Here is a 72,089-nt window from a genome sequence, read left to right as displayed (position 1 = left end):
CAAGCTTCGTACCCCAAGGCCCGACACGCCTCTCGAGTGATCTGCCCAAGCAGGGTTTTTTCGAGCACCAAGCTCCGTACCCCAAGGCCCGAAACACCTCTCGCGTGACCTGCCCAAGCAGGGGTTTTTTCGAGCACCAAGCCCGACACCCGCACACCTGTTTAGAATCTGGAACCCTTTTGTTTTTCAATTCAATATTTTATCTTTATCTTAATGGAAGCAAATTAATTAATATTATAAGTATCAAATCGCTGTGTTCAATTTGGAGAGGCTTACCTTCGGCAGACCACACAAACACTACACAGAATAAGCAAGTACATTTATGCTTACCTCTATAGTGGCCCGCCCTTGTGTGATCTGGCCGACCTTTGGGTTATTTACTTGCCATTTGGACAATTTCTATAACAATGTCTTGCCTAGTTTGTGAATTAATGTTCTGAATACTTAGAAGCAATTACCAAACTTCTTGTCTTATTGCTTTCAGCCCAAGAAAGCACCAATACAATAGCAACTAACTCTGCTGTATAGACTGCTAAATTATCATTAATTCTTTTTTGGGATGCAATTTTTAACTTTGGAATAACAAAAGCCACCCCCACTCTTGACTCCCTTTTTGACCCATCTGTATAAATTATTATTCTATCCCCATATCTTTCCCTTCAATACCTCTGAACCACATTACTATCTATATCCTCCTTCTGAGCTTCTTCCAAAAGGTTTAGATCAATGGAAAGATCTTCAAGAGTCCATATAGGAGTTCTCGGAGGTACCACTGTAGGACTTATATCCAATGAGGCTATTTCCATCTCATATGCTTTCTGTTTAACAGTCCATCCAAAACCACTCTTCAGACCATTCTGTCTCTCTTGACTCTCTACCAGTGTAGATTGACTTAAATGGTCTTCCCTATGACCTTTAAGATTTGCCCAGAACACCAGACTAAGTTGGTCCCTTCTAAGGTCTAACGGCATCTCTCACATCTCTACTTGGATGGCTGCCACTGGAGTAGTTTTCATAGCTCCACAACATAAACTTAGACCTTGACTTTGTATTCTGTTTAGTTTATTTAAAATAGTCTTAGCAGCAGATCCATATACAATACACCCATAATCAAAAACTGATCTAATCAGTCCAATATATATCGTTTGCATAGCACTCTTAGTTGCACCCCATTCCACCCCACGCAAACACCTCATTACATTCAGTACCTTTTTACACTTTTCTACCATCTTCTGAATATGTACTGCCCATGTCAATCTTTTATCAAACCACATTCCAAGATAGTTAAAGCTCTCTACTCTTTCCAATTCCTTACCAGCTATTTGAATCTTTAGCTCCTGATTTATTTTCTTCCCAGTAAAGAAAATAACCTTAGTTTTTTCAACTGATATCCTAAATCCCCACTCAATTGCCCATCTATGCACTATATCCACTGCTTGTTGCATCTTACTCATACTGTGATAGACATTTCTCCCCCTTTTCCACATTGCTCCATCATCTGCAAATAAAGCTACTCCAATATTTCTTTCTACATTTTTAAATATGTTATTTATCATTACTGAAAATAGCAATGGACTAATAATACTCCCTTGAGGAGTACCATTGTCTACCTCATATACCTCACTAAAAACTCCATTTAACTCTAATTCTTCTTTTAGATAAAAATGATTAAATCCACTTGAACACTCTTCCCTTTACTCCCAACTTATATAACTTGATCAGAAGCCCCTCCTTCCACATCATATCATAAGCTTTCTCTATATCAAAAAATATGGGCTAGTACAGTTTCTTTGTTTACTTGAGCCTTTCTTATGACATCTTCAAGCAGCACAATTGGGTCCATAGTCCCCCTACCTTTCCTAAAACCACTCTGGTAATTCTTTAACACATCTTTAGATTCTAATAAAAACACCAATCTATCATTTAGCATCCTTTCCATGATTTTACCCAACTGAGATGTAAGTGCAATAGGCCTATAACTACTAGGCAATTTAGCATCTTTACCAGGTTTCTCGATAATAATTGATTCCTTCCAACTACATGGTATTACCCCTTCTACCCATATTTTGTTAAACAGAACCATTATTACTGTCTTACCTTTATCAGTAAGATTTTCAAACATACCATGTCCTTCCCTGGTGTAGATTTACTCACTTTCTTCAACGCACAATTCAGTTCTTTCATTGTAAATAGATCATTTACCACACCATCATCCTCAATGTCATTACCAATCTCTGCTCTATATCTTAGAATAGTAGCTTCCCTTCCTTCCCTTTCTTCCTGGTCTAAATTTGTTTCACTATGTACCTTTACTAATGTCTTTGCTATTACTTCTGCCTTGTCTCTACTGGTAGTAATGATTCTTTCACTTTCCATCATCACTGGATAATCATATTCTCTCCCATTACCCCTCATTTTCTTTATCATTCCACATACTTGTTGTATTGGCGTGGTTCTGCCAATGGAATCTCAGAACTTTTGCCAATATTCTTTTTTTGCCTTTCTTATTGTTTTCCTCACTATTGCTTGCAATCTCTTATACTCGATCATATTCTGAAAGCTGTGTGTCTTCTTCAGAATTCTATTTCTATGCTTTATACTCTCGATGCAATCCTTAGGCCACCATGGTACACTTTTTCTGACATTTTTAGTTTTAGTTTTAGGGACAGCTACTTCTGCTGCGACTAATAAGCTGTTGCTAATTCCCCTACATAATTTCGTTACACTCTGAATTATTTATACCCACCAAACTGCATTCACTAACCTCTCTAAATGAGTCCCAATCCGCTCTTTCTAATATCCATCTTCCTTCCCTCATTACATGCTCGCTTACCAACTCCACTCCTACCTGAATTACAATTGGAAAATGGTCACTGCCTACGGTACTTTCTCTCAATTCTTCCCAGCTACATATATCAGCTACTGACTTTGTAGCTAATGTAAGATCTATTGCAGATTCATATTTCCCATTGCTACATCAATCCTCGTACCTGTGCCATCATTCAGGCATACTAGCTCTTTCTCACCCAAATATTCCTCAATCACATTTCCATCCCTATCCCCCCAAAGAGTACTATGGGCATTAAAGTCACCACACCAAATACCTTTCCTATTCTCCCACATTTCATCTAGATATTCAACTTTTAAATGTCTGCATGGAGTGTACAAATGAATGATACCCATAATACCACTATTTGTCCAGATTTCAATTACAATATATTCCAAATCCCCACCATTCTTAACCTCTCTTAACTGCATTCCTCTTTTGACAAAAATTGCACACCCTCCACCACTTCCCTCCACTCTATCTCTTCTAACACCTATGTATCCCTTTATAACAAAGTCTAATGACTGCTTAAGCCATGTCTCCTGAATGCAAATTACATCTGGTTTAATCTCTAATTTATAAATAAAGCCTTTTAACTCTTGCCCATTGGCCACTTCTTGCATTTCACTGTAAAATCATTAAGTTCCTACCAGAGATGGGGACTCGAGTTTGAGACTCGGACTCGAGTGCGACTTAAGTCGCACACACAGTGACTTCAGACTCGACTTGAGACTCGTCCTCAAAGACTTCAGACTCGACTCGGACTCGAGCTGCGCGACTCGTGAACAATGTTTATTTTTAAGAAACGTCTGATGAGCTCGCTGTTCCCTCCCTCCGTTACCTACAACCTGCCCACGACGTAACACGTGACGTATCTGCTCTGCGCGCGCGGCCGCGAACATACATGTTGACTGCCACCTGCCGCTGCTGTGCCATTCATCTGAAGCTTTGGGTAGTGCTGTGACGGATCCGCGGTTCGGCTCGCATGCGATTCGCGGATTAATATGCAATTTCAATAGGGTAAGTTTAACGTGTTTCTAAGGCTTGCAATTGTTTAAATGGTTAAACAATTTAACCGCAAAAAAGCGCTCAAGTGAGCAGATTTCTATATGCACATGCGGTTAAGTGTGTTCGGTCCAGCTCAAGTCAGGTCCAGAGTTGCGCTACTTTCTGTCATACTGTAGTCCATTAACATACATTTGCTGAATAGAGCAATGAAAAACAACGCTCTCCGCCTGTGTTTAAGCACGCGTTTAAGTGCCCTCAGTAGTGCACATACAGAGAGAAGTGTTTCAAAGGTTAAGAAAACATAAAATCTTTCTGTTCTTGACAGGGCACATACACACAAAATGATCTCACAGTATTCTTTTTCTAATATAAACATTTTTGTTTATATCTTAAAGTGACACCATGTAATTTTTCAACCTTCATAATACATTTTCAAGACCCTTGTGATAGTTGTGGGATTTTTATGTTGTTTTATTAATCTTGCTAATTGCTAAAAGTGTTAAAGTTACAAAGATGTCCAAATAAGGACTGTGGAAATTGATTTTGTTCCATTTTTATATTTCTTTAATTGATCATTTTATTCTATAAACATTGTGTGTTTCATATATGCACTGAGCTATTATGTAGAAATGAGGTGTTTATGTTTGAGAGTGGAGAGTTACCAGTTTTTGTGTGTGTCCTGCAAGGAGGAATTTAGGAATTTACGCCTGGCATTGATCAAGATAAGAGAGAGGCCTGAGGGGGAAAGCAAACAGGCGACTATGTCATTAACTAATGCCTTAATGTTCACAGGATAAAATATGCAATGTATTTCTTACTTAATCAGTATTAATCATTGAATAATTGATGTAATATATATAAGATGTTGTCTTTGATAAATTTGTATTAACCAATGAAATGAAGGTTGCATATAGAATAATTTAATGGGGGCAGGGCAGCTCAACCTTGAAGAACAGAATCTCCTGTGTGTGTGTGTGTGTGTGTGTGTGTGTGTGTGTGTGTGTGTGTGTGTGTGTGTGTGTGTGTGTGTGTGTGTGTGTGTGTGTGTGTGTGTGTGTGTGTGTGTGTGTGTGTGTGTGTGTTTTCTTACCAAACAGATGGTTTTTAATAATGATTAAAGTGTTTGCTTAGAAGTAGTATTGCAGTAAAAGATTTAATATGTGTTTATCTATCTAAAGAAGTTAATGTGTGCCTTATTCATATAACCAATTTTACAAATAATGAAATGATGTCATGATATTGAAATATGTTTTACATAATAATCACTTTCATCTTACAGCTTATGTTTTTTATAAATTAATGTTTTATTAATGATTTGTTTCTAAGAAAGCATTATAACATGCTATTCAAAGTGGAGGAGTACTGGAGAGGAACTGCAGGGCTCCTAGGGATGAGAGGAGAACAGTTTGTTTTTTCTTTGTCTATGTGTGTCCATCTTTGCCTACAGGCTGAAATTGGGTGTGGTAAAGGAGTCAGATTCACGAGGGAGAGCAGCCTTTGTGGGTGGAGACTTTAAGAAGAAAGACGACGTCATATACTCTTTAAATAAATGTTTTCTAAAATGCTGTGCATTCGTTGCTTGCCGCTTGTGGCCTTGAAACGATCCAGCGCGCTGTTAAACTTTTTCATATCTGATCAATAAATATTTGAACTTAGATATTTGTATCTTTTGCCTTTCCTCTAAATTATGAACACGCAATGGGCGCCTTAAAGTCCAACAATTGGTGACCGCCGACGTTTTGTGGAGGGAAAGGAGAGAGTGAGAGGAAGGAGGGTTTCACATTGAGGAAACCAGAGTAAGGGAGGGCTCCATTTCAACACAAAAGACCGGTCTTCTAAAATAAAGGTAAGCAGAAACCTGTTGTATCGAATTCTGCTATTTGGATATACCAAATTAATTGTGTTGATAGGGAGCTCCGAACTGAAATTAATTATTTAAACAATAAGAATTGATCAGAGTGAAAAACTTTTTGAAATTTTTGAATTTTTTTGTTAAATAAAAGGTTGAGGATTCCTTTAACGCATTAGGCGTTATAAAATACCAACTCGGGTTGAAGCCCGTAGGGGGTTGGGAAACCTTTAGGTGGAAGGCCTAGGAATAATCTAATTGAGTACAGTATTAAATTTATGGGTTGGGAAACCTTTAGGTGGAAGGCCTAGGAATAATCTAATTGAGTACAGTATTAAATTTATGGGTTGAGAAACCTTTAGGTGGAAGGCCTAGGAATAATCTAATTGAGTACAGTATTAAATTTATGGGTTGAGAGACCTTTAGGTGAAAGTCCTAGAAATTATCTAATTGAGTACAGTATTAAATTTATGGGTTGAGAGACCTTTAGGTGAAAGTCCTAGAAATCATCTAATTGAGTACAGTATTGAATTAAGGGTGTGGAAACCTTTGGGTTACAGGCCCAGGAAATTCCATTGTGCACTTGATTCTGCAGTTGTATTTGGGTATATTTCATTTTGACGTTGTATATATATAGAGGAATTGTATTTACAGTTGTATAAAGAATGGTTGAATTTCAGAAAGAGTGTGATGAATATGTGTGTTTACCGGTGTATGTGCCATGGAAAAAATGATAATAGTTTGGAAAGGGACCAACTGTAAAAGACTAAGAGAAAGAGTTGAGAATTTGGACAAGATTGGCTCTGGTTGCTGCTGCCATGCAGGCTATTGAATCAAATAGAAAAGGGGAAGTTTACAGTGGTGCAGCTGCAAAGCAACAGGAAGTTAAACAAGGAAACAGTCAGCCAGACTCAAGTGTGACAACTACGGCTCCTCCTCCAGCTCCACCCCCAGTGAAATCGATCTACCCCTCCTTGCACACCTCCTCCTTATGAGAAAGCCAAAGCCCCAATGCAACAGCCTGTTTTTCAAATCAATAGCGGTGAATTAAATGTAGATGTAGATTTTATTTGTGTGAAAATGTAGTGTGTCTGTGATATATTGAGTCTGTTAAAACCATAAATGGGATTAAGCAAAATCTGGCAGAAAGACAGAGGCGAAGCTTTGAAAGAAAAACAACAAATTACAGAAAAGAGTAGAGACCAAGTTATTAAATGTGGAAATGAAGATGAACAATTGAAAAAGGACAGAAAATTGTTAAAAGGTGAATGACACAGATAAATTGTATAAAGGACAAAAAGATTTAACAAAATGAAGAGGAGTCTTCATCTGATGATGGAAGGTGGTCACAAGATAAATTTTATTTTAAATTGAAAGGCAATATTTTGCAATGGGTTAAGTTAAACCTTGAAAGGCTGAAAGCTCTCATCCTTTGACATTCAAGAAAGTGACTAAAAAGCTGGCAAGAAACAGACAATGAAAAACTGTGTGTGATATCAAAGTGCTGGAGTTGCAAAGAGAGGAGTAACTCATAAACTGGACTGAGAACACATTCTATTTGAATGGGACTATACTTGAACTAAAGCAGTGAAGGGGGCACTGCATATGGTCAGAGACATTTACAAGGATGAAACACCAAAAAGACTGAGTGGAATCCAGAAAGAGACTAACAAAGACAATAATGTTCTTGGAGGCAAGAGAAACTGGACAATACTTCACTGGACACTGAACTTTTTCATCTTCATACGAGCCTTTGAGTGAAAAAGGGGAAAGAGTAAACAGCCGTTCAATGTTTAGTAAAGACCTTGTTACTATAGGGACACAGACAATTTTTATGAGAAAATCAGCTAGACAAATTTAAAGGCTGATCAAGAACTTTGTTGTTAGGTGTGACTACCTGTTCTGAAATCAAATCAGACTCCTATTAATCTGACAGGAAGAAATGCATAATTGAATTTGGTATCTACAGAGGAAGTCAGAATTCCACTGATGGTATTAGGCTAAAAAGCAAATATATATGGCATAGAACAGCTATGGCAGAAAGGAAATTAAAATAGATAAAAGAAATAAATTGAAAATGAAAAAAGAACACCATAGAACACTATAAAAGGTAAACAAGAAAAGCTGTGAGAATAGAAAATAACTGATTATTGTAACAAACTTTGTATTTAAGGAAATTGCCAGCCCAGACATCATATATGTGCATGAAGGTGTTCACATGGCAGATCTCATCACTGAGGGTGAGCCGCAGGATTGTATACCATTGACTGATATACAAATTGTTATTATTGTATTTAATTATAATTGTTATACCATTGACTGAAAAAGCAAATAAATTGAGAGATGGTTTGTTCGCGGTACCACTGACAACTACCCCACCGTTAATCACAATGTTTACAGATGGTTGTTGTTTCAGAGCAGCAGATGACACATTCAAGGCAGGTTTTGCAGTTGTTGAACAGGTTGAGGGTGATTTTGTAACACGACTGAGTGGTAGATTGAAAGGTAAACGGTCAGCACAGAGAGCTGAAATGACAGCTGTTATCAAAGCCTTGCACTACACTGGTGAAGAGAGGGTGATTGTTTATAGTGAATCTGCATATGTGATTGGTGCAGTATATATGGAACTGCCATATGGCAGATAGGTGGGTTTGAAACCAGGAAAGGCCGGCCTATAGTAAATGCTAGCAAAGCCTGACACATACTACAGGCTGTTAAGGTACCTAATGAAGTGGCTGTTGTCAACTGCCTAATAAACCACTTATATCCCCAACCATGGTTTCCAAAGACAAAGTTAGATCTGACAAAATTGACAAACACGTACTGGAATTGACATATAGTTTCGGGGCTGCTTATCACCCCAATGTTAGAGCAAAGATGAAATAATGAACCTGACTTTGACATTAAAACTTGACTTGACAAACTATGTGCACAGACAAAAATAACATGGCTTGACGCATTACCAATTGCATTAATGTCTATTCACTTTTCTGTTAACAGGATTTCTGGTTTCACACCCTTTGAATTGCTTACAGGTCGACAGTTTCCAGGTCCAAGGCATGACGTGGTGTAGGATCCAATCCTGCCACTAACTAATGCTGTTTATTTCTACAAACTAACTGCTATGATTGAAAATTTTTCGTGACAGGCTACCACACAACGACATTGTGGGAACAACCCAGCAGTTATATATGATGATTGGGTTTCTAATAGACAAAGGTGTGGACCTGAGGACTCAGGTCCAAGAGAGGGAAAGTGTTGAAAGTGAAAGTGAATCAGCTGGAATACAGAGAGGACAAACAGGAAGTGGTAACACATCAGTGGTAACACTCACACAACACCAACAACAAAGTCAACAAACACTCTGTAAAATTGTGCATAAAAAAGGTGACATTTTTTCTAGCCCAGCAACAGAACCCCTAGCACACTGTGTGAGTGCAGATTGTGCCTATGGAGCAGGTATAGCCGTACAGTTCAAAGCGAAGTACGGTACATAAAAGGTTGTAAGACAGAACAAACACACAGGTGAATGTGCAGTTACCCACGAGGACGACGGCAGATTGATTTTTCATTTAATAACAAAACAAAATTGTACTGATTTACCAACATATGAGAATTTTACCCACAGCCTCAGACGTATGAGAGAGTGGTGTGAGAAAGAAAACATAACAAGTGTATCCACTCCCCGGCTGGGGTGTGGCTTAGATAAATTGGATTTCCACAAAGTGCTGGAAATCCTGACAGAAGTGTTTAGAGACCTGAATATCACAATTACCATATATTCATTATAACCTGGGTAACTATTGACCTTTGAATTTTGATCTTTGAATTTCTTAAGTTTCTTATACAATTCTACAGTATTAATTTCATATTTCATTTTTCTTTTCCTTTTTGAATTTACGATTGTTATTTGAGTATTAGCCAATAGGCATGAGTGTATTTTTTCCACAGAGATGAAGCTATATGCAAATTGGAAGGTTCTGTGGGCCCTAAGAGTTATAACTGCAATTATAATCACCATAATATTTGGCATAAACAATGGAGATCCCTGTGTAACAGACTGATAGTGTCTGAAATAGAGAAAAAAGAGAATAGTCCACCCCCATATAGCATGCCCCTATTAGGCCTACAGAACCTGGACGAGGAGGAGGAAGAAAATGTGTGACCTCTTTCAGAGGTCAAGAGAGGGAATTGTGGGATTTTTATGTTGTTTTATTAATCTTGCTAATTGCTAAAAGTGTTAAAGTTACAAAGATGTCCAAATAAGGACTGTGGAAATTGATTTTGTTCCATTTTTATATTTCTTTAATTGATCATTTTATTCTATAAACATTGTGTGTTTCATATATGCAATGAGCTATTATGTAGAAATGAGGTGTTTATGTTTGAGAGTGGAGAGTTACCAGTTTTTGTGTGTGTCCTGCAAGGAGGAATTTAGGAATTTACGCCTGGCATTGATCAAGATAAGAGAGAGGCCTGAGGGGGAAAGCAAACAGGCGACTATGTCATTAACTAATGCCTTAATGTTCACAGGATAAAATATGCAATGTATTTCTTACTTAATCAGTATTAATCATTGAATAATTGATGTAATAAATATAAGATGTTGTCTTTGATAAATTTGTATTAACCAATGAAATGAAGGTTGCATATAGAATAATTTAATGGGGGCAGGGCAGCTCAACCTTGAAGAACAGAATCTCCTGTGTGTGTGTGTGTGTGTGTGTGTGTGTGTGTGTGTGTGTGTGTGTGTGTGTGTGTGTGTGTGTGTGTGTGTGTGTGTGTGTGTGTGTGTGTGTGTGTGTGTGTGTGTGTGTGTGTGTGTGTTTTCTTACCAAACAGATGGTTTTTAATAATGATTAAAGTGTTTGCTTAGAAGTAGTATTGCAGTAAAAGATTTAATATGTGTTTATCTATCTAAAGAAGTTAATGTGTGCCTTATTCATATAACCAATTTTACAAATAATGAAATGATGTCATGATATTGAAATATGTTTTACATAATAATCACTTTCATCTTACAGCTTATGTTTTTTATAAATTAATGTTTTATTAATGATTTGTTTCTAAGAAAGCATTATAACATGCTATTCAAAGTGGAGGAGTACTGGAGAGGAACTGCAGGGCTCCTAGGGATGAGAGGAGAACAGTTTGTTTTTTCTTTGTCTATGTGTGTCCATCTTTGCCTACAGGCTGAAATTGGGTGTGGTAAAGGAGTCAGATTCACGAGGGAGAGCAGCCTTTGTGGGTGGAGACTTTAAGAAGAAAGACGACGTCATATACTCTTTAAATAAATGTTTTCTAAAATGCTGTGCATTCGTTGCTTGCCGCTTGTGGCCTTGAAACGATCCAGCGCGCTGTTAAACTTTTTCATATCTGATCAATAAATATTTGAACTTAGATATTTGTATCTTTTGCCTTTCCTCTAAATTATGAACACGCAATGGGCGCCTTAAAGTCCAACATAGTACATCGACTTTAAATAGGTTGAATGACATGTCTACCATAGCCTGACGGGGTCTGTATCACTTTAACTCGTATTTTAAAACTTAGGGTTTGTGGTAGTAACCAGAGCACAAAAAAAAACTACAAAATTCGACTGCTTTACGGCATACGTCACTTCCTCCACACAATTTGTTTTTAACGTGAATTTTGCTGGAGGCTACTTAAGGAGTGTAGAGAGCAACTTCTATTATGTGACTCTGTGGCACAGTCTTTAGTGTCACGGACCTATGACACGGGCGACCCGGGTTCGATTCCCCTTTAAGGCAATTTTTTATATAAACTGTTGATTCATACATAAATGCGATGTTCTTTATAAATTACGGCGATTATATTGCATATAGTTCCCTGTATTCAGATGCTGTGTTCACGTATTTACCTTTCTTTTTACTGTGTCTATGATATTTACATTACAATCCAGGATGCTATAGCACTCAAACGTGCTCACAGTGTAAAACCAAACCCTATTCATTCACCAATCAGATCCGAGCGTTTCTCTCTTCTCTCTTCCTCATTTGCTGCGTTCCGCTGTCACTCGCGTGACGTATTACAAAGCGGCAGACCTAAACGCATTGGTTTACTTGGATTTGGAGCGATTTTCACACAAAAAAGAGGAATAACGAGCGCCATTGCGGAAAATCCTGGTGGCGAGGGAGAGAGAGCGGATGCAACAATATTTGTTTGGAAAAAGGCAAGGAAATACGTCTGGTCGTTTCTGAATTGGAAGGCTGCAGCCTCCGGAGGTCAAATATGCAGGCTGCACACGTCATCAAGCCTGGGTTATTAAGGTAAACTGAGCATTACATTCGCAAGTCATAAGCATACTGCAACAATTTACGATTAACTAAGTATAATAGTCAACTTTGTAATTGTTAATATTGTGAAATAAGACAGTCTTGATGACGTATTAGAAATACGACATCCGGAGGCTGCAACCTTCAGATTGAGAAATGGCTTCTGCCACGACGAGTTCCTCATCAGAAAGTTGTAACATGACTGCGTTTCTCCCTGTTGTCTCAAAATGTTGATCGTTTAGCATTTTAAATGTTTAGTTTTTAGTTTAGTTTTAAGGTTGGCCAGTTCCTTTCCTTTGCGACAGTGCTGCGGCGCTTGTGGGCTCTAGGGGCGCTAGAAGTGAAAAATACTAGCACCCCCTAGTGGCCAAAAGTTTCATGGTGTCCCTTTAAGAAACCAGTCAGAAACCAGTCAAATAAGGGCTTATTTGTTCTTAAAGAGACAGTAACCTTAATTAACCTACTTAAGTCTGTGTCATTTATGTTAATCAAACAACCCAAGACAAACAGAAAATCAGCTCTATTGCTCTAAAAATAATAATAATAATAATAATAATATTTAATTTGTACAATAAAGACAGTGTTATTATTCATTTAATTTAATTTCTGTACCTAATGCTAATTTAAGACCTTACTTGATGTGCAACTTTGTTCTTTTTTAAAAAAATTTTATAATTTCTTTATTTGTTATTAGAGTTTTATTTGTTACAACGAGACTTGAGACTTGACTTGGACTCGAGCCCAGAGACTTCAGACTTGACTTGGACTCAAGCTCAAAGACTTCAGACTTGACTTGGACTCGAGCTCAAAGACTTCAGACTTGACTCGGACTCGAGCTCAGAGACTTGTGAGCATCTCTGGTTCCTACAGGGGTCAATGATAGATCACTTGTTTCACCCTGCATTAGATCAGCTTGTATCTTTTCCCATGATAGATTCTCCACATTTAAGAATCTAGCAGCAGCTTTAACAATTATTTTTATTTTCCCAGTTTTTGTCTTAGCTTGATCAGAACAATTAACCACATAGGCAATGAACAGTATCAATATCTCTGAATTTACCACATCCTCTTTCGGCCTTCTGCCCTCAGCACCACTAACTTGTGCTTCCGGTATCTCATGTGTCTCATTCCTTTCTTTATTGACAACCTTTACAGCTTCAGCATATGTAATGTTTTGTGTTGTCCTTAACTGCTGCACCACAACTGCTCTTTTGCTTACAGGACATCCCCCATACGCAGCTGAATGATCCCCTCCACAGTTACAACATTTCCTCTCAACCCCCTCTCCACATTCTCCATATTCATGTTCTCCTCCACATTTCCCACATCTTAGTTTCCCTTTACAAACTTTCGCTATATGACCATACCTTTGGCATCTATGGCATCGAGTTGGTGGAGGAATATACTCCCGCACCCTGAAACTCAAATATCCTACCATCACTTTATATGGCAACATTTGCTCTTTGAGTTCCAACAGTACCGTAGTGCTGTCCACTTTCTCTCCATTACGATTTGCTTTTAGTCTTTTTATATCCACTACAGTACCTCCCTTAATCATCTTTTTAATATCATCCAATTTTTTCCCAATCAGTATACCAGTTATCACCCCTTTTGTTCTTGTACCTACAAAGCTGCGTACTTCGCCCACTTCTTATACACCGTTTGTAATCTCATGGGCGTCGGAAGCAAATGAAAAGTGGGTGGGTCCCCACATAACCCCAACACCCCCACCCCCCCGAAAAATACATTTACTGCAATAGATGACATTTTCAAGTTTCCTTTTAATTAGCCTGAACATTTGCGTTTATTAAATTAACAACCCTGTAGACAGTAGCCTATTACGGTCCAAATTCTGGTAATAGCCCTTTAAATATTTTGCAAATAACGAGATGTCATGTTTCAGTTATCTTTCTCTGTGTCATTTTTTCTCTACTCTGCTGACAGTAGGCTACGTTTATTTTTTATTTTGAGAAAATAAAAGGTAAGAAAAACGAATGAAGGTAAACTGATACAACTTTTGTATACCTTTTTTATTTGTTATACCCAATCTCTCTTTCTCTCTCTTAGAGAAATATAAATGTGAGATTCTGGAAATGAGATCACTTTATTTTATGGTATCCGTCGGGAAACAATGCTGTCATAAGAGTTTGAGCATGTGTACTTCTAAAACACAATCGATTAAACAGAGGTATGACTTTATGAATTATCTGCAAATGTACCTCGGAAATAATAATAATACGTGAAGACGTTCATATCGCAAATGAAAAGTAATTGGCTTCTGTAAAAAAAACTTGAAAATTATCCAGCGATCGTGCCATAATCAAAATAAACTATTTTACAGCAGTAATAATATTTTAACAAGTAGCCTATACTTTTAACGTTTGAAAGGAACCCCATTTAGTGCTGTGTTAATTATAATTTAAAGCAAAACGGGAGTCTCTGTGCCTCCGCGACAGACGAAATTCTTCTGGCATCTCTCCTCATTATCTCCTCCTTTTTTCTTCTGTGTCTTGAACTTGGGGCTCGAGTCCGACCTAAGGTTCGAGCTTCCTTTAAGAACAGCAAGCTAAGTTCGTTTACCGTTAATTATTAAGACTAAATGGGCAGGCAAACTCGTGAAACAATGAAAATAAAATAATCCGCTATAATATGGTTTTACACGTCTATAGAAAATATACTATAAATAAAGCAGTTATTAATTTTCCTAATGCATGGTTGTTTGACATTTACTTCTGTTTAAAACGTTACATTTGGCAAATTAGGTTTTCCCGCACTATGTTCGAACAGCAACTCAGCGTCCACTCACCCCCGCGAATTATGTTTAAAAGCTGAAACGGGTCCGCGGTGTAAAAAAAGCAAAGGTTAGGGATCCCTGCTTTAGTGGAATGGATTTGGACTAAGAGCGCTTTGATAAGTGAACAGACAAATGCGCTAAAATAGAGAAAAAGTGGGTGGGTCCATTATCATTGGTCTTAAAAAGTGGGTGGGTCCTGTCCCACCCACGTATAATGGTTCCGACGCCCATGTGTAATCTCATAGCCTTATCTTTTTGCTCATTATTCTTGCATTTAATTAGTAATCTGCCATCCTGTAACACCTTTGCCATACTTATGTCTCCTACTGCCTTTTTCAGTCCACTAGTCAAGGAAAACAAACCGACTTTGCCTATATTATGTCCCTCTTTAAACTTGATGACTACTTTCAGTTCCTCTTCCTGACTTAACTTCCTTCTCACATCTCTACTATATCAGCTACATCCTCAATACTCCTCTTTGAAGGTCCTTTCCACATTCCCTCAGTCCTACTATTATTGTTTATTCCTCCTCTTCCTTTACCCTGTAAATATCCTTGATTTTTCCATTCCTTTAGACCTTTTAACCAATCCTCATTTCCTCATTCCCATCTTCCTCTTCCATTATACTATCCAGACCCAGTCACAAATCAGATTATGCCAAACCGCCAAATAACCTTTGTTGTTAAAGAAAGTATCTCTTTGGAGATTCAAACTGTTTTGCCACGTCATCCCTTCCTCTTTCTTTCTTTCGTTCTTAAGTGAGTTTGTTTATCTGCGGACCAAAGACCTACAGCGCCTCCTGCTGTACTGGAGAGAAAAGACGCTCACTGCTTTACAATGGATTTAGCGAAACAGAAATCATCACAAACTAATGACTAAATGAATGGAAGGGGTGGAAAAAATAATTGCTGAAGAATAAAGACAAAACATCAAGCTTAAAGTCATAAAGATAGGACATCGTAGGACAAAGATTATGATCATATTAAAAATACAAACACAAAAAAGTTTTTACAACTTCTCACAACATTGTATTTTCATTGTAATTAGGTAATGTTGCCACAAAACCATTTAAAATCACACGCTAAATATAAACAAAAAGGACGTTTTAAAAACTTTGTAGAATATATTTGCCACGTTTAGGTTGTAAAAAACGTAAATCATAGCTGTTCACTACGAAAACAAAAAGCCAACATTTTTGAGAAGTGTTCAGGTGTTAAACTAACCACCTTGGAAAAAGGCTTTTAAAAAACATCACAACCAATACAACCAGTGACAGAAAATCTGCATACTTTAATCAAAAATCAATGTTAAAACATCCTTGAGGCTTAAGGAGAACGACACATTTAATATTTTACAAATGTTTTTATTTACAACTCACGGAAACGCCTGGAAGTGTTGTGAAGCATGAGACTGAAATAAAAAACAACAAGAGACAGACAGAAATGAAAAAAATAAAAATATTTTGCTGATGTTCGCGAAAGCTTCGTGCGACAGAGCCACTTTGTCCTCAGCCGGCATCTGTGCAAGGTTGACGATGACGGGCCATTATGAATGGCAGAGAGTGCTCCCCCAAAGTGCCCAGAACCATTGCCTGAAAGGAAATTAGAATCATTAAAATATAACCTTGCAAACTATCATACATAGGACTAAAATGATAAAACAACGTGTCTCCATACTGTATGACTGATATGCAGTGAATATCAAAAATACATTTCTGTTCAATAATTATAGTAATAATGCATTTTATATGTAGGGCTCCTTACATTGAATAAACAATCTCAAAGTGCAAGTGTTCATAATGTAAATTCAACTAACAATACAATGTAAAGATTTTAAATGACAGACTTTGATGCAAAATGTAGCCCTTTATTATACAAAAATTTGCTGTTGGTGCATTAGCCTAGGACAACACGCTCGCCAGGTTGTTTTATCTATTGCATAGTACCCCACGGTTTAGTTTAGTTTGGGTCGGGTCAGCTCACCTCACTTTGGCGTGGTTAGCTTTTCCATCGAGTTTAGTATCACTTCGGAGTGGGAGGGATTATAGGCGTGTCGTTATATTTATGCTGCCTACTGCTGTGACATCATACACGTGAGAGCGTTGTTGTACATTTCCATACATTCATTTATTTCTCAGTCTGCCACAAAATTAAAATTGGCCACCACAAATAGATGTTTGCACATCGCGTTTATAACTACCTCTGTCTCACATGACAGTTTCTGTTCAAACACCCGACCCGTGGCGTCAGTCGACGGCGCTCCGCTGAGCCTCATTCAAGTTGCATATAAGCATATATAATGCGGACGTGCACGTCGCGAATGTGCCGCCACAAACTGTAAGTCTGGAAAAAACTGTTATGGTGTCCCGGATTCTCAACCTGCGGATGTATTTCATCGCTAAAAGGGTGTTTGGAAACTTATAGCAGAACACAGATAACAACATGTTTGCTTGAGACAGCGCAAGCTAGCAGTAAGCTAAAGCTAATATTTACATTATAGCGATGACGTGACGATTCTCTCAGACCAATCAGTGATCTACAGTGTTTTCGCGTCACGTTTGGTATCAGCTCGGGTCGCTTGGAACCCCAACCGAGGTGGTACGAAAAAAAGTATCGGGTACTACGTACTGCACCCAATGGAAAAGCTCCCAAAAGTAAACTGACCCGACCCAAACTAAACTAAACCGTGGGGTACTATGCAATGGAAAAGCGCCATAAATAGCCCTATGTTGTTAGAAATTACTGCTTACCAGGTAACTGTTACACAGCCACCAGGAATGAATGGGGCTACCCTTATGCAACAAACATATATTTCTCAATATATTACATGACAATATATTTAATGTGTCTCCATATATTGTGAAATTTACAAAGTAATATATATCATGATATATTATATAAAAATATATTATATATATGTAAGTGATATATTGCAATATATTATACAATACTGCAATTATTGCCGTTTTCATATATTGATTAAATACATCTCATTATACTATTTAATATATCCCATAATATATTGGAAATATATGAAGTAATATATTGATGCATATATTCTAAATGCATGTAATATATTGAAGTATATATTGGCAATATATGTAGTAATATGGTGATAAATATATTATAAATGTATGTAATATATTGCAGTATATATTGGCAATATATGGAGTTATATGTTGATAAATATAATCTTAATGTATGTAATATATTGCAGTATATATTGGCAATATATGGAGTAATATGTTGATAAATATACTCTTAATGTATGTAATATATTGCAGTATATATTGGCAATATATGGAGTAATATGTTGATAAATATACTCTTAATGTATGTAATATATTGCAGTATATATTGGCAATATATGGAGTAATATGTTGATAAATATAATCTTAATGTATGTAATATATTGCAGTATATATTGGCAATATATGGAGTAATATGTTGATAAATATACTCTTAATGTATGTAATATATTGCAGTATATATTGGCAATATATGGAGTAATATGTTGATAAATATAATCTTAATGTATGTAATATATTGCAGTATATATTGGCAATATATGGAGTAATATGTTGATAAATATAATCTTAATGTATGTAATATATTGCAGTATATATTGGCAATATATGGAGTAATATGTTGATAAATAAAATCTTAATGTATGTAATATATTGCAGTATATATTGGCAATATATGGAGTAATATGTTGATAAATATAATCTTAATGTATGTAATATATTGCAGTATATATTGGCAATATATGGAGTAATATGTTGATAAATAAAATCTTAATGTATGTAATATATTGCAGTATATATTGGCAATATATGGAGTAATATGTTGATAAATATATTCTTTATCTATGTAATATATTGCAGTATATATTGGCAATGTATGGAGTAATATGTTGATGCATATATTCTTTATGTATGCAATATATTGCAGTATATTGTAAAATACATGAGTAATATGTTGATACATATATTCTATATATATGTAATTTATTGCAGTATATTGATAAATATAAATAATTGTCGCTTTTAATATATTGCACGTGAATATAATATATGTGTTTATATATCTCAAAATATGCAATATTATATTTACAAATATCCACCATATTGTATTCCGATTGATATGCAAAAATGTATTAACAATATATGTACAGATATAGTGTCACATGTATGTTTACTATATTGTAGAATATATTTTAAATAATATGTAAAATTATATAGAAATATATACATAAAAATATGTACACACATTTATACCACATATTAACACAGACTAATGGATAATCTATCAAAAGCCACCTTTATTTTCTTTTAATCAGGCACACATACTAAAACTAATTTGAGGTAGAGAGCTAAACAGACCTATTACAACCACAAGAGATTTTGCACATGGTCAGACAATGTGGTTTGCTTTACATTACATAAATGTCTTGCATTACATTAACATAAATTACATTTTAAAAGAGTGACATAAAACAGAAAATATACAAAATATAAATGAAAGCAATTTAAATTACAAAGGTCTATTTATTTCAAACTTTCAGCAGTGCCGTTATACAGTTAAAAATACAATATAAACAAAATGCACAGACAATAATAGATAAATAAATAATAAACAAACTTTCAAGGAGCTTTGGCAATGTGAAAAAGCAAAGACATAAATTACCAAAAGAACAGGCCTTTATCCTGGCTAGGAGTCCATCTTGGCTCTTCACTGGTTTAAATTACTTATATACCCATGCTTTTGCACTTCACCTGGTGTCTTAGCTCGCATATTCTACTGTTGATGGATTTTCTAACATCAGCTTCGGCCGTGGAAACTGGTTTAAAACAGCATCTGTGGAACAAAACAACAACGATTACTCTCTCCCTTCTCACTCCTTCCCCTCTGGTTCACAAAAATCTCTCCTGGAAGAGATGCAATCGAAACTGGAAAGCACCACCTCTGAAAACTATGTACCTTGTAAAGCTTGAAGTTTTTCCTGGGTTGAGAGCATGCCAACGATCAGTCTCCTTCTCAAGTTTTACTGGTGGTTAGCAAACAACTTTTAGGTGCATTACCGCCACCTACTGATTAGGAGTATGAGTTAGGACTATAGGTCAGGACCAGAGATGTATAAAGTACTAGGGACCCAGACTTGAGTAAAAGTACAAGTGCTCTATCAAAAAAGTGACTTGAGTAGAAGTTGAAGTGCTCTTTAAGCACAGCACTTAAGTGGAAGTACTAAAGTATTAAACATGTTTTGTACTTAAGTATTGCAAGTAGTTTATTTTAAAATATACTACTCAAGTACTGAAAGTAAAAGTACAAGTATTGTGTAATGTAGTTATTAAAGAAAACAGTCAAAAGTTTGAATATAATATTGTTTATATTATTTCAAATGTTTTAGCTAAAGGACACTCACAGAAGAAAATATGATGCACCATGTGTCAAAAAATTTGATTTATGACCTTGATTTACGACCTAACACCTAGGTGTGAAATTTGTCACCTTATGAGTTGTTTGCTTCCTGTAATAAAATTTTATGGCGGCAATTGATGTTTATACTCAGGAAGTTGTTCAGGAAATGATGTTTATCCAGGTGTCCTATAGTCTCTGTTGTTTCACGCCTCCCCTCTCATACGTGAGTGTTTAAAGAAATCAGAAGACAGTAAAAAAGACAAGTTAGAAATATGTTTGTCAGAATGTTTTGGTTTTAAGCATAATGTCTGTGATTAAATTAATACACATGATTAAAGAAATAAGAAGACATGATGAAGAATCAATGTCAAATAAAATAAGTTGTAATAGTATTTAGGTTGGTTTTTTAAAAGAGGTACCGGTTAGGAGGTCAATTGAATAAGCTGTTGTCTTCCTGTCTTGAAAGTTGTAATGTAAATCTTTCCTTCCAAGCCCATCATCATCGTCTATCCGGGGTCTCACTCCAAGACCTCTGATACGTCGGTATAGTTCAATAGAATAAAAGTTTAGGATCTCGGGTTAGGTGTTAAGACATTTTCCCTGCAGACATGTAGTCTCTTGTCCCTGCATGATATTTAAATACAACCAATACAGTCTGTACCTTCTTCAGCCTGTATGGAAGCAAGGCGCTAGGTCGTTAGATCAATGTTTCAGAACAATGCTAGGGCGTGTAGACTTATGGGGCTACACATACCAAACGGTCCTTGCTTGATATTTAAATACAGCCAATACAGTCGTCTTCATCCTGTATGGCTCGTTAGATCAACGTTTCAGAACAATGCTAGGTCCTGCAGACTTGACGACTGCACATAGCAAATGGCCCTTGCTTGATATTTAAATACAACCATACAGACGTCTTCATCCTGTATGGCTCGTTAGATCAACGTTTCAGAACAATGCTAGGGCCTGCAGACTTGATGACTGTACATACTAAACGGTCCTTGCTTGATATTTAAATACAACCAATACAGTCGTCTTCATCCTGTATGGATCGTTAGATCAACGTTTCAGAACAATGCTAGGTCCTGCAGACTTGGCGACTGCACATACTAAATGGCCCTTGCTTGATATTTTAATCATCCCTTTCATAAACACACACACACACGCACGCACGCACGCACGCACACACACACACACACCCACACACACACCCACCCACCCACACACACACACACACACACACACACACACACACACACACACACATAATTTTCTTGGGAAAAACAACTCTATTGATTTGTAGTGTTTAAATGTAATTTAATTAAAAAGTAGATTTAAGTATAGCATTGCTTATTATTTTGTGCTTTAGATGTCTACACAAATAAAATTGTATACATATCGCTATAAGTATGCGAGGGTGAAATGTAATGTCATTTGTCTTATACTGTTTAAAATGTTAATATATTAAATGTATGATTAAAAATAAAAATATTCTTTTAACAGTGATGAGTAATTATACTTTTAACTACAGGCTTGTCTAGTTCATTCATTTTCCCATCGGTTTTCATGAAGATATGTTCTTTACATTATAAATGTATAATTATTTACTAGAGAAGCTTATATTTATAGTTGATAACCTTATTTGTAAAAGGTTTAAAAAAATAACCAAATAAAATATAGGGCGGGTTTTGTGCCATGCAAATATGTGGGGTACGGCCTCCTGAGTATGGTAAGCCCCGCCTCCGTAGTTCAAAAGGCCGGATTCTCATTTGGACCCTTACAGCAGTAAATGATTTTCGCGAGGACATCTCTTTTCTCTCGGTTATATTAAAGAGGCCTTGGTTTATTTTTTCAAACAATGGACTCAGGACTCACCGGTAAGTTATTTTGCTTTATATGTTTATTTATCAAGTTTGATTTATCAAGTTATCTTCATTTGTAAAAACAGTCTTATTTTATTTTAACATTTAACAGGCTTTTAAATGTATATGTATACGATGCAGGAATTTTTAAAACGCAGCCCACCTACCATCATTTTGACCAGATCGACCAACTTTGTAAGTGTTTTAAGTATATTTTTAAGGAATTTCCTGAATGATTATATAAATACATTTATATATTATATATGTATATTTTATTCTACACATTTTATTCCAAATTAGTGAATTCTACTTTGATAAATGTTGAAGAGCAAAGCGCCACTAGGAACGGCGATCTACAAGGTAATACTGTTTATTTTAATTATACATTCAGATTTTTTTTTCTGAAAAATGTATTACTTACATTTTACACTTTTATACCAATAGTAAATGACCCTGCAATAAATGAGGGTTCTCAAGGCGTTAATGAGGGCTGCGAACTGCAAGGTAACTATATTATGTGATCTTTACTTCTCTTTAATCTGTATTATTGAATGCTACATGTGTATTGATTCTTTTTGAAAAAACTTTTCTTTCTGTTTTATATATATATGTAGATGCAGCATTACTAGTTACACAGCCAGGGTTTGTAACACAGAACAACTCTACAAAATCTTCAAGACTTAGTCTTAGTCGGAAACGAAAGCAGTCCCGTTCTATTACCCATGATAAAAGGGCATGCCCTGACAATGCACTAGTCTCTGATGTGCAACCTCGGGATACCACCACAGATTTCATTAAAACAGTTGGTAAGTGTGATTATGTAGCTAAATATTCGATGTTTAAATACTGTTGTGTTGTAGTATAATAATCTTACTGTATTTAAACAGATTTCTATACAGAAAACCTGTTAGGAGCTGGAGATGTCACAAATTCATGGTCTGCAGCGTTGGCAAGTGTCTCAGAAGCTAACGGTGATGCGATAGTGCCGGAAGCTACTACCGTACTGACATCTTCTTTGGACTCGCAGACATCTGCGGCGGTTAATCTGCCACGTGTGGTTGGAGCCCGTGTCGAGGATGAATCTTCTATGATTTTTGAAACATCTCTACCTGCAAATCAGGAACATTTCAATAATGAGTTATTGCTGGAATTGATAGCGCAAGTGAGAAGACTGACTGAAGACGTCGCATCCATAAATTCAAGGTGTACAGCTCAAGAGGCTTTGCTGAGAAGCCTGGCAGAAGGCATCGCTGCCATAATTTCAAGGTGTACAGCTCAAGAGGCATTGCTGAGAAGACATACTGAAGGCATCGCAGCCATAATTTCATGGTCTAAAGATCAACAGGTGTTAACCAGACTTATATTTGAAGCTCACCAGAAGACTTCTGAAGAACAAAACTTGGTGAACAGAATGCTGCTTGATCGATTGGTGAACATTGAAAAAGTCCAGAGAAAGGAATTCGATCTACAGGGAGGTACGGTAATTCTACTTCAACAAGTTAAAGATGCTGTTTCACACAATAATGGTTTATAGTTGAAATAAGTGTTGTTTTTGCTGGGTTTTTCCTACCATTTTGCGGTGCTGTTTTTAAATGGGTTTTTTAAATATGTTTTGGTTATTTTTGTGATGCTGGGTTTTTTTTTTTTTTTTTTTTTTACTATTTTGCAATGCTGTTTTTAAATGTGTGTTTTTAAATATGTTTTGGTTATTTTGGTGATGCTGGTTTATAGTTGAAATACGTGTTGTTGATGGGTTTTTATACTATTTTGTGATACTGGTTTATTTTTTTTTTGGATTGCTAGTTTTATTATGGTTAAGAGAAATTTAAGTGTTTTATCTTTTTGTTTGGCTATATCGGCATTGGCTAACGTTAATTTGTAATGCTATTTTGGGCATAATCAGAGAATATATCTGTGTAATCCTGGAGAAGTTCTAAATATTATTGAAAATGGCTGGTAAAAGAGTGCGTTCAGATGATGATTTACATAGTTGTCCAGAAATACCTAATGTAAGGGCTAGGCATGAGGCTGAGACTGAAATGTTTGCTGCTGCACAAGACCAATTACTTGAAAGGGTAAACGAAATGATTCGGACATATCCACATCAGAGTTTAGAACCTGTGCCTGCGAGGGTAGACCAAACATACGAACAAATAAGTGAAAGGCAAAATGAAATGATTCGGACATATGAACAAAGATTTGAAACAAATTTGTCACAAACAGGTTATGGTGTAGTAAATCCTACCGATAATTCTAATACGGCAGACACCCTTACGGGTTTAAGTCAGAGTGATGTGGACACGCTAGTGCGTGATGGAGGGACAGTAAGTGATTACACAATAGTCCCGAGACCCTATTTTAATGGTCTAGAAATTCACAGAAATCTAAATTTGCGCGAGATCATAACCACAGATTTGGCAGCGTACACTATATTTGTCCAAAATATTCTGTCGGAAATGGTTTCATTCTCTAGAGATATAGGAGGTGAGGGATCATACATTAATATCAGTCTTAAAGGCTCAAGTCTCAAATCTGACGTTAACACTATACTGTGTCCCGGTAACGACTATGATGAAAATCGTTTTATCGAACAGTTTGAATCGGTTGCACAAAGTAATGAACAGATGTTGGCGGATGACAGTTTGCAACTGCATGTATCAATAGCGAGAAGTATGAATGGAGGGGTTCGTAGGAAGATTACAGATATAGCCCATGATGAAGTGATTAAGAAAAAAAGGATGTGTTTGTTCTCACCTACCAACTTTACAAACAATCTGTGTTTTGCAATATGTTTAGCATACTTTCTTGAACCCCATGCAGAGTATGAGGAGTTAGAACGTATGGCTGTGGATATACAGACTGCTGCAGGTCTAACCCCTCAAGACTGTGTGGGCTTTAATCACATTACAAAGTTTGAGAGTGTGATGAAAGTGAAGATTGTGGTGTTTTACAGGTCAAGTGAGGGTGTGTTAGAGCATCATAAGACACATGATGAGCCCCATAAAAAGACAGTGTTTTTGTACTTGCATGATGCCCATTATCACTTGATAACTCGTATTAAGGCATTTGTTGGATCATCGTATGTCTGCGAGCACTGTTACAAGGGGTACACAAACAGACAGGGTCACGATTGCAAATATACATGTTCTGTATGTAATGACAGTAGGTGTTACAAACATGCTAAAAAGACAATACACTGTCCAGACTGTTTGAGAATTTGTAAATCGCAATATTGCTTTGATGCCCATAAAAAACCCTCTGCTGCTGCATTTGGGAGATCGCCCTGTGATATCACCAAATACTGCGTTAAATGCGGTAGACGGTACCATGTGGCAGCAAGTAAACCTGACCAGGAACATGAATGTCCCGCAGATTGTTGCTACTATTGTGGTGAGGATGTAAGTCACGATGGTGAACATGAATGTTTCATACATCCTATATCTGTTGAAGAGGTTGAGGATTGCTACATATTTTATGACTTTGAAACCCGTTGTGATAATGGTAAGCATGTTGCTAATTATGTCTGTGCCATGACCTTTAGCGGTGAGAAATTTGAAAGTGCAGGTGAAGGGTGTGTAGAGAACTTCGTTCGCAGATTCCGACAGCCAAGATATAAAAACCACACATTTGTGGCTCACAATGGGGCAGGTTTTGACAACTTCTTAGTCCTAGAGTATTTCTGCAGGGAGGGTCTCAAACTTAACATTATCATGCAAGGCTGTAGATTGACCTTCATGTACGATGAGACTTACAAACAACGATTCATTGACTCGTTCAGTTTTATGCCTATGGCATTGTCAAAGACACCTGCAGCCTTTAATTTGACCAGTACAGAGAAGGGTTACTTCCCCCATCTCTTCAATACATTGCAGAATCAAAACTATGTAGGACCATATCCCACAAAAAACTACTACGGCTATGCCACAATGACTGATAGTGCCAGGCTAAAGTTTGATCAATGGTATGACACACTTGAAGGGAAGGTTTTTGACTTCAGAAAAGAGATTGGATTGTACTGTATGAACGATGTTGTCTTACTTCGGGATGCATGTATTAAGTACAGGAAAGAGTTCATTGCATGTACAGAGATAGACCCCTTCAGATTTACGACTTTAGCATCATGTTGTATGGGTGTGTTCAAAACACACTTTCTAAAACCTGCTACTATAGCTCTGACCCATAACAATGCATACATACATCAGCACAAGACATTCTCGAATGCATCGATTGAGTGGCTTGAATATGTGAAAAAGACACGTGATGTCGACATGCATCATGCTCTGAATCACGGTGAGATGAAAATTGGTAATCTCTTCCTCGATGGATTTTATGTCCAAAGCAATGGTGTGCAGAAAGGTTTGGAATATGCGGGATGTTGGTTTCATGGCTGTAAGTCTTGTTTTAAACCTGACAGCATAAATGAACAGTCCAAAATACCACATGGAGCCCTCTATCGTGCGTTTATCGACAGAAATGAGGTTTTGAAAAAATCCTACAATATTGACCTGGAGGTGATGTGGGAGTGTCAGTGGCGAAAGCTTAAACAGACCGATCCGGATGTGATGAGTTTTATGTCTACCTATTCTGCACCAGAAAGACTGAAACCACGTGATGCTCTGTTTGGTGGCCGTACAAATGCTTACAAGCTGTACCACAAAGCTGCAGAGGGGGAGAGAATTAGCTATGTTGATTTCACAAGTCTATATCCTTTTGTGCAGTCTCGAAAACCCTACCCCATTGGCCATCCTGAAATAATCTTCAAGGACTTTCAAGACCTTGAAAATTATTTCGGGCTTGTTAAGGCTACAGTCCTTCCTCCCAGAAAGTTGCTCCATCCTGTGTTACCATACAGGAGTTGTGGTAAGCTGATGTTTCCTTTATGTCGTACCTGTGTGGATGAGCAATGCAAAATCATGCCTTGTACACACACAGATGAGGAAAGAGCAATTTCTGGGAGGAAGGACTGTAGCCTTAACAAGCCCGAAATAATTTTCAAGGTCTTGAAAGTCCTTGAAGATTATTTCAGGATGGCCAATGGGGTAGGGTTTTCGAGACTGCACAAAAGGATATAGACTTGTGAAATCAACATAGCTAATTCTCTCCCCCTCTGCAGCTTTGTGGTACAGCTTGTAAGCATTTGTACGGCCACCAAACAGAGCATCACGTGGTTTCAGTCTTTCTGGTGCAGAATAGGTAGACATAAAACTCATCACATCCGGATCGGTCTGTTTAAGCTTTCGCCACTGACACTCCCACATCACCTCCAGGTCAATATTGTAGGATTTTTTCAAAACCTCATTTCTGTCGATAAACGCACGATAGAGGGCTCCATGTGGTATTTTGGACTGTTCATTTATGCTGTCAGGTTTAAAACAAGACTTACAGCCATGAAACCAACATCCCGCATATTCCAAACCTTTCTGCACACCATTGCTTTGGACATAAAATCCATCGAGGAAGAGATTACCAATTTTCATCTCACCGTGATTCAGAGCATGATGCATGTCGACATCACGTGTCTTTTTCACATATTCAAGCCACTCAATCGATGCATTCGAGAATGTCTTGTGCTGATGTATGTATGCATTGTTATGGGTCAGAGCTATAGTAGCAGGTTTTAGAAAGTGTGTTTTGAACACACCCATACAACATGATGCTAAAGTCGTAAATCTGAAGGGGTCTATCTCTGTACATGCAATGAACTCTTTCCTGTACTTAATACATGCATCCCGAAGTAAGACAACATCGTTCATACAGTACAATCCAATCTCTTTTCTGAAGTCAAAAACCTTCCCTTCAAGTGTGTCATACCATTGATCAAACTTTAGCCTGGCACTATCAGTCATTGTGGCATAGCCGTAGTAGTTTTTTGTGGGATATGGTCCTACATAGTTTTGATTCTGCAATGTATTGAAGAGATGGGGGAAGTAACCCTTCTCTGTACTGGTCAAATTAAAGGCTGCAGGTGTCTTTGACAATGCCATAGGCATAAAACTGAACGAGTCAATGAATCGTTGTTTGTAAGTCTCATCGTACATGAAGGTCAATCTACAGCCTTGCATGATAATGTTAAGTTTGAGACCCTCCCTGCAGAAATACTCTAGGACTAAGAAGTTGTCAAAACCTGCCCCATTGTGAGCCACAAATGTGTGGTTTTTATATCTTGGCTGTCGGAATCTGCGAACGAAGTTCTCTACACACCCTTCACCTGCACTTTCAAATTTCTCACCGCTAAAGGTCATGGCACAGACATAATTAGCAACATGCTTACCATTATCACAACGGGTTTCAAAGTCATAAAATATGTAGCAATCCTCAACCTCTTCAACAGATATAGGATGTATGAAACATTCATGTTCACCATCGTGACTTACATCCTCACCACAATAGTAGCAACAATCTGCGGGACATTCATGTTCCTGGTCAGGTTTACTTGCTGCCACATGGTACCGTCTACCGCATTTAACGCAGTATTTGGTGATATCACAGGGCGATCTCCCAAATGCAGCAGCAGAGGGTTTTTTATGGGCATCAAAGCAATATTGCGATTTACAAATTCTCAAACAGTCTGGACAGTGTATTGTCTTTTTAGCATGTTTGTAACACCTACTGTCATTACATACAGAACATGTATATTTGCAATCGTGACCCTGTCTGTTTGTGTACCCCTTGTAACAGTGCTCGCAGACATACGATGATCCAACAAATGCCTTAATACGAGTTATCAAGTGATAATGGGCATCATGCAAGTACAAAAACACTGTCTTTTTATGGGGCTCATCATGTGTCTTATGATGCTCTAACACACCCTCACTTGACCTGTAAAACACCACAATCTTCACTTTCATCACACTCTCAAACTTTGTAATGTGATTAAAGCCCACACAGTCTTGAGGGGTTAGACCTGCAGCAGTCTGTATATCCACAGCCATACGTTCTAACTCCTCATACTCTGCATGGGGTTCAAGAAAGTATGCTAAACATATTGCAAAACACAGATTGTTTGTAAAGTTGGTAGGTGAGAACAAACACATCCTTTTTTTCTTAATCACTTCATCATGGGCTATATCTGTAATCTTCCTACGAACCCCTCCATTCATACTTCTCGCTATTGATACATGCAGTTGCAAACTGTCATCCGCCAACATCTGTTCATTACTTTGTGCAACCGATTCAAACTGTTCGATAAAACGATTTTCATCATAGTCGTTACCGGGACACAGTATAGTGTTAACGTCAGATTTGAGACTTGAGCCTTTAAGACTGATATTAATGTATGATCCCTCACCTCCTATATCTCTAGAGAATGAAACCATTTCCGACAGAATATTTTGGACAAATATAGTGTACGCTGCCAAATCTGTGGTTATGATCTCGCGCAAATTTAGATTTCTGTGAATTTCTAGACCATTAAAATAGGGTCTCGGGACTATTGTGTAATCACTTACTGTCCCTCCATCACGCACTAGCGTGTCCACATCACTCTGACTTAAACCCGTAAGGGTGTCTGCCGTATTAGAATTATCGGTAGGATTTACTACACCATAACCTGTTTGTGACAAATTTGTTTCAAATCTTTGTTCATATGTCCGAATCATTTCATTTTGCCTTTCACTTATTTGTTCGTATGTTTGGTCTACCCTCGCAGGCACAGGTTCTAAACTCTGATGTGGATATGTCCGAATCATTTCGTTTACCCTTTCAAGTAATTGGTCTTGTGCAGCAGCAAACATTTCAGTCTCAGCCTCATGCCTAGCCCTTACATTAGGTATTTCTGGACAACTATGTAAATCATCATCTGAACGCACTCTTTTACCAGCCATTTTCAATAATATTTAGAACTTCTCCAGGATTACACAGATATATTCTCTGATTATGCCCAAAATAGCATTACAAATTAACGTTAGCCAATGCCGATATAGCCAAACAAAAAGATAAAACACTTAAATTTCTCTTAACCATAATAAAACTAGCAATCCAAAAAAAAATAAACCAGTATCACAAAATAGTATAAAAACCCATCAACAACACGTATTTCAACTATAAACCAGCATCACCAAAATAACCAAAACATATTTAAAAACACACATTTAAAAACAGCATTGCAAAATAGTAAAAAAAAAAAAAAAAAAAAAACCCAGCATCACAAAAATAACCAAAACATATTTAAAAAACCCATTTAAAAACAGCACCGCAAAATGGTAGGAAAAACCCAGCAAAAACAACACTTATTTCAACTATAAACCATTATTGTGTGAAACAGCATCTTTAACTTGTTGAAGTAGAATTACCGTACCTCCCTGTAGATCGAATTCCTTTCTCTGGACTTTTTCAATGTTCACCAATCGATCAAGCAGCATTCTGTTCACCAAGTTTTGTTCTTCAGAAGTCTTCTGGTGAGCTTCAAATATAAGTCTGGTTAACACCTGTTGATCTTTAGACCATGAAATTATGGCTGCGATGCCTTCAGTATGTCTTCTCAGCAATGCCTCTTGAGCTGTACACCTTGAAATTATGGCAGCGATGCCTTCTGCCAGGCTTCTCAGCAAAGCCTCTTGAGCTGTACACCTTGAATTTATGGATGCGACGTCTTCAGTCAGTCTTCTCACTTGCGCTATCAATTCCAGCAATAACTCATTATTGAAATGTTCCTGATTTGCAGGTAGAGATGTTTCAAAAATCATAGAAGATTCATCCTCGACACGGGCTCCAACCACACGTGGCAGATTAACCGCCGCAGATGTCTGCGAGTCCAAAGAAGATGTCAGTACGGTAGTAGCTACCGGCACTATCGCATCACCGTTAGCTTCTGAGACACTTGCCAACGCTGCAGACCATGAATTTGTGACATCTCCAGCTCCTAACAGGTTTTCTGTATAGAAATCTGTTTAAATACAGTAAGATTATTATACTACAACACAACAGTATTTAAACATCGAATATTTAGCTACATAATCACACTTACCAACTGTTTTAATGAAATCTGTGGTGGTATCCCGAGGTTGCACATCAGAGACTAGTGCATTGTCAGGGCATGCCCTTTTATCATGGGTAATAGAACGGGACTGCTTTCGTTTCCGACTAAGACTAAGTCTTGAAGATTTTGTAGAGTTGTTCTGTGTTACAAACCCTGGCTGTGTAACTAGTAATGCTGCATCTACATATATATATAAAACAGAAAGAAAAGTTTTTTCAAAAAGAATCAATACACATGTAGCATTCAATAATACAGATTAAAGAGAAGTAAAGATCACATAATATAGTTACCTTGCAGTTCGCAGCCCTCATTAACGCCTTGAGAACCCTCATTTATTGCAGGGTCATTTACTATTGGTATAAAAGTGTAAAATGTAAGTAATACATTTTTCAGAAAAAAAATCTGAATGTATAATTAAAATAAACAGTATTACCTTGTAGATCGCCGTTCCTAGTGGCGCTTTGCTCTTCAACATTTATCAAAGTAGAATTCACTAATTTGGAATAAAATGTGTAGAATAAAATATACATATATAATATATAAATGTATTTATATAATCATTCAGGAAATTCCTTAAAAATATACTTAAAACACTTACAAAGTTGGTCGATCTGGTCAAAATGATGGTAGGTGGGCTGCGTTTTAAAAATTCCTGCATCGTATACATATACATTTAAAAGCCTGTTAAATGTTAAAATAAAATAAGACTGTTTTTACAAATGAAGATAACTTGATAAATCAAACTTGATAAATAAACATATAAAGCAAAATAACTTACCGGTGAGTCCTGAGTCCATTGTTTGAAAAAATAAACCAAGGCCTCTTTAATATAACCGAGAGAAAAGAGATGTCCTCGCGAAAATCATTTACTGCTGTAAGGGTCCAAATGAGAATCCGGCCTTTTGAACTACGGAGGCGGGGCTTACCATACTCAGGAGGCCGTACCCCACATATTTGCATGGCACAAAACCCGCCCTATATTTTATTTGGTTATTTTTTTAAACCTTTTACAAATAAGGTTATCAACTATAAATATAAGCTTCTCTAGTAAATAATTATACATTTATAATGTAAAGAACATATCTTCATGAAAACCGATGGGAAAATGAATGAACTAGACAAGCCTGTAGTTAAAAGTATAATTACTCATCACTGTTAAAAGAATATTTTTATTTTTAATCATACATTTAATATATTAACATTTTAAACAGTATAAGACAAATGACATTACATTTCACCCTCGCATACTTATAGCGATATGTATACAATTTTATTTGTGTAGACATCTAAAGCACAAAATAATAAGCAATGCTATACTTAAATCTACTTTTTAATTAAATTACATTTAAACACTACAAATCAATAGAGTTGTTTTTCCCAAGAAAATTATGTGTGTGTGTGTGTGTGTGTGTGTGTGTGTGTGTGTGTGTGTGTGTGTGGGTGGGTGGGTGTGTGTGTGGGTGTGTGTGTGTGTGTGCGTGCGTGCGTGCGTGCGTGCGTGTGTGTGTGTGTTTATGAAAGGGATGATTAAAATATCAAGCAAGGGCCATTTAGTATGTGCAGTCGCCAAGTCTGCAGGACCTAGCATTGTTCTGAAACGTTGATCTAACGATCCATACAGGATGAAGACGACTGTATTGGTTGTATTTAAATATCAAGCAAGGACCGTTTAGTATGTACAGTCATCAAGTCTGCAGGCCCTAGCATTGTTCTGAAACGTTGATCTAACGAGCCATACAGGATGAAGACGTCTGTATGGTTGTATTTAAATATCAAGCAAGGGCCATTTGCTATGTGCAGTCGTCAAGTCTGCAGGACCTAGCATTGTTCTGAAACGTTGATCTAACGAGCCATACAGGATGAAGACGACTGTATTGGCTGTATTTAAATATCAAGCAAGGACCGTTTGGTATGTGTAGCCCCATAAGTCTACACGCCCTAGCATTGTTCTGAAACATTGATCTAACGACCTAGCGCCTTGCTTCCATACAGGCTGAAGAAGGTACAGACTGTATTGGTTGTATTTAAATATCATGCAGGGACAAGAGACTACATGTCTGCAGGGAAAATGTCTTAACACCTAACCCGAGATCCTAAACTTTTATTCTATTGAACTATACCGACGTATCAGAGGTCTTGGAGTGAGACCCCGGATAGACGATGATGATGGGCTTGGAAGGAAAGATTTACATTACAACTTTCAAGACAGGAAGACAACAGCTTATTCAATTGACCTCCTAACCGGTACCTCTTTTAAAAAACCAACCTAAATACTATTACAACTTATTTTATTTGACATTGATTCTTCATCATGTCTTCTTATTTCTTTAATCATGTGTATTAATTTAATCACAGACATTATGCTTAAAACCAAAACATTCTGACAAACATATTTCTAACTTGTCTTTTTTACTGTCTTCTGATTTCTTTAAACACTCACGTATGAGAGGGGAGGCGTGAAACAACAGAGACTATAGGACACCTGGATAAACATCATTTCCTGAACAACTTCCTGAGTATAAACATCAATTGCCGCCATAAAATTTTATTACAGGAAGCAAACAACTCATAAGGTGACAAATTTCACACCTAGGTGTTAGGTCGTAAATCAAGGTCATAAATCAAATTTTTTGACACATGGTGCATCATATTTTCTTCTACTCACAATTCCTTTGGCTGTAGCAGGAGTACAAAGACAGGACTGTTCAGATAATTTAGATTAATTTAACCAAATAATTAAATATTAGTCGATATAATGGTAATAGGTACAGTAAAGGTACAAGGTGTTTCAATGAACTTAAGTTTCCTTCTTTCACGCCCTTTCTCACGCATTCTCTCTCTCTCTGTCTTTCTCGCGCACTTTGGTTCTCTATTTGCTTCACTTTGTCCACAACCCCGGCTCATATTTGGGAGTGAGAGGGAGGGAGGGGTCCGCCCTTCACTATCTCCGATTGGTTTAGAACACGATCGGTGTGTGTTTCTAATGTGTATCACCGCTCTGGCAGTGATAATGTGGGTTTGGAATGATTCGTAACATTTGAGTGTAACGAGTAACTATGCAGCACATAAAAAATGTATAGGAGTAAAAGTATTAAACTCATCGAAAATATGTACTGAAGTAAAAGTGGAAGTAGGAGAAAAAATATATACTTCAGTAGAGTACAGATACTGTCTTTTAGTACTTAAGTACAGTAGTGAAGTAGTTCTACTTCGTTACTATACATCTCTGGTCAGGACCTATCAGCCTCATTGTTGCTAGTCACAGGTATGTGTCCTTGTCCTCTCCTCGCGCCTCAATCTCAGCTTCCTACTCAAGCATTATGCTCCATCGCCTTTGGCACGCATTCTGGTTGACGCAGTCGGTGCTGAGTAGAGTACTGACAAACGTAGAAAATGAAAGAAAGGTCTCTGCTGTTTCAATAAAACTGTTATTTGTGTAATGCAGATTTTTGTCTTTAATATTTTCTTTAAGCTATATGCCATGCATATTCATGAATATGCTGTAGTTGTTTATTTGGAAAGTAAAAATTGTTAAATCATATATACATACATACATACATACATACATACATAGCACATCCATATATTCATGGGCATTGCTAGATATAAAGCTCTACTGGGGCACTGGCCCCCCATTTTTTGCTGACTTTTTTGAAAGCCTGCTGTGTGCAAGAAGTGTGCAACACTTCTATACAATGTCCTTTGCTCAACCCACTATTCTACAGTTCAACAGTTACTGCAAAAGATACATATATACAAGTATAATCTTCGTTATACATAACATTATTACACATTTCTTGAAACTATGCCTCATATTCTCAAAACAGTAAAGACAATTCCATAAAGTCTCACACAATACTCCAAACATCATATTTTCAGGTCAAAATGAAGCTCTACACTCAAAACCATTCACTCTTACTGAAATACCAAACTTTTCCCTCAGACAACACACACAAGCTTTCAAAAACACACACACTACAATAGGCTTCCCCAAATCTTACCCTGGAGGGCCGGAGCACTACAGAGTTTAGGTCCAACCCTAATCAAACTTACCCACCTGTGATTTTCTAGTGATCATGAAGACCTTGATTAGCTTGCTCAGGTGTGTTTGATCAGGGTTGGAGCTAAACTCTGCAGTGGTCCGGCCCTCCAGGGTAAGATTTGGGGAAGCCTGCACTACAATATAGTATTACACACTTGTGCAATCAATTCAAAACAATATATCCAAAACTGGTAAGTTTGTGGTTCTCCCCCTCAAAAACCTTTTCACATGACCAAAAAGACACAATCAATGTATGCATTTTTATTCATTCATGTGCTATACACAGCACAACTGTAAATTGTAATATTTCGCCTCAACATCCCGTCTTAGTTCCGGGTCAGGCCAGAGAATCTCATCCACATCACAGGCTATATTGGTCCTAGCCAAACAGCAAGGGTAAAATCCTCTTGCCTGATCCACCCCTTGCATTCATCTGCTGATATGTCTATCTGTATGGAAGGCAATTTGATGCATTTCTTTATTCCAGTAGCATAGTCCAACAGTGTATACACACTAAAGTTACTGTATAGAGCAGTCTTACTGTAAGTACACCTATCTGTTTTCCTCCCTGAAGGCTCTGAAGATGGAGGCATAAGTAAAGCGACTCAAATTAGGCTTTACTCGTTGCTCAGCCTCCCTCATAGTCATACCATGGACCAGGACATGGTCAACTAGAGTGGCTTGTATTTCACCTTGAAATTGCTTGTCACCTTGCCCTTCATCTCCTTCCTCCTCTTTCACCACGTCCTCCTCCTCTTCCTCCTCCTCCACTATGTCCTCTTCCTCCTCCTTCACCACGTCCTCCTCCTTTCCCTCCTCCTCTCCCTCCTCCTATTCCTCTCCCTCCTCCTCCTCGACCTATTTCTTCATCATGTCCCCTCCCTCCTCCTTTACCATGTCCTCTTCCTCCTCCTTCACCACGTCCTCCTTCTTTCCCTACTCTTCTGCCTCTTCCTCTCCCTCCTCCTCTTCCTACTCCTCCTCGACCTATTTCTTCATCATGTCCTCTCCCTCCTCCTTTACCATGTCCTCTTTCTCCTCCTTCACCATGTCCTTCTTCTTTCCCTCCTCCTGTTCCTCCTCCTCTTCCTCGACCTATTCCTTCATTTCTCTGTGGATCCATTGTTTCAAAGCTCAATGAACAGATTCAGGCCCTTTTATGTATCTATTGAAGGATCTGATTGCTGTGTGTTCAATTTTGACTTTTAGTGTTTCCAGCTTGGTAATTGTTTGCTAAGCTGTGCTGACTTGAGTGAACAGTATTGAATGCTAGTGCTTTCCATATGACCAGATGGTGTAAGCACTGAGAAATGTAAGGATTTGTGTGTAGAGTTTTGAAGTAACAGTTCACCAAAACTGACTCATGTGTTAACCAAGGTGAAAAAGTAGTACACTTCCATAGTGTATTTTAAGTGCTTTATTTTCGCTCTAATTATCTTCGCACTAATTTTGTACTTAAGAAGTACTAAAGACAAATTTTTAGTATATTAAGATGTTCTTAAGATCATCTTAGTGTACTTCACTGTGCTATTTTGAGACACCATAAATATGAACTAAAATGTGCTAAAAATGTATTTAAAAAATGTATTTATGTACCACTTGTAGTAAACTTGAACCCATCTTTGTATAAAAGTTGTGTTCAAGATTAATACAAGTGTTAACTAAATAAGTTTTTTTATACAGAGATAGTATGTTAAAAGTGCATGTTAGTTCATATTCATGGTGCCTCAAAATAGCACAGTGAAGTACACTTAGATAATCTTAAGAACATCTTACATCTGTCTCAGCAACAATTCAATTCTACAGACTTGACGAGGTTTTCCTGAGATTTTTCCTCTAATGTTTCAGACCTGATCGGGTGAGGATGTAGTTTGTCTTACCTCCTTAAAACTCATCATCTCTCTTGTCTGCTTCGCTTTCCCTGCTTTGCACAAAACATGTTCATCTAAAGAAGCCAATAATGATCGAGTCAAAATAAGATTATTATTATTATTTAGAAACTTACTTTAGTCTGGTCATGTTTTCATAAGCTAAGTCACTCGCGTGGCATCACCTTTTGAATGCGGTTGTGTGCAATGCGGATGAGCGCAAGACGTGCGCGGACATGGATACGTGCGTGCACGAGTCAATGCGACTGCTTCGTTACAAGCGTAAATTGGGTAACTACATTGCATATAGATCCGTTTTTGCCGCGATTATCTTTGTAAAGGATTGCACTAGTTAACTGCTAAAATTTAAACTTGAGATTTACACCGGGGCACAAAAGATTTACACTGGGGCATGTGTCCTGGTTAAAGGGGTCTAGCGATGCCCCTGCATATATTGCAGTATATTAAATCATATAAAGACAAACTATTACATGGAAAAACATAGTGCCCTTTTTGGTCTTGGTTACAATATATTTTGTATCAATATATACATGTATGGTCTATTCATATACTGCAATATAATGGAAAATATACATATTAAATCCTATATATGGGAATATACTGCCTAATATATTACATGATATTTTCTATGCATATATTACAATATATTGGGAAATATAAATATTAAATCCGATATATGGTAATATATTGCCTAATATATTACATGATATTTTCCAATATACTGCAGTATATGTTTGTTGCATAAGGGTATGCTAAATCCTAACACATTCACAACGCGATGTACAAAGATTAAGTGCATGCATTGAAAAAAAAATAGGTATGTATTAATTAGTCTAAGTTGAGGTAAGAACATAGTAAAATATTGAAAAACGGTGGTGTTTTCCTTTAACATTACTCTCGCATCAGCTATTGTGTAAACAGTCACATTTACCCACATCACGAATGACTGCCTGCGCAAGCGCGCACCACAGCCACCATGAATAAGTTATCCAGGGTAACGTTAGCTCAGAATTCGAGTAGTAACGTTAGCCGTATATCTCGGAACTCAGGGTAGAGCACCTGGGTAACGATAAGCCTAGCTAACAATCGTCCTTGCTAAGTTAGCTAACATTAGTCATTTTGCTCGAAGCATAGGGAAACTTTATGCAAGGTCTACGTTTGTCCATTACTTGGCGTTGACTCTAGTGATGTTAGGTTCTCGAACGAATCGTTCTTTTGAGCCGGTTCTCAGGAAGTAACCGGTCGAGCCGGTTCACAAATCGAACTGAATCGAACTTTAGTTTTGGGCATAGGTTGTTGATGACGCAGGACGCACAGCCGAAATAGCACGTCGAACTAAAAAAGAACCGAACGAAGATTGTCGATGATTGCCGAGACGAGGATTGCCGATGATTCTGACGGATGAGTTGCTGACACTGCGTGTGAATCACAGAGGATTTGAACGAGCCATTCTTGTTTTATTAGTTTCTTGATATGCTTGTTTTATTAAAAAGCTTTAGTTTTAGTACGATTTATTGTGCATGCAAATCATATTGTAGTTGTTTAAGGAAGACCAATGAGTTTAAAAGACAAGTTTATTTATCCTTTTTTTGCTTACACATCCGCAATTGTGCACCAGTGTCTTTTTCTTATTCAAGTTGTAGGCTAGTCAAAACTGGTATCTGGCATTTACAATCCGCGATAGAAACTGTGAACACAAACATTACTAACTTGTGAATGAAATGCAATAAATCAGCTATGCCTTCACAAAAACTACTTTTTATTTGAATGTTTTAATGTGTTGACACAAACAACTTTATTTGAGTGTTTCATTGATACAAGTAATTAGAAAATAAATGCGTAGCAATGTCATTTCTTGATGACGTCAGCAACCGTTGAATCGGCTTTTTGAACCGGTTCAATGAGCCGAACTGTCCGAAAAGAGCCGGTTCGCGGAAATGAATCGGACTTTGCATCACTAGTTGACTCGTTCCTAAAAATACAATATAAGCGGTAGCTAACGCTAATTAAATCAAGCAAACAAATAGTTGTTGTTTTTGCTCCAAAAAAGTTGACTTACCTCGAATAAGATGGTTCCTTCACGTTAAAAGTGCCCATCAGACTCGCGTGGTAGAGGTGTGTCTCTCGTCTCATCCAAAGGACCGCGCTGTCTTCAAGATTCTGAAGGAAGTGCTAAGATTCCGATTGGCCCAGAGAAAATCAAGTGCTAAGATTCCGATTGGCCCAGAGAAATGTCAATTATAAGAATTATCCAATAATGTTTGGCAATTCTAGCCCGCATGGCATAGAGACAGAGCGCCGCGCGTCATAACCTGAAAACCACGCCCACCGGGGGGGAAAACAATCCAACCGTCTCCATTGACTTTGTATTGCGAGAGGCTGCCTCCTTGTCATTTCTGGCTTATAACAAAAAACAGAATAATGCCTAAAAACTGCTGTGTGACAGTATGTACAGCTAACAAGCCAAAGAACCCAGAAATAAGTTTTTATAAGCTGTCGAGCCGTAAAACCCTGTCTTTAAGGAGAATAAAGTGGATCGCCGACTACGTTTCCCCCTATTGGACGCAGTTCTACTAATAGTATTACTATGAAAAGTTGCCTGTTTCCATTTTTGTGTCTTTAAACGCTCGTTTTTGGGGTCGACAGCTTATAAAAACTTATTTACAGATTAAAATTAAAAACAGAATAATACATAAAAGCTGCTGTGTGACAAGGTGTACAGCTAAAAAGCCAAAAAACCCAGAAATAAGTTTTTTTTAAGCTGTCGACCTCATAAAACGAGCGTTTAAAGAAACAAAAGTGGAAAACAGGCAACTTTTCATAGTACTTCTATTAGTAGAACTGCGTCCACTAGGGGGAAACGTAGTCGGCGATCCACTTTATTCTCATTAAAAGCTGGGTTTTACGGCTCGACAGCTTATAAAAACTTATTTCTGGGTTCTTTGGCTTGTTAGCTGTACATATTGTCACACAGCAGCTTTTAGGCATTATTCTGTTTTTTGTTATAAGCCAGAAATGACAAGGAGGCAGCCTCTCGCAATACCGTCAATGGAGACGGTTGGATTGTTTTCCCCCCGGTGGGCGTGGTTTTCAAATTTGCATATCGGCGCTCTGTCTCTATTCAGATGAAGGGCAGCCTCCCGACCCCCCCCCCCCACACCTCAAAAAAAAAAACTCCTGGTTCTACGTGATTCACGTGAATGACCCAATTGACCAAGAAAACGGCGATTGTCGCCGAAAAGCGACAAGTTTGCAGGTCTGAAGTATAAGCCTATTTTTATTGTTAGACAATGCTTTTATTATTATGCAAAAAATAAGCTTTTTATATCAATGATAATGCAAATTAGAGTTAATTCATGGTCATCTTAAATGTGTATTAATTAAAAACATTTACACCATTAAATTACACATGGTAATGTTATCAATAGTTGTCAGATAATAGCTATTAAAAGAGTGGAGTTTTTCCTCCTTCAATGCATGTGTTAGCCACGGATTGAAGATTGTAAACAGTTTATTTAATTTTAATTGACAGTTGAGTAACTTTTGGCCCTGAGTTAGATGTTGATTAACACTAAACTAGTCTAAAAATCAGTCCAGTTTCCCCAGCTGTAAATGCCATTGGCTGTTAAAGTATAAAGTTTCTTATAATAAACTGACATGATAACACATTCAGTTTGTGTGTTTGAGTACACTTTCAGAATGCTCTGTTACATGAAGATCCATACTGTATGCAACTGTGAGTGTGGTGGTGCTTATGGGGTGTCGCGCTGGGGCGAGTGAGCATAAGGGTGAGAGGGAAAAATCACAGTATACTCACTACAAAAAGACTACACCACTGCAGCTAAGTCACTACATTGACATGGCAGAAGGACAGAAAGCCCTTTTGTTCTGGGCACTGAACAGTAAGACTCTTCCTTCACTCTTTCAAGTAGCCATCCGAGTCTTTGCAGTGCCTGCTTCTATAGTGCTCCAGTGGAGCGAGTTTTCAGCCATGGTGGCATCATTCTGCGTCCCCATCGCGCACAAATGACTGACAGACTTTTGGCCAATTTGATCTTTTGCAAATGCAATGCAGTATAGTGGCCTCCCTCCACCTGTCCAGACAGAACACGCATTTTATTTCTGTGGTAAGAGGACTTGAAATTACTCGAAACTAAAATGGTATGCCTCATCTTTGACTTGACTTGGGACTCAAGGGCAAAGACTTGAGACTTACTTGTTGTGACTTGCATAACAATGACTTGGTCCCACCTCTGACCAGTGGCCTCATGTAAAACATTTGCATAGATTTCATCCTTAAAGTGTGCGTATGCACATAAGGCAACATTTGTGTATGCACAGGTCATTGAAACCCTGAACTCGAGAAAACAGCTGTACTCTTAAATTAGTCTTCAGACTGTTTTTTATCAAAGGAATTCTTAAATGAAATGAAGAGCCCCGCTGAAAAAACATTAAAATTGTTTTTTTAATTTAGAAATGCTGTGTTTGTTTAATTTGTATTTTCTGTACAATTCTATTTATAACCCAAACACTTAAAATGAAAGTTGAATATATTTGGTCATACAATTATGGTGAATGTATTTCTTTAGACCATAATTGAATCTCCTTTTAATCAGGGCTTTATTTTATGCCATAGTTTATTTGTGAAGCCAGTTTTATCATTTTGTTTTAGACTCCTCAGATATATCATTAGCAACTAGAATAATTTAAGCTGTACCATCTAGCCTGCTTGACAATGATACTAAACTGAATTTAACCTTGTCAGGAAGTGAAACAATCTGATTAATTTGCAATTTCGTAAAACAGGGTGCATTTACAATTGGCCTTAACATGCAACCTGTATCCGGATGTTGTCTACATACACATTGAAAAAGTGTAAATGCACGTCTGATCGGAATGTTATCCAATCAATGTCTCCTGGTCCAGAGTTAAGGATGTATTGTGATCGAATTTCAGTGTAATGTTTATGCAATCCAGCCATCGTGTCTGCATTCGCCGGTCAACATCATGCAAAACGCCACACCTTCTCTCGCGAACAATTATGTTGCTCATAATTATCATGTGTAGCCCAATGGTAGAGCATTGCATTTGGGTACCTGACTGAGCAAACGCCTTTTCACACTGAGAGCATTTGAAAGGTTTTTCACCTGTATGAAGTAGCAGAAGTAGCAGTAGTAGTAGTACTTTATTGTGACTGGTCAAAGGTACCAGCGAAATTAGCCATCAACCTGCTCATATATACAGTACATACAATATGATGGGGGGACAGGACAGGAAGACAGGGGATTGAGAAAGAAATACAGCATAACATGAGGGAGGGGAGGAGAAAAAAAACCAACCCCCAGACTATATGATCCTGTGGGAACAGGAAGAACACCTAAGCAACATAAACACATCATCAGTACACCATGAAAAACACATAACTTGCAACAGGGCAGGGGAGTGGATGGTGGAGGTAAACTCTTCCCACAAAAATTAGAGGGTTAAGGTTTCTCTCCAGTATGAACTTTCTCTTGATGAACTCTGAATAGAGATGAATTAGAGAAGCTCTTGTCACATTGAGTGCAGAAGTAAGGTTTTACTCCAGTGTGAACTCTCTGATGGGATTTTAAGGAACCTAAATGAGTAAACGTCATGTCACACTGTGAGCATTTGTAAGGTTTTTCACCTGTATGAATTCTCTGGTGAATTAGTAAGGCAGACTTATGACCCAAACTCTTCCCACAGACACTACATTGACAAGGTTTTTCTCCCGTATGAGCTCTCTGATGGGCTTTTAAGTAACCTAAATGAGAAAAAGTCTTTTCACACAGAGTGCATTTGAAAGGTCTTTCACCTGTATGAATTCTCTGGTGCCTTTGTAAGCTAGCATTTTCACTAAAACTCTTCCCACAGAGACTACAGTGATAAGGTTTCTCTCCAGTATGAACCCTCTGATGTGCTTTCAAGTGATTGGATTGAGCAAACATCTTGTCACACTGAGAGCATTTGAAAGGTTTTTCACCCGTGTGAATTCTCTTGTGATTTAGTAAGGAACTGTGTCCACTAAAACTCTTCCCGCAGACACTACAGTGGTAAGGTTTCTCTCCTGTGTGAACTCTCTGATGTGCTTTTAAGTGATTGGAATTAGCAAACATCTTGTCACACTGAGAGCATTGGAAAGGTTTTTCACCCGTGTGAATTCTCTTGTGCCTTTGCATGTTTTTCAGTTGACTAAAACTCTTCCTACAAACACTACAGTGATAAGGTTTTTCTCCAGTATGAACTCTTTTATGAACTACACATTGAGATGAAGTAGAGAAGCGCTTTCCACAGTGAGCACAAGCGTAAGGTTTCTCTCCAGTATGATGCCTTTGGTGGACTTTTAAGAGACCTAAATTTGCAAACGTCTTGTCACACTGAGAGCATTTGTAAGGTTTTTCTCCAGTGTGAATTTTCTGATGTCTTTTAAGAGTTCCTTTGACTCTGAAGTAATTTCCACATTCAGTGCAGTAGAAAGGCTTTTCACCACTGTGTGTCCTCATGTGACCCTCTAGATTAAATTTATTGCAACAAATCTTCCCACACTGCTCACAGGGAAACTGCTGCTTCTTTTTCTCTCTGTGCTCTTCTGAATGAAGTTTCTTCTCATGTGTCTTTAAATATCTCTTTAAGCTGAATGTCTTTCCACAGGTGATGCAGGAAAAAGTTTGTGCCGTCAGTCGCTCTTTTGATGTTGAGGACATTATTTCTGTATCCAAACATGAATCACTCTTCACATCTGAAAGAAACATGAAACAATTAAATTGTCTTTTCACTCTTATTTACACAAAGGAATCGGATGAAGAATCGAGATTCTGTATCTTTTTCTATATTCACATATACAAAAGACAGGTGTTAGTCCTGTTATTAAAGCTGGGTCATTGCACATCAAATGAACCAAAATGTGTAAACATAAGCAAAAAATAAACGTAAATATTTTAAGTTAATATTTTATTAAAATAAAGACAACATAACTAGTGTGAAAAAGCCCTAACCACACCCCCTTGTGTCTCGGCAAATGAGAGTAAATGGAGGCTAGCTGGATTGTTTATACATATAATTAATATGCACAATGCACAATGTCATAGCAATAAACGGGAGCAGACGTGAATTAATGTCTCGTTATTTTATTTAAAATTTCCATCTGTCTAACATTTCTTGATAATAAAAAATACTAAAAAAAAAAGTTGTAACATTATTCCATCCTTTTCAACTAACACCTATATGGACAATATCTGCTATTGTTATTTTTGACAAGTAAATTCATGTTTGGGAGATAACGAGCAAGTGTAAGTTCATTATTATGAGTGGCGATCGTAGTGGTGCAACAGGAAGTATGTATTCCCTACTTCCGGTCAAAGCCGCCATATTGGCTGAGTCCGAAAACCAGGCAGCTGACTTGTTGCAGCGTGTTTGAAATATAAACAGAGAGCGCCTTTGTGATAACTAATCACATATTTAAAAACTACAATACTAATTTCTCGCTATAAATGCAATTAAAAGGTGTGAAAAGTAGGGCTTGACCAGAATATTCAAATATTCGTTCCGAGGGTTGACATTCGATTTTCAGTTTTGAAATTCGAATATATAAATAAATATTTTACAGCGTTAATGCAGAGCTTTTGCCAAGCAGGAAGTGCGCTTCACGCTCCCGCTCAATAGGTGGCGCAGAGAGACCAACATCCATAGTGAACAGCCACCAAACGCCACCAGTGGAAGAGATCGCCTCAAACGTAAAGCGCGCTTCCTGCTTTGGCATTCACGCTAATAGTGTTGTAAATAACATTCAGTTTCTTGCAAAAACTGATTGATTTGCTTCAAAAGACGTCAATATGTCACACAGAGTTATGGGGGATTACTTTTGTATTGGATATATATGCTTTAGCTCTTAAAGTGTGCGGATCGGTTGACTTCCATAACGGAGCACTGGGGTTTCTGCAAAATATCTTCTTTATTGTTCTACTGATGAAAAAAACATATTGGATGGTGTAAGTGTTATAAATAAACTTGATTTTGAAAGTATGCTACCGTTTTATTACAGTTTAATGAACTTCGTTCATTTATTTTTGTTGTTTTATTTAAATAGCCTACCCTTTACAATGTCAGTAATTACTGTGCTGTTAGTTTCTGATACGGGAGTGTTTGTTTGTTAGAAAAATGTAAGGCTACCTTATTAAAAGTATTCCCAGCTAACACATGACGTACTAGTTACGTAATTTATTGGTCATTTTTGGTAATTTCACGACTTACCAGCTGGCAACGTAACTGTTACGTCCTAGGGAGGTAATTTCATTACCATTAGAGTACCAAATCACCACGTCGCCAGTACGGACTCCTTACGTCGTAAGATAACCAAGTACGTTCCAGTTACGTAATACATTGGTAATATTTTGGTAATTTCATAACTTACTGGCAACGTAACTGTTACGTCCTAGGGAGGTAATTGCATTACCATTACAGTACCAAAACACCACGTCGCCATTACGGACTCCTTACGTCGCAAGATAACCAAGTACGTCCCAGTTACGTAATAAATTCGTACTATTTTGGTAATTTCATAACTTACTGGCAACGTAACTGTTACGTCCCAGGGAGGAAATTTCATTACCTTTACAATTATATGAACATTCATTTCCTTTTCTATTTAGGTTAGCTTATTAAAACTTTTCAGTCTCGAAGTTTCCCTTAAATAAGTCAAAATAGATTAAATACACACGAACTGCCATTTACATGGGAAACATGAAACAGCACGCGCCTCCCGCCCAGCTGAACTTGACCAGAACGCGCGACGGCGCGTGCACAGCAGAACGGCGTGACAGGAGTCAGTACCGGTAGTTTCTCTGAACTGAGAACCGTTTAAATTTCACAAGAACTTATTTTAGTTGCTTAAGAGTTATAAACAACATTTTAACATACTTATTAAGGCTCACAGAATCTCGCCCGACAGTATAAACCGTGTTTTATGCTGCACTGACAGGATGTTCATCTGACAGGAAATTTCGTTTTTTCAGGTAAGACACTACTTCACAAATTCAACAAATGAAACGATATTTATGAAAACGTGTAGATGTTATTTAACCTTTATTTATTTTATTGTCTTTATTTTAAAGTTTTGTGGGACATGTTTGGTGTTTTGGACTGGTGAAGGTAAGAGCAGCGTTACCCTGGCAACCGGAACATGAAGAGGACCGCAGCTCTCTCTCTCCGTCTGACAAAACTACGCCTGCACATTGAGATATGACATTTTAAATTATATGGAGAATCCATTTAAATGTTTATTTTAACATATGTTTATTTAAATGTTTGTAATGTAATGTTCATGTTCAATAAAATGAAGTATTCCATCTTGGAGTCTGTCATTCATATGTTATGGTAAGTCTTTTAGTTATGGGCAAATAAGGACAAGTTAAATTAGTTGTAGCCTACTGCAGATGTCCGCCCAACAGTGGCGTGTTTACCCACCACGCAAACCGCGCAATTGCGTAGGGCCTCGCGGGCTTGGGGGCCCCCTACTGGCCACAAGGTGTGCGAAAGTATGTTACGTTTATTCGTACCCAAATCTAAGGCACGGATAAAGCACGCGCGAGCGAAAGATGTGCAAGTATGCACGCAGAATAATATATGCGCGCATCCTCGCGAGGGCACATATAGTATGGGAAGCAGTGGCGTGTTTACCCACCACGCACACCACGCAAACCACGCAATTGCGTAGGGCCTCGCGGGCTTGGGGGCCCCCTACTGGCCACAAGGTGTGCGAAAGTATGTTACGTTTATTCGTACCCAAATCTAAGGCACGGATAAAGCACGCGCGAGCGAAAGATGTGCAAGTATGCACGCAGAATAATATATTCCTCGCGAGGGCACATATAGTATGGGAAGCCATCAAACTCATCAAAAGAAGAACGAAACTGCGCCACTCGAGTGATCTGCGCGAACCAATTATATGCGCGGCTATGGCGTTTAATCAGACTCAAAAGTCGCACGCACAAAAACCACGCGCGAGCGAGAGGTACGAGCGCGCAGAACACTATTCGCGCGTGGACAAGCGTCCTCAGGAGCGCGCAGATGAGCGAACTCTACGGGAGAGCGCACCTCTGCACAGCGCACACAAAAAGCAGCCACACAAGTGCTGGAATGAGTGCTCGCTCGACTCTCTCTGTGCTCTCGTAACTGCACAACATTCACTCGATGATCAAGTTTACTTTTAAGACTTCGGGCTTCCCACTTGTGATTGGTGGTTTGGTTTGATGACACGCATCTTTTGTTCCACACTCATACAGGTATAAACATGATAAAGACACCACGCAGGGGTTTAAATCATGTCTAAAATACATAAATCATATTCTGTATCTCATCATCGTCATTAAAATCTCATCTTTAGTGTATTTCTAGTCTATATGCTTGTTGTATCTCACAGTAAGTTTGTTTTTTACAATATGAACATGAGTGTTATGTGATTCCCATCCATAAATTCAAGCAATAACCAACTTACAATATTGTTTGCTGGTGTTTGTTAGATCAGTCTGAATCATAATCTAATGCTTCCTCTTTTTCCTCATTTAGTTTTTTTAGTAAGATGTCAGACACTGAAGTTGCAGTATTAATTACATTGTTTTAAATCCATCCTATAAGACATTTGCAAGCAAAATATATATCTGAGAGGGGCGCGAAACATTTTTTTTAAACCAAGAATTTTTGTCATACCAAACTGTAACAATTTAGTGTTATTTTAAGCAGTGTAAAACAAAATAAACCTGGTTTATATATATCTCACTTAATTTTATATACTGAATATTATTGTTGTGCAATTCAATTGAAAAACCTTGGGCAATGCTGGGACATGGGGGGCCTTGGTTCTTGGACTTTGCATAGGGCCCCCAAAATGGTAAACACGCCACTGCCGCCCAAAGAATATTAAATAAAATATTTAAATTACTAACTGGTTACAAACATAAAACTTTCAATCCATTACGTTGTCACGATGTGCCCACGACAGGCAGATTACGTTGCGAAGTAACGTGCAGGCGACGAATCCAGGAATTTCACTTTTCCGGTCGCCACGACGTAACTCGGTTCGTCGCCACGACGTAAGTTTGGTCATCATATTACGTCGACGTTACGTAACAGTTACGTATTTGTGTTAGCTGGGTTGCTCTTGTGTTTTGTTTCACTAATGCTGTTCTCGCAGGATGCGTGACAGGCACGCCGCTTCCGACTTGTGCTGTTCTGTAGTATTTTTAAAGTTTATTATTTCTAAACGTGTCACATGTCCATATTGCACGAAAAAAAAGGCACTACACTGCCTTGGGTCAACAGCAACACATTCGCCACATAATAAAACTGTAGACAGCCAGACACACACGCATACACACACACAGAGATTCCTGCCTTTATTAAAGAGAAAAATATGTTTAGCCCCTCCTTCCGAAGCTTTGAATATTCAATTTGATTTCTACTAGAGCTTCGAAGCTTTAAAAAAAATGGTATTCGGAACAGCCCTAGTGAAAAGTGAAAATATGACTTTATTTAGACAAAATTTGTGCTCCAGACACTTTTTTGTCCGCCATTTTATTTTTTCGAACTCAACCAGGCAATCAAATTCCCCATGCGCGCAAACGCACAGAATTGTGGGACAAGATCTCAAGAGCTTTTTCTCAATGTCAAGGAAGGAATTTCGAGGATGCTCCGTTGAAGGACGGTTCCAATGTCGAGGATCCTCGGATTGCCAATGAAGGACTGAGTCCTTCATTCGAGAAATATCCCATATACAGAAAAGGATGCACATGTGTAGCCTTCACACCTTTTCACACTCTGAAATCACCTACAATCCTATGCGCAGCGCCAAAAGCACACCTTTTCACTGACGTAATGATGTGCATTTGCTAGCCTGTTACATTTACGTGTTCTCTGAATGCTAAAAAGGCAGCAATTTAGAGTTTTCGGACGCAGCCAGGGACGTGCACAGGGGGGTTGCTCAGGTTGCCCGGGCAACTGCCCATATGCCCTTCTCGACTCAAGTTGCCCTTCCGAGGTGGACATTTTTTTTTTACTTTTACTTTGTTTACACTATGCAGCGTTCCTTCGTTACTGTATTTTAATTAATTACGAAATTTGTATTTTATTTTTAAATTGCTATCTTGTGTTTCTGGCGCATTCGCGAATTAATGACTCGTTTGAGTCGATTCCTTACAAAGTTTTGCAAATAAACGAGTCTTTTGAATCGATTCTTTACAAAGCGAATGGGCCAAACATTTAAATTGGTTCGCGAATCAGTTTGAATGAATTGTTCAGATCGCTGCAAAAACGGAATCGTCCGAAGCTGTTTTACTCGTAACGTATGTAGAAACACGCAGAATATAACCATTTTTGGGTGACGTGGAAATGAATTTACCAATCTTTTAACTAAAAGCAAAACTTCACACATGTACCCACGCGACCTGTTCGTCGTCAGACACAGTTAAACGCGTGCAACCTCCAGAAGCATTGTAGCACAGATTGAAGAAAATCCATCGATGATTGACATCTGATTCGCTGTATACTGTACTGTATATGATGTAAGTGATTCTCACAAAACACACGTGACATGACAACGTAAGAAAACATGAGTTTTGTCTAAAATCATTTTTATGTAAGTGTAAACTGTCAATGTCCTCAGACCATCTTAGGAGATTTCTAACTTTATACATAATATGCAAAACTGTTGTCAGCTTACTTGTCTGATATTTCAGCTATAAGCTACATCATCGAGACTAGAGTTAATTTGAAATGCTTGTCTATTCTGTGTTTGTATTCTTTTTTCTAGGGATGCACGATAAGAGAAAATTTGACCGATACCGATAACCGATAATTAAGTCATCTTAATAGCCGATACCGATACAGATACCGATAACCAGTAAGTGCAATTTTTTACATTATAATTTTCGAAATAACTTTCAGATTGTGCTCCTACGAGAATAAAAAAATCCAAGATGAAAGCACTGATGAAACTGATATTTTAGTGTTCTGGCACAACTATAACAGCAAACATTACTCCTTGACTCTTCCACTTTTTATTTTTTGTGTAATACACCACAATACTTAGTAACAGAAAGGGTTTAACAGTACTATGGTTTATCTGCAATTAAATTACTTTAAGTTGAAGTTTTTGTATAACAAACAAGAAATTAATCTATCCCACCTTTAGTGCATGAGGATGAGGTAGGTATATATGTCTTTAAACAAAAAATAAAATTCATTAACATTTGTCAACCTTAAATACATCTTAAAAACAAAGTGCATTGATAAAACTGATATTTTTGCAGCTCTGGCCTTAACAGCAAACATCAGGCCTGACTTATCAAATGTTTTTGTGTGTAAGGCACCACAATACTGTGTGACAGAAAGGGTTTAACAGAAACTGTCATGGAACTCTGGTCTGCAATTAACAGCTTATTAGTCATTAACATAAGTATTTCACACATAACAAACAAGAAATGCATCTATTCTACCTTTAGTGCATGTGGGTGAGGTAGGTATCCTTTTTAAACTAAAAAAATAAATAAAATTCATTAACATTTGTCAACCTTAAATACATCTTAAAAACAAAAGTGCATTGATAAAACTGATATTTTTGCAGCTCTGGCCTTAACAGCAAACATCAGGCCTGACTTATCAAATGTTTTTGTGTGTAATAAACCACAATATTGTATGACAGAAAGGGTTTAACAGAACCTGTCATGGAACTCTGGTTTATCTGCAATTAACAACTCATTAGTCATTAACATAAGTATTTCATGCATAACAAACAAGAAATGCATCTATTCTACCGCATGAGGGTGACATTTTTTTAAAATATAAAAAATAAAAATAATTAAATAAATAAAATGCATTGACATTTGTCAACCTTGTAAAATACAGAAAAGTGCATGCTTAACAAAAATGAAGTGCATTGGGCATAGAAATTATATAGTTTAACATAAAAAATATAAACAATAATAATTTGATTTCCAATTTGCACTACCCAACCTGTCTCAACCTTCTATAAAGTGCACATTTTTCACTTCTCTGTTTAATGTCCATCATCTTTTCTATTTGTTACATTAGGCATTAGTGGCAGATTTTTTTTGATAAACAAAAGCATCTCTGCCTTCTCACATCCAATTCGGTTTCTTTTTTCATCCATAACATTTGCAGCAGCAGAAAATAAGCGTTCACTGTCAATGCTGGTGCAAGGGGCTGACAGGTATTTCCTTGCAAGTGAAGCAAGGTCTGGGAACTGGGATTTGTTGCGTTTCCAGTATTCCAAGGGGCTCTCTGATCTAGGAATTGGGGGCTCCGAGAGGTACACGTTTATCTAAAGTAGACAATGAACAAAGAAAAAATTAGGCTGTTACATTTTGGTCTATTTTTAGAGACAAATAAACCTAACTTAGATAAACAATTTAATTACCTGCCCCTCTGTTCGGCTTTGGGTCATCTCTTTCGTGACATCATAGTTTTCTTGAAGGATTTCTTCATACATTGCTAGCAAGGAAACATTGCCACCATCTGTCTTGGTCTTTTTAACTTTTGGTTCATCCGCATTCTCTGATGCACAGCTCATCATGGTCTGCAATTTTTCTGTTACTTCTCTTTTCATTGGTTGGTCAAAATAGCAGTCCTTATACCTGGGGTCCAAGATTGTAGCAAGATAAAACAGGGGCTCTCCATAGATATGACTGAATCGCTGTTCTATGGCTTGCAGTAGAGTGGTCTTTGAAGTTTTAACTCCATGATCTGTTGCAACGGTCTTGTTTAACAGACGTTTTAATGCTACAATGGAGGGGATCACATCAGCTACTGTGGCTGTAGATGAGCTGATGTCTCTTGTCAGCTGTTCACATGGGTCAAGAATGGTCATCATGTTTTCAATTAATGTCCATTGTTGTATGCTCAAAAAAGCAGGTAATTGAAAATCTACCGCATATGCTGCAAGGGCTCGCCTCTGATCCAACAAACTTCTCAGCATATAGAACGTGCTGTTCCATCTGGTGGGCACGTCTTGTTGAAGCCTCGTCTCTTTCATGCCCAGTTGTTTTTGCAAGTCTTGCAGACGGGAGGTGGCAACTTGTGAATGTTTGAAGTGGCCTACCATCTTTCTGCAGATCGAAATACAGTCTGTTATGCTTCTCTGGCTCAGCACAGCCTCGTTTACCGCGAGCTGTAAGGTGTGTGCCATACAGCCCAAGCTTGCAAGCTCACAGTCCTGCATGGCCTTGATGATATTGCGTGCATTATCCCGAAGGACAACATGCACTCTGTCTTTTGTTATACTCCACCGTTCTAACATTGCTTCAAAAGCTTCGCATATCATTGCCCCGGTATGCGATCCGGAGCACTCCTGTGCGTGCAGCAGAACTTTCTGCATGTTAAAATGTTCATCCAACCACTGAGCCGTTAAACTAAGCATACTCACCGGACTAACATCAGATGTCCAGATGTCCGTGGTGAAACTTATGTGTAGTCCATTTTTGTCGATCAAATTATGAATGTGTGTGGCGACTGACTCATACAAAGCAGGGAGGGAAACATCAGAGAAGAAGCGGCGGCTTGGAAGGGTGTAACGTGGCTCCAAATGCTGTACTAATCCGCGAAAACCCAGATCCTCTACTACGGAGAACGGTTGGTCGTCGAGGACTATAAATTCGATCACTTTGTCGTTTATAGCTTTTGCCTTTTCGCTGTCTCTGGAAAACTTTTTAGCATTTTCAAATGCTCGCTGAATGGGTACAGTGACGCTCGGTGTTTTAGCCTTCGCGCTATTAACTTTAGCTGCAGCTGCCGCGGCTTCGTATTCTTTCAGTACATCTTCGCCGCGATGACGACCTCTCAAGTGCGATATAAGATTGGATGTGTTGAAACTTGACGAATTTTTTCCTCCTCTCGGAACCCTTGCTGAACATTTTTTGCAAATAGCAAAAGCATTGTCCTCCACTGCCACCGAGAAAAACTTCCAGACCGGCGAAGACATGTTTGTTTACAGATGATGACGTGGTAAGCGCGACAGTTGAGCGCATAATGAGCGCGACAGTTTGAGGTGTAGTCAGTTCCGGAAAGAGGATAAAGCAGACAGATTTATTGATTTACCAGCAATCGTACTGTATCGGATGTAGTTATCGGATTTTAGTTGTTTATCGGATCGATAAAAATGACGTCATTCCCGCCCATATCGGCCCATAATTTATCTGTCCGATAAATATCGTGCATCCCTACTTTTTTCTGTACTGTTTGTGTATGTTGGAGTTTTACACATACTGTAGAAGTGCCCTTCATAAGTATTCTTCTGTTTGTTGTGTAGTCAAGAAATGTCTAAACATTAAAAGATGAACATGAGACAAAAGTACAGAATCTGTCACATTATTTTTTTTTAATGGTCACTTAGCTGTGTCCTGATTGTTTACACATGAAAAGCATAAAATGTGTAGGATCAGTTTGATTCACGTATGTGCATTTGTGTACAACATACATAAGTCAGCATTTAATGCTGTTGTTCTTTGTTGTTAAAGCATGTATGTGTTGAAACATAAACAAAGGTTAATAAAATGTGACATTCTAAACTTCTGACATACTGATATTTATCTTACCAATTTCTGGTCTCCACTAGGGATGGGCATAATTAATCGACGATCGATAATTGATTGTTAAGAATTTCGTTGATGACGTTAATTTGTTATCAATTAATTGAATGCATTTTTTTTTATCTAACTCCTGTTTCACAAATACTCCGTATGCAGTGCGTTTGCGTATGTGTGGGGCGAATCCGTCAAGCACCCGTTGCAGCGCGCTGCTGACCTCTTATTCTGCATATAAAACGTTCATGTGATTGACACTTTCTGTGAACACTTTTCCGCATAAACAATAGAACAAAGCATCATTTATTTTTCACAAAACAATATATTTTAGATATTATTTGACAGACTAGTAAATGTGGATTAAGGATGTTTAAAATCTCTAGCCTGGTGGTCAGGATCTGAATGGATCAAATCAGCAGTTTTGCAATGCTTTATTTATCTCCACATATATCATAAATAAAAATAAGCAGAGTAACTTTGCAAGTCTACCCTTCCACATTATATATTTCCTACTATGTATGTATATGATTTCCAAATAATAAACGAGAGTATTCAACGACAAAAAACGTCTCATATGGAAATAAATCCTCACAATATTATTATTTCTCAAAACTTTATGACAAAAATAAGCAACTGTATTCATACAGTTATTCAAAGACGCACACATTATTCCGCATATATTTGAATATTATACAAAAGTATTCATATAACGGCACGTCTCATATGGCAAATAAATATCCTCACATTAACATAACAGCACAATGAAATGAATAAACAGACAATGAAACAGGATTGAAATATAAATTGTATTATTATTACCGGAAAAAAAGCAATATTGCTAAAATAATCTCTGAGGTAAATGCGTCAAAAACGCTGTTACCCGCACAATAAGTCTAAATGAGCAATAAAAGTGAATAAAGCATTATTAGACCATGTCTCAAAACTTTATATGACAAAATATATTTAAAAGAAATGTATACTTACAGTTATTCAAAGATGCACACATTATTCCATATTACTCCCGTTTATGAGCACGTTTGTCTCTGGCCTCGATCTGTTATGTAATAGATTGACAGGTGCGCATCTCCGTCTTTCAAACATATATAATTTTGTAATTACTACCTTAGGAAAATTAGCCATGATTTTATCATTGTGAAAATGTTTTTTTTTTTGCAGATTAAAAAGATTTGTATTTCCGCAATTTTACTACAAATACCATGGTTATGGTATATTGTGGAGTTGGAGACCATAGTAAATTTGTGTCTACTGTTGTTTTACAACAAATAAAAACTAAAAGACTATGTTAGTATAATTAAACAATGGTGAATGGGGCTCACAAAACGCACGCTGTTTCACACATACTCTGTATGCGGAATAAGCCAAGTTAGCGCTGAGGTACCTGTGCATCCCGGTCAGTCTCCTCTGAGAGGCTGTTTTCGGCGGCGGCTGGACTGACAGTCACCATGGGTTGCGGTCGCGTCTGACCCCCAAAAATGCTTTTATTTCTCAAAAAAAATCAGTAGACTGGTGCAGAAGTTTTAGGCGAGTTACTTAAGTTAGTTATTTTTCACGAGGCTTTAAGTAGCCTAATTTGTTATAGCCTAATGTTAGGAAGGCTAATATCTTACACTTTCTTCTGGCTTGAATAATTTTGGGTTACATTTTGACAAAACCTTTCAGATCTAAGTATTATGTTTTTTGTTTAATTTAATGTTAAACATGAATCTGTTTTTTTATTTATTTTGGAAATAATGAGGTCTCTGTTTAAGAACCACAACGAACGCTGGCTCGCAGCTGCAGGTTCCGCTGCTTTAGAGCACCGCACATGCACGCACATATGTTTGAAACATAGTTTAACTGTCTGCCACAAGTTGATCTTGTAATAAAGGTCTCATCGAGGAAAAACACGCTGTATATTTGTATTCATTGCATTTTTTAAGTATAAAAGTTAAATAACAAATTGTATTATAAAAATATTAATGATTAATCGATAGTCGATCGTTAATTCTCCCGACAATCGACAAAGAAAACTTAATCGAATGCCCATCCCTAGTCTCCACAGCAAACAGAAAAATCTTGTCTTTACAGTTCTGATACTTATGGAGGGCACTGTATTGTGTGTGTGTGTTTGTGCGTGCGTGCGTGCGTGTATTTGCGCGTGTATATCTAGATTTATTTTTTCATCAGTAACTAGTAACTCGCTACTTGAGTATCATTTTCATTGCATACTTTTTACTTCTACTTGAGTAATTATTTATTTAGTTACTTGTACTTTTACTTGAGTAAAGTTTTTGGCTACTCTTTCCACCTCTGTTAAAATCTTCATGAATCTAGGCTGAGTTTGCCACGTTTAAGCCTAAATAATCAGACAGATAGCAGCTAGCTATCATAGCTTCCAGACAAACAGCCTAGGCTACAATTTTTTTGGTAGGCATTAGGCAAACATGTTTGCTGATTTTAATAAAGACCCTGTTATTCTCAATCCTTCATATAGGCCGTGTTTAAAAAAATATTTAGGGGGGGGGGTGCCCTTTATTTAGGTCAGAGCAACTGCCCCTAAAAATTCCTGTGCACGTCCCTGGACGCAGCCATTTTAAAATAGGCCTATTAGTAATAAATCACCATCAGCTGCTTTCAGGTTGGTAAATAAATAATATAATTAATTTAAATATAATTTTTATCATATAAAGTTTTGAGAGATAGTGTGTTTTTCCACTGTTAATTCGCTTATTTAGTCTTATTGTTAGTGCGGTTAACACTGTGTTTGGTGCATTTACCTCAACGTTTATTTGAGTAATATTGCTGTTTTCGATAATAATAATAATAATACAATTGGCATGTCAATCCTGCTTTCTAGTCTGCTTATTCTTCATTATGCTGTTAAGTTAACTTATGTATCTAAAGTATATTGTTATGTGAAAGAAACACATGATGTTATATTGTTAATGGAGGTCGAGTTCCCACAGAAAGCGTTAATCACTTTATACGCAGAAGCAGCCGGTCAGCAACGCACTGCAAACGGATGCACAACGACAACGGGTGCTTGACGGATCGACCTGTTCGGTAAACGCATGCGCAGTATTAAGGGATTTAAAATGTCCTTCATTAAAATTTTATTACCTACATTTTTTTTTTTTTTGTCTTAACGTGATTAGTGATTTTGTGACTGAAAACCCAAAACAGGTGCTCGCATGACGGTTACAAATGTTAAAAATACAACAATAATTGAGGAGACATACCTGATGCCTTAGTGTGATCTTTCTCTTTTGTGGGTTTAGTTTTTATTTTCATCATGATGTCCCTGCAGTCGATGAGTTTGACTGAACACATCTTCAGTTTGGTCTGCAGGATCTGCTGCTGTTCTCCAGCGGTACAGACAGAATCCAGAGACTCTGTGGAGGTTTCATCCTCATGTAAGCTCTGTTTACTCATCATCAACGCTAAAATCCTCAGAGGCAAGACTCTGTTTACACTCAAGAGAAGCTGAGAGGATACACAAACACATCTTCTTCTTCTTCTTGTATGATTTGCGGCAGTTTAGACACTGCTATGGTGTATTACTGCCCTCCACAGTTCATCTGAAGAACTTTTCCTAGGGATGGCTGACGCGAAACAGTCGTTCCGAAGCTTTGCGAGATCCCGAAGCGCAGATGTGTCGAAACACTGATCCGAAGCGTGATTCAAAACACCCATGTCACGTGACTATGACCAAACGAAGCCTCGAAGTGTTTCACTAAATGTTTCATCAGGTGTGGTCTGCCGAATCAGCGTTTGATTGGCACGGTCGGGAACAGACAACACAATCGCACATCTGTATAAAAGTGAAATAAACGCATATTGACCTTGTGGGTTTTTGTGAGAGGAGTTTTTCAAAGGCTGGAGAAATTATCTGTAAAAAAGAAGTAGGCTAAGTCCTTCCACACACAGCAGATGTGACATGGTGGCTTGATATATTTTATTAATTTCTTATTGTTTATGTGGTATTTATCTCTATTAAATTTATTTATTAAATAGACCAGCTTATAGTTATTGACAATGATGAACCTAAAAGCTCATGTTGTTGTCAAACAGATGTTAAAACAACAACAAAAAATATGTAACTTAATTGTGATGACGGTAATAACAATGGGTTTCCCGGGGTTCGATCCAAAGGGCTTTTGCATGAGAGTCTAGGACACTATCCACTATCCCACTTAATCACTTATATCAACTACACAACATGTGGGATACAATTTGTCAGCGCTCGTCTAAAACCTTGTCAAGGCTGCTCTATGGCAATACGTGCAAATGACCACTAGGTGTCACTGTGGAGGCGGTTTCGATCCATGTTTCGAAGCCTCGACACAATTGATTCAACTGTTTCAGTGTTTCACGAAGCCTCGCTCTGCCCATCACTAACTTTTCCTCACAGTTTATATCCTTGAGTAAAGACCGGTGTGGAGTAAAAAATTTATTAAAGCCTTTGCTGTTACATAATCCATATTTCCAAGAATCGTTTTTAAAGATAAAGATGATATTCCTGAATCCATCAGCTCAGAAAACATGCGAGTTCTTGCATCATGAAGATTTTCACATTCCATTACTACATGTTTCACAGTTTCTAATTCTCCACACTCACATCTACCATCAGGATGTTTGCCTACTCTTGCCAGCCCAAAATTCAGTGCACAATGTCCCAGTCTTAATCTAGTGATTACCACACGATCCCTCCTCTCTAATCTTGTGTTTGGTGTGTGCATTAATGTGGGTTGTATTGAGAAAAAGTGTCTGCCTTTATTTCCCTTTTCCCATTCTTTCTGCCATAATTCCTTTATTTTTTCCCGTATAATAGTTTTACACTCTATTCTTCCATACATCACTTTCAGGTCAACTTCGCTCTTATATGTGGCCTTTTTTGCCATCTCATCAGCTTCTTCATTTCCATAAATCCCCACATTACACAAACACATCACAAGTGCGCTCTTTCTTTCTTTCTGTCTGTCTTTCTTTCTTTCTGTCTGTCTGTCTTTCTTTCTTTCTTTCTTTCTTTCTTTCTTTCTTTCTTTAGTGACTTTATCGGCGGACTAAAGAGCTGCAGCGCCTCCTGCTGTACTGGAGAGAGAAGACGCTCACTGATTTACAATGGATTTAGCAAAACAACTATGCGTCTAAATTATGGCCAGAAATCCTCACACACATATTGTATAAAGTAATGACTAAATAAAAAGAAGGGTGGGAAAATAATTGCTTTAGAATAAAGACAAAACATTACGCTTAAAGTCATAAAGATAGGACATCGTAGGACAAAGATGATGATCATATTAAAAATACAAACACAAAAAAAGTTTTTACAACTTTTCACAACATTGTATTTTCATTGTAATTAGGTAATGTTGCCAAAAAACCTTTTAAAATGTTGAAAAACCACACGATAAATATAAACAAAAAGGACATTTTAAAAACATTGTACAATATATTTGGCACATTTAGGTTGTAAAAAACGTTAATCATGTCTGTTCATACGAAAACAAAACCAGACAAAAATCCAACATTGGTAAAATTTTTTGTTCAGGTGTCAAACTAACCACCTTGGAAAGGCTTTTAAAAAACATCACGACCAATACCTCATGTATAAAACTTTGCATAGATTTCATACTTAAAGTGTGCGTATGCACATAAGGTAACATTTGTGTACGCAAGGGTCATTGAAACCGTGAACTCAAGAAAACAGCTGTACTTTTAACCTTGTCAGTAAGTGAAACAATCTGATTAATTTGCAATTTCGTAAAATAGGCTGCATTTACACTGCCTTAACATGCAACCTGTATCTGGATGTTGTCTACATACACATTGAAAAAAGTGTAAAAGCACGTCTGATCGGAATGTTATCCAATCAGGGTGTCCTGGTCCAGAGTTAAGGATGTATTGTGATCGAATTTCAGTGTATTGTTTATGCAATCCAGCCATCGTGTCTGCATTCGCCGGTCAACATCATGCAAAACGCCGGACCCTCTCTCGCGAACTGTTAGAAAAAAGAAGGAGAACCCCGTATGGACACTACTGAGACTCCTACCCTTATCTTTGATTTGTAAATTGTCCCTCAACTGACAATGCTTTTGAAAAGAAAATCCACCATTTCAGGATGGCATTACACAGGGCCATTCTCTGAAGACTTAGGCCTATTTAAATATTAAATAGACCGATCCGATCGGTTACCTTAATATAAAAGTAAATTGACGTTGCCAAGTGTAAACATGCTGTGTGACTGACTGATGATCCGATCTGCTCTCTTGAGAACAGTGTTTATCAAACACGTTATTTGTGGCAAATAATGTTAAAACAACGATTGTCAAGTAAATTGTTTACTTTAGACTGTTAAAAATGTATTACTCATAGATAATTAAACATTAGTTAATAATTAAAATATATTATTTTCTATAGGATTTCATTAACAAATCTTTCCTCAGATCAAGCTTTTCAAATATAATTGTTAAATACATTCCAGAAATTGTGTTTCCTCACGTATATCCAGATATCATGAATCAGCCCATTAATTGCAACAATGGTGACATAATTTATGTTGCAATGCATGATGGGAGTCATGAGTTTTATACTACGGTGGATCCCAGCATGCATTGCGACATTATGTTTGTCACCATGGTTGTGATTCATGGACTGATTCATGTTATCTGGATGATAGCAATAACTCCCTGCATGTATAAAAAAAGATTTGGACAGTCAGATCATACAACCCTGCTAAAATCAACAAATAACTGTTTATAATAACTGATGAAATTGGTTAAGTTTTCTTTAACTTGTTTGTTGTAATCCGTATCAAGTGATAGTCCTTGTTTATAATAATTAATGTGTTTTGTCAAACACTGTTACAAAGAAAACAAGTGAAAACACAAGCTTAGAGTCAAACTAACCAACTAAAGGGAACACTGATCATCATAATGGTGACCAAACATTTTAATAAAACATCAGAATCTAAACCCCTAATAATTCTCAAAAAGTAGAGAAACAAATAACAGAAATAAAGTGAGGTTTTTAATAAGATGTTTTCATTTGTTACCCATATAAACACCAAGCCAGTGTTTAAATACTGGGGATTTCGCTGTGCATCCGACCATATACTTAGGTACAAAGTCATCATATACAATAAATCTATAGGGTAGCATTTAAAAAAAAACATTTAAAAAAAATATTTGTTTAGAGCAAAACATTTAATTACTTGCCAGGCTACAGGTGAAGCAGCTCCTTACGCCTTCTAACATCTCATAATCGGTCCTCATTTATGTCCAAGAGACTCAATAATAATCTTTTACATTTTTATCCTTTAATTGTTCATACTGTGTGCTGCTGCGCATCCATGTGTGTGATAAGCAAACGCGCGTTGCAGACCTGCTAACCTTGGAAAAAATTTTAGTAGCAACTTACTGCAGCGGCGCAAGGTCAGGCACATTTGCTCATCAGTAGTGATTGAGTTCACATGCTCGCTTATCACTTAACTTATTACTAAGCACATAGTTCCCAACATACAAGTAGGCTATGAAGAACTCTTTTAATGAAAAGGCAATCCCAAAAAATATGCCTCTTAAACAAAACTTAATTATAATTGAAAATTGTATTGGCCTATGGCATATGTCTTAAATACATGGGACATTATAAATAACAAAGAATCAACAAATAGCATGCTATATCCTTGCTTTATTTTCCAGCAGGCACGTTGATATGAAGCTTAACTGGGGCACAGGCCTCCCACTACTTTAACATACCTAACATGAACAGTATTAATATGTTTTAAGGCATAAATGGCATGTTAGCAGATTTGCATTCTACAGTACTGATGATAATGAGTCTTTTACAAAAATGTACAATAACATTACTTAGCTGGTACTACAATAAAAAGCATATGGCATGATCGTTTGTGTATATTATCTGCATATAGTGTTTAAACCTGCTAAAAACAGCATAGACCAGCATAATTCCCATGCTGGTTACGCTGGTGGTCATCAGCACACCAGCACCAGCAAGACCAGCATATGTGGTGTTTTGGTGCTGTGTGCTGGTGACCACCAGCTAAACCAGCACCAAACCAGCATGGGAATTATGCTGGTCTATGCAGTTTTTTTCAGCAGGTTGAAACACTATGCAGATTATATACACAAACGATCATGCACAAATGCTTTTTATCGTAGCAGCCAAGTAATGTTTTTGTAAATTTTTGTAATTTAAAAAATAGTAATTTCATATCTGACAATACATAAGCGTACACAAACATGTGTTGATTTCCTCAGCAATAATGCATAACTCTATACTTGATTTTGACTGGCTGAGCATATAAAGTTAGTTCGTTTTACCTCCCTCATCATCTATTCTTTCTGCTTCTATTTCCCTGCTCTGCACAAAAGTAACAATCGAGTAAGAATAAGATTGATATTATTTAGAAACTTACTTTTGTTTTGTCATGTTTTCTCGCGTGCCGTCACATGCTCTTCTGACCCCTCGTCCAGACAGCCAGCGATGGTATCGCTGTGTGTCGCCCGTCTCTTTCAATGAGGTGTTTCTAAATCTGCTTGCCATAAACAAATGCAGAAGTGTAACGAGCCAACACCGGGCCCCTAAGCAGGATTATCAAGGCGGGCCCTTTACTACAGCACGTGATGACGCAATGTCCACAAGCAAGCTACAATGAATAGGACAGGACAGGATCATAGAGACATTAGATGACTGACAAAATCAGAAATAGCCTACGCGCGCCACAACAAAAACATAACACTGGTGACAGCGCACCATAACATATAAAAAAAACTGCTGGTGACAGCACACTATAACATATTGTTACTCACTGCTATGACTACACACACATACACCTAGGTCTAAATACATTAAAAAGACTTACATTATAGGCTATAGCGTTACATTATAACCACATTATAATTTGTAGAGGCATTTTCCGGGCTTCAGTTCTGGATGGCATGATGCACACAGCAGCTCTAAACTTCAGACAAAACAGAGCTCAATCATTACATACGCAGGATCGATCATACTGTTTAAAATCATGTGTTTACTTATTGCTGCACTTTGTGCTTTGCTTTAGGTGTCTGGTGTTGTGTTTGGATATTTAAAGCGTTAGTGTTTCTTGTTTGAGCTAAGAAACCAAAAGATACTAACCAGACGATTTTCAAACATGCACTGAAACCCTGTTTGTGATTGGTTGGGCTCTATCGCTAGCGGTGATTTCATTGGGCGATGGCTTGTTCGACTTCATGCGCTGCAAGAATTGACAGCCGGGTGACGTCAAACTACCGCGAGAGTGATTCGCGAAACCATACGGAGGAGTTTGCTTTTAAATCGCTCTCGCGGAACTTTGATGTCATCCGGCTGCCGGTTCTTGTGGCGCCGCATGAAGTCGAACAAGCCTATTGAAAACCCATGAGAAAAACTGGGAACAGCGGATAGTAACGAATATGTGTTTGGGCCCGCCGACTGTCAATCAAATTCTTCCAGTCGGGCGGGCCCCTGATTGGTCCGGGGCTGTAAGCACTGCTTAGCCTGCTTACCGATAGTTACGCCCCTGAACAAATGAGTACCATCCACGCCAGTAACTGACGAGAGAAGGATGACGTGAACTCCACTGCTTTGTTCTCATTGGTAGTCGCTCCCAAAATTCGCTCGACATTAGCATAAAGTTAAATTTTTCTTAACTTTCTCGAGTCGCTGGACACGCCCATACGGTTGCCAGCGGTCACTTTCGCTCGTGTCGCCGGAAGTCGCCCGGTTTCCATTGAAATGAATGAGATCGCGTCGCTCTGCTACTGCTGGTCGCTGGCTGTCTAAATGGGGTGTGAGTGAGCGGCGAATGTTCAGACAGCCAGCGACCAGCAGTAGCAGAGCGACACGATCTCATTCATTTCAATGGAAACCTGGTGACTTCTGGCGGCACGAGCGAAACCGTTGGCGACCGTATGGGCATGTCCAGCGACACGAGAAAGTTAAGAAAAGTTTAACTTTATGCAAATGTCGAGCGAATTTCAGGAGGGACTACCAATGAGAACGAAGCAGTGGAGTTCACGTCATCCTTCTCTTGGTCAGTTACTGGCGTGGATGGTACTCATTTGTTTATGACAAGGAGATTTAGAAACGCCTCATTGAAAGAGACGGGTGACACACAGCGATAACGTTGCTGGCTGTCTGAACGAGGGGTGACGCCGCATTCGAAGTTGCCCGGTTTCCATTGAAATTAATGAGATCGCGTCGCTCAGCTACTGCTGGTCGCTGTCTGTTTGAATGGGGGGTAAGTACTACAAAAAGTAAACAGATGCTCCGCTTAATTTCTGCGTGCTCGCGCCAGTTTGTCTTTTCCGTTAATGTGGGACTGCAACGCGTTTACAAGCGTGAATTACTTTTCATAAAGCTCAGGTTTTTTGTCGCGATTAGCAATGTAAATTAATATATTGGCAAATAAACTTAAAACTCAAACTTCCGGCACAACATAGGACACTGGGTACAACAGATTTACACTGGAGCACGTGCAACAGTAAAAGGGGTCTAGACGCCCTTGGTTGGCAGGCTTATTAAAATGGATGCAATTCACAATTCCCATACCCTGCCCATTTACCTTTAAAAACAGTGTTTAGAACCATCCTCCCTTGTAAAACAAGTCACAGTATGAAGATGGACCGAGATGAAAAACTATTTTGTTATTTTCGTTATTCGTTTTGACGGCTCCCTGCTCTCCGCTTTCAAGAGTTTAAAACTAGCGCTGTGATCAAGTATATATCGCTGCAGCCCGGAGACTGCAGGTGGGAGGATCTTATGCCGCAAGTGGGAGGAGCTTATGCTGCAAGTAGGAGGGATTTCAGAAATGTGCAAGTAGGAGGAGTTACGCTTTAAATGGGACGGTGGTGAATCCTCTGGAAGTTTGTGCAGCCCACTTGCAGCTAAAGCTCCACCCACTTGCTGCTAACCCACCCATTTGCAGCTGGCTCCGACCTCCATTTATACTCCTTTCGCTGTGATTGGTCGACGTCTTTTTTTCCCAACAGGTTGCTGCCCAATGTTACATCCATAGACGAGTTGCCTAGTGCACAAATGCACAGACAGTTGAACTCAAAGCCATCAAAGGCTTTTCGCGTATTTTGAAGTGACAAATCGTAGCAGCGTAGTTTGGTGTCTAAATGCGTATCTGTTATGCAAAATGCGTAAAGGTTGGCAGGTCTGGCGTTGTTGTCCTGTTTATAGGTGGGTATTACTAACATGCTCATTTAAAAAACCAACAACATTGTGTCATTGACTTTAGACCAGTGGCCTGTACAATGAAAATGGTTAAACAAACACAGGGTTACAGGATTAGTTTCAAGTTGACAAAACTAACCCAGTATGAACAGAGGAGTATTGCACAAAAGCAAGATAAGGGATTAAGCTGGGTTTTTTCTGTTAAGCACATCATAACCTAAAATAAAACTTTTAGTAATTTTTCATACTCCATAACATAGTACTGTTAGATAAATGTGAAAAACCTAAACAGCACTGTTTTATTTCATTTGCATGTTTGTTCTGTTGTATTTATTTGTGATGTTGCTCATAATTATCATGCGTAGCCCAATGGTAGAGCATTGCATTTGGGTACCTGACTGAGCAAACGTCTTTTCACACTGAGAGCATTTGAAAGGTTTTCACCTGTATGAAGTAGCAGAAGTAGCAGTAGCACTTTATTGTCACAGGTACCGGTACAGGTATATACAATATATACAATATGACAATGGGGGGCAGGACAGGAAGACAGGGGATTGAAGAAGAAATACAGAATAACATATATATGCTCCAGTGGAGAGTACAGTGTGGGAACATAAACACATCATCAGTACACCATGAAAAACACATAACTTGCAACAGGGGAGGGGAGTGGATGGTGGAGGTAAACTCTTCCTACAAACATTATAGTGTTAAGGTTTCTCTCCAGTATGAACTTTCTCTTGATGACCTCTGAATAGAGATGACTTAGAGAAGCTCTTGTCACATTGAGTGCAGAAGTAAGGTTTTACTCCAGTGTGAACTCTCTCATGGGATTTTAAGGAACCTAAATGAGTAAACGTCACGTCACACTGCGAGCATTTGAAAGGTTTTTCACCTGTATGAATTCTCTGGTGAATTAGAAAGGCAGACTTATGACCAAAACTCTTCCCACAGACACTACACTGATAAGGTTTCTCTCCCGTATGAGCTCTCTGATGGGCTTTTAAGGAACATAAATGAGAAAAAGTCTTTTCACACTGAGTGCATTTGAAAGGTTTATCACCTGTATGAATTCTCATGTGACTTTGTAAGCTAGGTTGTCCACTAAAACTCTTCCCACAGAGACTACAGTGATAAGGTTTCTCTCCAGTATGAACCCTCTGATGGATTTGTAAGTAACATGAATGAGTAAACGTCTTGTCACACTGAGAGCATTTGAAAGGTTTATCACCTGTATGAAGTCTCTTGTGATTTCGTAAGGAACTGTGTCCACTAAAACTCTTCCCGCAGACATTACAGTGGTATGGTTTCTCTCCTGTGTGAACTCTCTGATGTGCTTTTAAGTGATTGAACTGAGCAAACATCTTGTCACACTGAGAGCATTGGAAAGGTTTTTCACCCGTGTGAATTCTCTTGTGCCTTTGCATGTTTTTCAGTTGACTAAAACTCTTCCTACAAACACTGCAGTGATAAGGTTTCTCTCCAGTATGAACTCTTTTATGAACTTCACATTGAGATGAAGTAGAGAAGCGCTTTCCACAGTGAGCACAAGCGTAAGGTTTCTCTCCAGTATGATGCCTTTGGTGGACTTTTAAGAGACCTAAATTTGCAAACGTCTTGTCACACTGAGAGCATTTGTAAGGTTTTTCTCCAGTGTGAATTTTCTGATGTCTTTTAAGAGTTCCTTTGACTCTGAAGTAATTTCCACATTCAGTGCAGTAGAAAGGCTTTTCACCACTGTGTGTCCTCATGTGACCCTCTAAATTAAATTTATTGCAACAAATCTTCCCACACTGCTCACAGGGAAACTGCTGCTTCTTTTTCTCTCTGTGCTCTTCTGAATGAAGATTCTTCTCATGTCTCTTTAAATATCTCTTTAAGCTAAATGTCTTTCCACAGGTGATGCAGGAAAAAGTTTGTGCCGTCAGTCGCTCTTTTGATGTTGAGGACGTTATTTCTATATCCAAACATGAATCACTCTTCACATCTGAAAGAAACATGAAACAATTAAATTGTCTTTTCACTCTTATTTACACAAAGGATGAAGAATCGAAATTCTGTATCTTTTTCTAGATTCACACATATAGACAGAAGACAGGTCATTGCACATCAAATAAACCAAAGTTTGTAAATAACAATGAATTTTTGTTCATATTTTATTACAATGAAGACAACATAACTAGTGTAAAAAAGCCCTAACCACACCCCCTTGTGTCTCGGCAAATGAGAGTAATTGGAGGCTAGCAGGATTGATTATACATATAATTAATATGCACTACGCACAATGTCATAGCAATAAACGGGAGCAGAAGTGAATTAATGTCTCGTTATTTTATTTAAAATGTGTATCTGTCTAACATTTCTTGATAATAAAAAATACTAAAAAAGAATTTGTAACATTATTACATACTTTTCAACAATATCTGCTATTGTTATTTTTGACAAGTAAATTCATGTTTGGGAGATAACGAGCAGCTGTCAGTCCATTATTATGAGTGGCGATTGTAGTGGTGCAACAGGAAGTATGTATTCCCTACTTCCGTTCAAAGCCGCCATATTGGCTGAGTCCGAAAACTAGGCAGCTGACTTGTTGCAGCGTGTTTGAAATATAAACAGAGAGCGCCTTTGTCATAACTAATCACATATTTGAAAACTACAATAATAATTTCTCGCTAGAAATGCAATTAAAAGGTGTAAAAAGTGAAAATATAACTTTATTTACACTAAATTTGTGCCCCAGACACTTTATTTTTTCGAACTCGACCAGGCTAGACCAATCAAATTCCCCATGCGTGCAAACGCATATAATTGTGGGACAAGATCTCAGGAGTCAGGAGGTGTTTCTCAATGTCAAGAAAAGGATCCTCGGAAGCCAGAATTTCAAGGATGATTCATCATTGCCATCCTGTTCCAATGTCGAGGATCCTCGGAATGCCAATGAAGGACTGAGTCCTTCGTTCGAGAAATATCCCATATACAGAAAAGGATGCACATGTGTAGCCTTCACGCCTTTTCACACTCTGAAATCACCCACAATCCTATGCGCGCAGCGCCAAAAGCACACCTTTTCACTGAATTCATGGCGCGCATTTGCTTGCCTGTTCCATTTACGTGTTCTCTGAATGCTAAAGAGGCAGCAATTTAGAGTTTTCGGATGCAGCCATTTTAAAATAGGCCTATTAGTAATAAATCACCATCAGCTGCTTTCAGGTTGGTAAATAAATAATATAATTCATTTAAATATAATTTTTATCATATAAAGTTTTGAGAGATAATGGCCCTTATTTATCATTCTTGCGTAGAAACGGGCGTATATGTTGGCGTACGATTATGCTTACACTCCTCTCACCGCCTGATTTATGAAGCTGTGCGTACCTCTGAAATTCAGGTGTACGCAATATCTGCCCTTCATAAATGCGGCGGCTGAAAACGATCGTCATTAGAATAACAAGCCCATATAAATTCAAGTCTCCACCTCCCCCACGCCCTCATTTTACGACATTGACACATGGAAGACGGCAGAGACGAGAAACCAGGGAAGTGGAAAGAAACAAAATTGTTTTATTTGGGAGTTTAAAGAGCGGGATTAAAAACACATTAATAATTGCATGACATTTTGTAATATTTGTATTATTATTTTTATTATTAATGACGCTTAATTGATATTTAGAAGAATAATTATTTATTATTATTATTATTTAATGTTGCCTACATCTAAATTATATGTCTGCTTAATGGTTCGGTTAAGTTTTTTTTAAATAATATTTTAAAATGATGTAGTAACTTTTGTAGTGTGTTTTTCTGTATTTACATACAGTTGTTTGTTAGCTAAGATCCAGTTTGATACGGAGCTCCGGATATAATTCAAATTAACAATTTGTTTCCACGACATCCACATGTTTTACTAGACTAATTCATAATTTGAAGTAATAATAATTGTAATAGTAATGACGAAAAATTATAATAATTAATTCCAAGGAACAAACTGTTGAATATTGGGAACGAATTTTATATTTATGGCCATACTTTAAACTAAATAAGAAAAAGAAGTGTTCATAATGTAGCATAAAAGATAATTCGTGGCCATGATTTTGTCCGCATGTCATCATGATCGGATTTATGGCTCCATTCAACACAAGCATTTTACCTTACCTATTCATGAGTAGCTATTTATTTATCATCGAATAGTATGTAACTAGCTTACCTTTTGATGCATTATTACCATGTTTTCGTAGCACATCCTTGTGCTTTCTTGCAATGTGCCGCTTCAGATTCCAGGATGAATATTTGCTGACTTTTACAGTCTCTCCGCACTTCTTTTCAATGTTTTCTTCCTGTCCAATCTTAACTTTGATTTTTACTTTACATTTATGTAGAAGGCTTGAATTCCATAACTTATTGCTAGACGTTTTTACAGATTCTCGAACTAGCAAATTATTAAAGGGCGTTCTGGGTTCAACGAGCGGTGCTGAGCGAGCGGAATTTTTAGAGAGGCGCTTTGATGGAATATTACCGCACCGCTCAAGGCTCCGCTCCGATCCGCTCACATGCTTTGCCCTGAAACGTCAGGTAAAGCGCCCATGCTCTCAACTGAAGGAATACATATGCATACAAATCAAATGCTTCGGTAAAGTCTCACAAATTAAACATTGAAGTACATGTTGCATAAAAATAAACACTGAAGTTTATAATTACTATGTTTTTGTTTTTTTACAGTGGGTCATAATATATCATATATTTTCATTTGTCAGTGCGTTTTGTGGTGTTAGGAATTGTTTGCGCATTTCTGCACTAACTCAGAATGTGCGTACACCACCTCCTGAGCTGGCGTAGGATTTGAGCGTGCCGTACGCCAACGTCCATATTGATAAATCTCAAAGTCACCGTGGTTTTGGGTGTACGCCAGGTGTACGCTGGAAATTTGGTGTACGTACTTTTGATAAATGAGGGCCAATGTGTTTTTCCACTGTTAATTCGCTTTTTTAGTCTTATTGTTAGTGCGGTTAACACTGTGTTTGGTGTATTTACCTCAACGTTTATTTGAGTAATATTGCTGTTTTTTTGATAATAATAATACAATTGGCATGTCAATCCTGCTTTCTAGTCTGCTTATTCTTGTTATTATGCTGTTATGTTGACTTATGTATCTAAAGTATTTGCTATGTGCAGGGCTTGACATTAACACCCGCCAACCCGCCAAATGCAGGTAGATTTCGGCTGTGGCGGGTAAGACAGACAATCCCACTAGCAACTTTGGCAGGTTAAATATAATTTTTTAATTGGAGTTTTCTTAAGTTAAGCGAAATGATAAACAATGCGCAATGCTACACTGGGAAACTTCAACTCCCATGAGCACTCTGCACCACCGCACAGAGAGCGTTTGTTGAGACGCGCGTGCGATCAGTGGAGCGTTGCGGACCAAAGCGGCACCTTCCAGAGAGCGCGCGAGGGCTGATGGATTTGCGAATGCACAAGAGAATGCAGTCTGCGCATACACACTTCGGGAAAGATAAAACAATTGCATGGAAGTGATTGAAGAGATATAAATTGCGTGCACACTCTCAGGGCAAGAGCGGAGAGAAATTCAGCGCATACCTGAATGCACACGAAATCAAAGAAACCCACCAGCTGAGAGGTTCGCACATCATTTTAATGTAGATTAATCACTTTTAACAGAAACCATGATCAAGCTTATAAAATACAATCTGCATAAACAAGTTGACAGTAAAATTCATGTAGGCTACATTTCTTGACAGTGCTGTTGTTAATAAATATTTAAAGTGGTTGTCGAGAGGTTTTGTGTTTATCTTTTAGGTAATCTTCTACACCCCTGCTCCACTTTTAATATATCATATATCATTCAAAGTTAATCTATTTATGCCTTACTAGCATGTTTTTCATGCACCTAAATATATGATATGATCTATATACCTGGTATAGACCATTTCAAATGATGTAAACAAAACTGGTCCAGAAACACTTCCTGTTTCAGTTTGTGACTGTTTTTTAATCATTTCACATATATCATTATCTTTAAGATGTTTGTTTTACCTCAGTTAATTCAGTACTATATGTTTTGTTGGTTTATTTTATCCCAACGTTTATCTAGTGTTAAAAAACTGAAACAGGAAGTGCTTCTGGACCAGTGTTGTTTACATCTTTTGAAATGGTCTATATACCAGCTAATAAATGTAGTCTTAATTTATGACTGCATTTGAAATTCAATCTGCATCTAATTTAAGTAAAAACCAAGTAAATTTGCTCGAATTAAAGTCATTTAAAGATGCCAAAGTCAAGTTTAATCATATAAAATGTATTTTACCAGCACAAAATTGTGGCCAGTGAAAATGCTGAGTGGCTAGTAACTTTGGAAAACAACTAGCCACTTTGGCTGGTGAACAAAAAAGTTAATGTCAAGCCCTGGTTATGTGAAAGAAACACAGGAGGCTATGTTATATTGTATATGGAGGTCGAGTTCCCACAGAAAGCGTTAATCACATAATCATTTTATACGCAGAAGCAGCCGGTCAGCAACGCACTGCAAACGGATTGGCGTAAAAGCACAACGACAACAGGTGCTTGACGGATCGACCTGTTCGGTACACGCATGCGCAGTATTAACGGCTTTAAAATGTCCTCTATTAAAATTTTATTACTTACATTTTTTTAGTCTTTAAGTGCAACGTGATTAGTGATTTTGTGATTGAAAACCCAAAACAGGTGCTCGCATGACAGTTACAAATGTTAAAAATACAACAATAATTGAGGAGACATACCTGATGCCTTAGTGTGATCTTTCTCTTTTGTGGGTTTAGTTTTTATTTTCATCATGATGTCCCTGCAGTCGATGAGTTTGACTGAACACATCTTCAGTTTGGTCTGCAGGATCTGCTGCTGTTCTCCAGCGTTACAGACAGAATCCAGAGACTCTGTGGAGGTTTGATCCTCATGTAAGCTCTGTTTACTCATCATCAACGCTAAAATCCTCAGAGGCAAGACTCTGTTTACACTCAAGAGAGAAAACCGCTGAGGATACACAAACAAATCACACACGCGCGCTCTTTCTTTCTTTCTTTCTTTCTTTAGTGAGTTTATCGGCGGACTAAAGAGCTGCAGCGCCTCCTGCTGTACTGGAGAGAGAAGACGCTCACTGATTTACAATGGATTTAGCAAAACAACTATGCGTCTCAATTATGCCCATAAATCCTCACACACTATTATATAAAGTAATGACTTAATGAAAAAGAGGGGTGGGAAAATAATTGCTGAAGAATAAAGACAAAACATTAAGC

The 72,089-nt window shown here is 37.8% G+C and overlaps 3 protein-coding genes across 3 annotated transcripts; all 3 read right to left on the bottom strand.

Annotated features, from left to right (window-relative positions):
* Positions 1-26,936: 26,936 nt before the first annotated feature.
* LOC135767332 (uncharacterized) lies at positions 26,937-31,137 on the bottom strand. Its single transcript, XM_065276973.2, has 2 exons — positions 31,025-31,137; positions 26,937-30,943 (listed from the first exon to the last, which is right to left on the bottom strand). The coding sequence occupies exon 2, from the start codon at positions 29,880-29,882 to the stop codon at positions 26,937-26,939; it is 2,946 nt and encodes a 981-aa protein (XP_065133045.1). The 5' UTR covers positions 29,883-30,943; positions 31,025-31,137.
* A 10,822-nt stretch (positions 31,138-41,959) lies between these two features.
* Positions 41,960-71,863, bottom strand: LOC135767333 (uncharacterized). Its single transcript, XM_065276974.2, has 5 exons — positions 71,574-71,863; positions 65,510-66,784; positions 64,534-64,642; positions 56,817-57,094; positions 41,960-43,727 (listed from the first exon to the last, which is right to left on the bottom strand). The coding sequence occupies exons 1-5, from the start codon at positions 71,767-71,769 to the stop codon at positions 42,451-42,453; spliced, it is 3,135 nt and encodes a 1,044-aa protein (XP_065133046.1). The 5' UTR covers positions 71,770-71,863; the 3' UTR covers positions 41,960-42,450.
* LOC135767204 (zinc finger BED domain-containing protein 4-like) lies at positions 51,014-53,600 on the bottom strand. The gene is made up of 2 exons (XM_065276864.2): positions 51,417-53,600; positions 51,014-51,320 (listed from the first exon to the last, which is right to left on the bottom strand). Exons 1-2 carry the CDS (start codon positions 52,974-52,976, stop codon positions 51,036-51,038), a joined length of 1,845 nt encoding a protein of 614 aa, XP_065132936.1. The 5' UTR covers positions 52,977-53,600; the 3' UTR covers positions 51,014-51,035.
* Positions 71,864-72,089: the final 226 nt, after the last annotated feature.

Source organism: Paramisgurnus dabryanus, chromosome 6 (assembly GCF_030506205.2).
Source record: "Paramisgurnus dabryanus chromosome 6, PD_genome_1.1, whole genome shotgun sequence".
Classification (NCBI taxonomy): Eukaryota; Metazoa; Chordata; class Actinopteri; order Cypriniformes; family Cobitidae; genus Paramisgurnus; species Paramisgurnus dabryanus.
Note: the sequence above shows the minus strand (reverse complement) of the source record. Positions and strands in the feature narration are given on the sequence as shown.

What these genes read in the sequence shown, in the direction of transcription:
- LOC135767332 (XM_065276973.2), bottom strand. Translation starts at nt 29,882, where the DNA reads ATGGCTGGTAAAAGAGTGCGTTCAGATGATGATTTACATAGTTGTCCA.
- LOC135767204 (XM_065276864.2), bottom strand. Translation starts at nt 52,976, where the DNA reads ATGTCTTCGCCGGTCTGGAAGTTTTTCTCGGTGGCAGTGGAGGACAAT. An exon ending in AAAGCCGAACAGAGGGGCAG is followed by an intron (nt 51,321 to 51,416) that starts GTAATTAAATTG and finishes TGTCTACTTTAG; the next exon opens with ATAAACGTGTACCTCTCGGA.
- LOC135767333 (XM_065276974.2), bottom strand. Translation starts at nt 71,769, where the DNA reads ATGATGAGTAAACAGAGCTTACATGAGGATCAAACCTCCACAGAGTCT. An exon ending in TCATACTGGAGAGAAACCTT is followed by an intron (nt 64,643 to 65,509) that starts AACACTATAATG and finishes TTTGTGCACTAG; the next exon opens with GCAACTCGTCTATGGATGTA. An exon ending in AGATCACACTAAGGCATCAG is followed by an intron (nt 43,728 to 56,816) that starts GTATGTCTCCTC and finishes TGTTTCTTTCAG; the next exon opens with ATGTGAAGAGTGATTCATGT.